Source organism: Lynx rufus, unplaced genomic scaffold, assembly GCF_022079265.1.
Source record: "Lynx rufus isolate CCGP_SWC_20201006 ecotype Redwood Valley unplaced genomic scaffold, mLynRuf1.p SCAF_4, whole genome shotgun sequence".
NCBI lineage: Eukaryota > Metazoa > Chordata > Mammalia > Carnivora > Felidae > Lynx > Lynx rufus.
In genome coordinates, this window is record NW_025814856.1 from 167,505,729 (window position 1) to 167,566,676 (window position 60,948).

General features: G+C 56.3%; 1 protein-coding gene across 1 annotated transcript; it reads right to left on the reverse strand.

Annotated features, from left to right (window-relative positions):
- Positions 1-24,447: 24,447 nt before the first annotated feature.
- On the reverse strand, positions 24,448-58,273 carry CNPY1 (canopy FGF signaling regulator 1). Its single transcript, XM_047095268.1, has 3 exons — positions 58,175-58,273; positions 26,437-26,640; positions 24,448-24,693 (listed from the first exon to the last, which is right to left on the reverse strand). Exons 1-3 carry the CDS (start codon positions 58,271-58,273, stop codon positions 24,448-24,450), a joined length of 549 nt encoding a protein of 182 aa, XP_046951224.1.
- Between the last annotated feature and the right edge of the window lie 2,675 nt (positions 58,274-60,948).

A 60,948-nucleotide genomic window follows, 5' to 3' on the forward strand; every position in this document is an offset into this window, starting at 1 on the left:
GTCCCCAGAGTAGAGTGAGGGGGGCCCCAGGCCCTGCGAAGGGCAGACCGGGCCCATTTCCCCAGCGGCTTAGGCCTCCGGTGAGCACAGAGCAGGAGAGGACTGGCCGTGTGCCCCGGGGAAAGCTCGTGTTCCCTGAGAGCCATCTGTGCACGCTGACCTGGGGGGCAGGTGTGCATATGTGTGGATGAGTGTGCATGTCTGTGCGTGCCCATGTGTGAGTGTGCAGGCTGTGTGTGCCCGCATGTGTGTGTGCACATCGTGGGTGTGCACGCATGCGCGTGTGATCCCGTGTGTGCCCACATGTGTGTGCATTGTGGGTGTGCATGCATGCAAGCGTGTGTGATCCGGTGTGTACCTATGTGTGCGTGTGCATCGTGGGTGCCCACGTGTACATGTGTGTGTGATCCTGTGCGTACCCACGTGTGCGTGTGCCTGTGAGTGCGCACACGTGCGTGCATGTGCATTCACACGTGTACTCTACAAGTCTACGTGTGTGCGTGCACACCGGTATGTCAGGTGCATAAGGTGTATGTGAGGAGCAGTTTCTGTCTGTTGCTGGGTTTGGGACCAAATGCTATTGCTTTGGGGACCTGAAATCAACCCACGATACAGTAAACAGGAGAACAGAACCTCTTTCCACACTAGATTTTTGGGGACTCATCGGGCGGCTGCTCAGAGCACCTGAGGTTAGATCCCCGCTGTCAGCCGGGTGTCAGGAGCACCTTGTTTCTGGGGGGGGACCTATGACCCTCAGCCAGCAGGGCTGGGACGTTGGGATTGCTAACAGGGACCCGGGCATCCGAGGAGGGACGGCTGAGTGCACGCTGGCCAGGCTGGTGCCCCTGCCTGGCAGCCTGAAAGGGGACACCCACCTCTGAAGGAGAATCGGCAGCCCCACCCCCAGCTATGCCCACAGGGCATCCAACCTTGGGCAGGACAGACAAAATCAAAGGCGGAAACGATCCTGAAAAGTAGAGAGAGTTCTGTTTTTTCCTCCAGCCCAAATGCGAATTGTCTCTTTTGGTCTGGTTGATTCCCATCAGCAGGAGGCCTTTTTAAACATCCAGAACATGCGGGACGCAGCACGGCGGCTGCCGTCCTGTAACCATCCGCTCGCGGAGAAGTTAAACAATGGGAAGGCACGATGACGAATTAAGTAATGCCTTTAAACGCGGCGATCACAACCGCATCTACAGATATCCACTTGTATAAACAGGAAACACTTCATTTCTCCAGCCTGTCGGAATTGCTCAACATAAAATGAATTAATAGTTGTGTCAGTTAAGCCGCTTTCAGTCACAAGGAACAGTAAAAGCCAACTCAACCCGGCTTAGACAGGCCCCACGGTTCCCAGGACGGTGGCATCAGGTAAGGCTTGACCAAGGCTTGTCAAAGTCACCGGGGCTGGTTTCCTTTGCCCTTCCCTTTACCGTGGAAGGTGTCAGCTTCATTCCAAGCCTTCGTCCCTGCACGGCTACAAGTGGGCTTCCCGCAAAGACGGGGGACATGACCTTCCTCCTGCACGTTCATAAGGAAACTAAGCCCGAGTCCGCGGTCCCATCCGAGAGAGAAGGGCAGAGAGGCCCAGGAAACGCGTCTCTGTTTGAGCCTCGCTGAGTTAAATCGGGTCATGTGATTTTCCTGAGCCAATGAGCAGGTGCTGTGCTGACTGGCCCGCCCAATCAGGGCCCTTCCTAGAGCTGGGGGCGGAGCCAATACTTCCCCGGGGCGGGGGACCCAGTCGGGGTGGAGGCAGGAAGGGGGGGGTGGCGCTGGATGGGTCCCACGGAAGGTGGGCGCGCTCCCTCCGCACCCCTCTCGCTCTGTAAACGGGCCTCGCCCCGCCCCAGGGAGACACAGCACCTGCCCCAGGGGCGGGGTGCCGCCACTTTCCAGACCCCTTGGTTCTCGCTGCGCCCCTGCCCCGACCCTCGGTGAGACCTGTTGGTTATTTTCCACTTGGGACATGTTAGTCTCCAAATAACTCTTCTGGGGCTTCCGCTGTCACCCTTTCCCCTCTGGTCCGTCCCTTCCCTCCTCCTCCAAGGCGAGCCCACACGCAGGGCCAGGGCCAGGCCCCAGCACCGTCTACAAGAGGTGACTTTCAGGGGCTCCGCTGTGTTTTGTCCAGCCACCCGCCCCTCCTTGAGCGGTGACCCAAGGACTCATGTCCCTAAGGCCCCATTTTCGTCCCAGGAAGAGAAAAGCCCCTTTACCGCCTGGGCTCCAGGTCGCTACCTGCCCAACACCAGCCTTTGGGCACGATGGAATGAAAACGTGCTGACCCGTGAGATGTATCCGGTCAGGGCCTCATCCTCTGAGACGGACTGGGCCTTCCTTGGCTTTAGGAAGCCACCGGAACTTAACCATCCCCGTGGCCAGCTGGCCCACGTGAGCAGGACAGCCAGGCTTCTCGCCGACCCCTCTCCCATCCTGGGTCTGACACTGTCCCTGCCGACTGGCCCACAGCACATTCTTCAGCTCCTTCTCCCACCACGGCCCCTCCCGCCGGTGGGGGGCGTCCCAGGCCGCTGTCTGCTTCGGCCACACGTCAGCTTGGATGGAAAGGTGAACAGGGGCTCAAGGAGGGGTCTTCCTGGGAGAGTTCCTCCAGCACTGCGGGTCACCCACCAGGTCCCCTGACCAAACAGGCTAACCTCAAGGCCGCGGGAGGGGGAGGCATGCGTATGTGACATCATGCCAAGCAGACGTGTCCTTGTCACTGAGGCACAGGGAGGACGGAGAATTTGTCATCACTCAGCAAAAAGCGCTGGGTGACCAGTACAAAAGTAATTTCTTGGCTGTCGTATGAATTCCCAGGGGACATATTCACACAGTTGCTTGTAATGTGACAGCCTCAACGCGGGCCAGTGGGAAGACAGCAAGACAGCCAGAGGGGCGGCGGGGGTGGGGGGGTGGCCTCCTGGTGGCGAGGGAGGGGAGGGGCGAGGGTGTCCTGTCCCGTCGCATCTCCAAACTCTCCCTCCATTGGCTGCCTCTGGGGAGGCTGCACAGCAGGGTGGCCGGGAGCAGGACTCTGCGCTTGGATCCCCAGTTGACCACTGCCCAGCCGTGTGAGCATGGGAAAGTCTCTCAGCCTGTCTGTGCCTCAGTTTCCCTGTCTCTGGTGCTCCCCGCATTAGGCTGTCAGAAGATCATCTCCACCCCCAGGCCACACGCCTGGACACTCCTGCTTGCCTTGCCTGTTCGAGTCACCCACGCTGAGAGCCCGGTCCGGGACCTCTCGCCTGCGACCAAGGGTCAGCGGTCGAAGCCCCCTGTGCCCCCCACAACGTCCTCACACCAGCGTGCCGACCTCAGGCTGGGCAGCTGTCCGTCTGGTCCTCCGCTCTGGCCAGGCTGGTCTTCTGGCTGTGGCAGTGACCCTCCACTTTTCAGGTAAAAGGCTCTCTTTTTAACATCTAAAAATGGACTTGGAGGGGCGCCTGGGTGGCTCAGTCGGTTGAGCGTCCGACTTCGGCTCAGGTCACGATCTCGCGGCTCGTGAGTTCGAGCCCCGTGTCGGGCTCTGTGCTGACGGCTCGGAGCCTGGAGCCTGCTTCGGATTCTGTGTCTCCCTCTCTCTGCCCCTTCCCTGCTCACGCTCTGTCTCTCTCTCTCTCTCTCTCTGTCAAAAATAAATAAACATCAAAAATGGACTTGGAGATCCATGACCTGATGGCAATTACGGCTTTAGCACTTTCTGAGAAAACATACAAAACCCCCAAAACTTTGCATCTGTCGGTCACATTAGCACCCACACATGTCTGAGGCATAATCTATGTATATGTGTATGTATGTATACACACAAATACACACATTCAAAAATACGGATACCCGCAAATGTATCTTTATGTAGATATGCATACCCCCAAGTATGTATTTATAAACACAGAAACACCCACAAGTACATATTTATGCAAATGCATACACATACAACTATTTACATAAACATATACGCCCACAAATATTTACACAAACCCATGCATATTTACATAAACAGATACACCCACAAATATTTACATAAACACATACACCCACACATATTTACATAAGCATATACTCCCACAAATATACACGTAAAGGTAGGTTGCTGTAACAAAGAGGCCCCAAATACAGTGTATTCTGCTGAGAAGACAGAAGTTTACGTTTCTCCGACTGGCACGCTTCTGCAGTGAGCAGGCCCGGCCGGTGGGGCGGCTCTGTGCCAAGGGATCATCTGGAAACCCACGATCCTCCCGGCTGCCGTCCTCCAGAACTCTCCACGGTGGCGAAAACGTTCTGCACGTGCACCTTCCCACTAGTACGGCAGCCACTAGCCCACGTGGCCGTCGCGCTCTCGCGACGCGGCCGGTGCAGCTGGGAAGTGGAGCGCAGTTTCCCTGAATCTCGGCTCGCTTAGATGAGGTGCCGCGGCAGCCGCGAGGCGGGGCCTGCGGGACAAGGCGGGGTTGTCGCAAGGCACACGGTGTGAGGCTGGTACGTGGGTGGGGAGACAAACATGGAAACAAATGCTCCGAGGACAACACGCAGCTTTCCGGCCGTCACCGATGGGTACGGATGCCCCTGAGAGGAACGCCGGGAGCACATCTGGGGATGTGGATGGAAACGTGGTGCCCCCCCACCAGATGGGGCTCCGCGCTCTGTGACCGATGGCGCCCCAACCACCAAACGCAAACTCATCTGGACAGACCGTGCGTTCAGTGTGAGTGGCGCTCCAGACGATATGTGCCTCCAATTCTGCCATTAGAAGATTCAAAGGTGGGTCCCACCTGCAATGCCTCACAAGCGAAGACAGTGGAAAATAATTTAAGCGTGTAAAGTACGGGGCTCTTCAGGTAACTGCACTTTTACTGTTTGCTATTAACTTGATTAAAATTGTTTGATTAAGCCAAAAAAAAAAAAAAAAAAGCTGCCCAGGGGGCTGGCGGCCACTGTGATGGACAGCGTAGCTCCCCCAGCCTGGCCCGGTCCCCACTGGGAGACCTGCTTGGAGGAGGCAGTCCCAGCAGGAGAATCAGTCCAGGGCCACTCCTCACGGCAAGGGGCCGGGGAAGGGACCGGCCGAGGGCAGCAGCATCTGGGGCGCCCCGAGTTACCGTGAAAGGGGCATGGGGGACAGCTGTCAGTCTGAGCCAGGCCACCTCAACCCGACACGCGCTGTTTCTTCTGTCCGTAGAACTCACCGGTGAGCCTAGGGGCCCCTGGCAGTCACTGCACACTCAGGGGTCTGTGACCAGGGGTGGCCCCCCCCCCTCGCTCCGCTCCCACTCAGTCCTTCCTCGTCTGACGCTGGAACCCCTCGCAAGCCGGGTGCCCTGCCTTCCGGACACCGATCTTTCTCTGATCCCCTTGGACAGGGCTCCCCGCCTCTTGGGGCCCGGTTGCCGTGGGGGGGCCCTTGAGACACCTCGCCCCAGCCCCGGACTCAGGGCCGCCCGAGAGCCTCCCATTTCATTGTCAGAGGACCTGGATGGCTCCTGGCTCATTCCGTCTCCCCAGCAACCCTCAGAGGGAAGGGGGGGAATCCCCACTCCCTGACGAGCCAGCTCAGCCCGGCGCCCTCCCCTAAGCCCCCTTCCCTCCGACACAGCCCACGTCCATCCCTCGTGTCCCCAGAGCGATGCTGGGTCTATCAGACCATCCCCCTTTCTCTTCCACTTTGTCTAATGGGAAATCTGATCACTTAAAACTTGACCAGCCCATAGGTATTTACTAACGGTTTTCTGTAATGGTGGGAGCTGGAGTGTGCTCTGCTCACGCCCCGGCCCCAGCCGGCCGCTCTGAGACCTCCCTGCTCCAGGGTCTCAGGTCAGAGGACAGACTCTGCGGTTGCCTTATAAGTAGTGTGACTGTTTACACACGCGCTTGAAAGTCCTCTCCTCCACTCCTCACAACAGGGCTGTATGGCGGATATGGCTCCCCGCCCATTTTACAGGCGGGCAAACTGAGGCTCAGAGGGCAGAGCTGGGATTCCAGGCTGAACAATTTCCTCGCCGATGCGCGGAGCACCGAGGGGTGGACAGACCCGTCCGGCGGTCAGGCAACCGGATTGCACGTGAAGGCGAACCTGGGTGGGACGCCTGGATCTGAGCCCCGGGCGGGGGCCGGTCGATGCTTCCCTTGAGCTGCGTCCCGTCCTGCCCCTGGGCCAGTGCCCAACGGCAGGGAAGGGTCTTGGCGGCCATTGGGTCCCAGAACCAAATGGCACAAATGCCAAGCGAGGCTTGGGACGGGGGAAGGCACGCCCGAGGGACGACGGGATCATTCCCCGGCTGCAGGCCTGGGCACAGAAAGGACGCGGAGGAAAATGAAGGCTGAGAGCCAGCGAGGGAGCCCGGCCTCTGCGGGTGATGGAAGGCCGTGCAGGGCAGTGTGGCCGGGGCCCAACCACCAGAGGCTTATCCGGTGGCCCCTGAAGGGTGGCTGGAGGGAGGCCAGGAGAGAAGGGCTGAGGGCCCGCATGGAACAGGAAGGCAATGGCGGATGAACCCCAAGAAGTGCAGGCTGGTGGGGGGGGGTGCAGAGGCAAGCGGGCAAAGTGGTGCCTGGGGCTGGCAGGGCAGGCTTGCTCCCGCTAAGGGTCCCCGCTGGGCCCAGACCACCTTCTCCCTGGTCCAGGGCGAGCGAGGCCCCATCCGGGCACCCCATCCCTCCACACAGTGCCGGCTGGGGTGACCGGGGCGCGTGGCAACCCGCCAGGAGCGAAGGGCGACCCTTTGCCACTAAGTGTCGTCGGGCGTTCTCATCGGGTGCCTCCTGTCCCAACCCCGGGTCGGCCGAGAACGAGGGATCCTTGGATCAGGAAACACCCTCCTGGGGAGCTCCTCCCAGGGCCCCGGCCCCCCGGCCTGCCCCCTGCTCCCGGGGATTGTCCTGAGCGCCACTGCCCAGGACGTCATGGTTCAGAAGCCACCAGAAGGCAAAGGGTGAATGGCGGCGGTTCCCAGACTCTGCGAGGGCCCCGGAAGGGGCCGTTCCGGGCTGCACGCTTGGCTGCGCTTTCTGTGTGCTGCGCGTCTTTAAAAGCGGGAAGAGCTGAGGCCCGAAGAGAAAAGGAGGAACATTCCGGGAAGTGATGGGGTATCTGCTCTCACCAGAGAGACTCTTTTAAATTTCTAATCAGGAGCCAGGCCTGGGCCGGGCAGGGCTTGGCGGGGACAATGAGGCCAGGAGGCACTGGCCCGGGCCGCGGGCAGACAGGCAGGGAAGGGCTTGACTTCGGGGCGCGGGCTTTCCAGGAAGGGAAAAGGTCAGAGAGAGAAGGTCTCGGCGGGCAGCGGCCCTGGGGCCCCTCGGCCAGGTGCAAATTCGTCGTCAGGGCCAGGACGGCTGCAGGATGGCGTTCTTCTCCATCGGGGCGTGTTAATGTGCGCTTTTTACACACTCAGAATCCCCTGGTAGTTGTTAGCAACGCGTGTCACCCGTGAGCAGGGCGCTGTTTCCCCGCCGGGCCGCTCAGCCTCCAAACGCCCTAGGCCCGAGCGGCCTAGACACCTGGACTCCGGGCTCGGGGTCCAGAACCTTCTCCCTTTATCCCCTGCGAGGCCCGGGCCGCCCCTTCTGGCGCTTTCCGCCCGGGGAAGGTGAGGCCGGGCGCGGGCCGGCGGTTGCCATGGTGGCTCCAGGCATCCGGGGGGCCTCCAGGAAACGCCAGCCGGGCCTCGGTGCGGAGAGAATGGGCTCACGGGGAAGACGGAAATTTTTCTAAAAGTGTGCAAACAGTTGAGTGAGCCCCACAGACACAAAAGGAAAAGGAGGGAAGACAAAGCGACAAAGGCCGCAGCAAAGCCGGCTGGGCCGCAAGATGAGGCCGATGGGGGGAGGGGCGGGAGGGGGCGGGGCGGGCGCAGGTGCACCGGACCGGAAGGGGCGGGGGCGGAAGCCGCGCTGGGGCACGTGCAGGGGCCAGTTGAGGAAGTCGACCCGAAGGCCACGGCAGGGTAGGTGTGGGGCGCTCTGTGTCGCTACGGTGTGTCACTGAGGAGCCGCACAATCCGGGAGGGGCCGGAGGGGCTTGGCGGCCGCCCAGCGGAGCCCCTTTCTTCCCGGGGACGACAGAAGCTGGAAGCCAAGGGTGAGGGGTGGCCCAAGGTCACACCACGGGGTCCGGGAGGGGGCACTCCGGTGCAAGCTCTTTCCCTGGCGCCACGCAGCCTGCTTTTCCTGGTTTGTTTACTCCCCGCCCCCCCCCCCAGTCTCTCTCGTTCCTCTTGTTGAGGTGCTACGGCGCGATGACTCCGTACCTGTAGGTCTCGTGTGCGACGGGGGTGACGGCGGTTAGCAGCGCCGCAGTCCGAGTTTGGACTGTTGCTAAGAGAGCGAATCTCACGAGTTCTCACCACACACACGCAGCCGGTAACTACACTTGTTGTGGTGATGCTTTCGGGACATACTCAGCCTGCTGCCTAAACGTTCCATCACACTTGAGCTCTGGACGCAGAGGCCTGGAAGGAGCGAGAACAGTGTTGTGAGGGCAGGAAGAAGCAAACAGACGGGAAGCGGGAAGCGCAGATCTCAGGCTGTGAGGACTGAGCGGGGCAGCACGAGGAGGCACGGGGTGGGGGCACCTGGGGAGGGCAGCTGGAGGAGGAGGAGGAGCAGCTGGAGGAGGGCGAGCAGCTGGAGGAGAAAGAGGAGTAGCTAGAAGAGGAGGAGCAGCTGGAGGAGGAGGAGCAGCTAGAAGAGGAGCACCTGGAGGAGGCAGAGGAGCAGCTGGAGGAGGGGGAGCAGCTGGAGGAGGGAGCAGCTGGAGGAGGAGGAGCAGCTGGAGGAGGAGGGGGAGCAGCTGGAGGAGGAGGGGGAGGAGCAGCTGGAGGAGGAAGAGGAATGGCTAGAAGAGGAGGAGCAGCTGGAGGAGGAGGAGCAGCTGGAAGAGGAGGGAGCAGCTGGAGGAGGGGGAGCAGCTGGAGGAGGAGGGGGAGCAGCTGGAGGAGGAGGGAGCAGCTGGAGGAGGAGGGAGCAGCTGGAGGAGGGGGAGCAGCTGGAGGAGGAGGGGGAGCAGCTGGAGGAGGGGGAGCAGCTGGAGGAGGAGGGGGAGCAGCTGGAGGAGGAGGGGGAGCAGCTGGAGGAGGAGGGAGCAGCTGGAAGAGGAGGGAGCAGCTGGAGGAGGGGGAGCAGCTGGAGGAGGGGGAGCAGCTGGAGGAGGAGGGAGCAGCTGGAAGAGGAGGGAGCAGCTGGAGGAGGGGGAGCAGCTGGAGGAGGGGGAGCAGCTGGAGGAGGAGGGAGCAGCTGGAAGAGGAGGGAGCAGCTGGAGGAGGGGGAGCAGCTGGAGGAGGAGGAGGAGCAGCTGGAGGAGGGAGAGCAGCTGGAGGAGGAGGAGCAGCTGGAAGAGGAGGGAGCAGCTAGAGGAGGGGGAGCAGCTGGAGGAGGAGGAGGAGCAGCTGGAGGAGGGAGAGCAGCTGGAGGAGGAAGAGGAATGGCTAGAAGAGGAGGAGCAGCTGGAGGAGGAGGAGCAGCTGGAAGAGGAGGGAGCAGCTAGAGGAGGGGGAGCAGCTGGAGGAGGGGGAGCAGCTGGAGGAGGAGGGAGCAGCTGGAAGAGGAGGAGCAGCTGGAGGAGGAGGAGCAGCTGGAGGAGGAGGGAGCAGCTAGAGGAGGGGGAGCAGCTGGAGGAGGGGGAGCAGCTGGAGGAGGAGGGAGCAGCTGGAAGAGGAGGAGCAGCTGGAGGAGGGGGAGCAGCTGGAGGAGGAAGAGGAATAGCTAGAAGAGGAGGAGCAGCTGGAGGAGGAGGAGGAGCAACTGGAGGAGGGGGAGCAGCTGGAGGGTGGGGAGTTGCCGGAGGAGCATCTTGGCCCACGGCACCCGGGTGAGCCCAGGGTGGGAGCTGACGCGAGGGGAGGCTGATTTGGGGTGGGGGCCGTAAGGTGGGAAGCAGTACAGCAGAGACGCCGTCCCCAGGGAAACGTGAGGACCACACAGAGGGAGTGTGGGCTCGCTGCCCCCGGGGAAGTCTCCCCGCGGCGGCCTGAGAGTGTCTTTGGGAGAGGACGGCGACCCTGTGCCTGTGGCGCGGTGATCCTGACCGCCACGGGATGTACAAACAAACGCGAGGAAGGGAGAGATTTAGGAAGAGTCAGGCCTTTGGTTTATGGAAATGGTGCAAGGGTCCCAAGTGACTATTTCATTCAGACTATTTGCTCAATCAGTAAATAACCACGTACTGTTCCATTCTTTGGGATGTTATTTTCCATATATTTCTGGAAACGTCTGACATTGGTCTGTACTTTCGGGGGCTACTTGCCTCCAGAGCGCTTCATTTTGTACAGAATTTCGGCAACACGGGACCTCAAGACCCATTGGCCACGTCCTCCATTGCAACCACAACGTAGTAAGTGAAGCTTACGGTTAACTTATCTATATAGGTATTTATTCCTTTTAAATCTCAACTTGGTCTGAAGGATTTCTTCAAGCAGTCTTATTACTAATTTTATAGCGCTCCCCAGAACGAGGGCCACGAACTGGAAGTTCGAGATTTTTCTCTAGCGAAATGAATCTTCTCATTCCCCCTCGAACCGAGCAAGTCTGTGTGTGTGGTTCAGGTGTGGGTTTTAGATGATCAGTAACTCTTTCCTGAGAGACTCTTTTCAACGTCTTAAAATTTTGTCCATAGCCGTCTTCAGTGAATAGCAAATGTGGTCAAGTGATCTTCGTGGAAGCTCGTCAGGATGAAATCTCTAGAACGCTCCTGAGGAGGACATCTGAGCCAGCCCTGAAGGTCAGTGCCTTCAGCAGAAGGTCCCGTGTGGGGCTCTGACCTGCTGTGTTGCCTTGGACCAAACAGCGAGCCTCTCTCTGCCTCGGTCTCTTCTCTGAACAGGTTGACCCATTCCTGTTTACTTTAAGGCAGGAGCTCTTACTCTGGCTTCCGTGAACTTGGGCCGGGAACATGCACGCTCGTTGTTCTCGCAAATCGGTGCCTACCAGCCCCCTCCCCGTTCTTTTCCTTATGAGACAGACATAATGATGTCGCGGCAGGAGTCAACCCTGCCCCAGCCCCTGTTGGCAACTTTTTAAAGGTTTCACTTTCGTTCCCGTCAGCGGCCACGGTGTTATATTCGTCTCAGGTGTGCGACGTAGTGACCCAGCACTCGGTGTCCACCCGGCGCTCCTGGCCAGCGCATCCTTAGTCCCCGTCGCCTGCCTCCCCCTCCCCCCGCCCACCTCCCCTCTGGTGACCGTCAGTGTGTGCTCTGTAGTGAAGAGTCTGTGTCCTGGTTTGTCTGCCTCTCTTTTGTCTCCCTGCTCATTTGCTTTGTTCCTTCAATTCCAAATATGAGGGAAGTCCTGTGGCATTGGTCCTTCTCTGACTCCTTTCGCTCAGCCGTATCTTCTCTAGCTGCCTTTTTGCCAACCGAAACCACAGATATTTTCATATCTGCTACAGTCGTCGCAGATATGGCAGATTGTCATTTCGGCCCGTCGCTACTTAATTTTTTTTTAACGTTTGCTTATTTATTTTGAGAGAGAGAGAGAGAGAGAGAGAGAGCATGAGCAGCGGAGGGACAGAAAGAGAGGGGAAGAGCGAGAATCCTAAGCAGGCTTCTTCCCTGTCAGCTCAGAGTGCAACTCGAGGCTCAAATCCACAAACTGAGATCGTGCCCTCAGCCAAAATCAAGAGTTGGGCTTGAAAAAAATGTTTTAAATGTTTATGTATTTATTTTGAGGGAAAGAGAGAGCATGAGCAAGGGAGGGGCAGAGAGAGAGAGAGAGACAGACAGAATCCCAAGCAGGCTCCGCGCCATCAGCACAGAGCGCGATGCGGGGCTCAAACCCCCAAACCATGAGCCCATGGCCCGAGCCAAAATCAAGAGTTGGAGGCCTAACCCACTGAGCCACCCAGGTGCCCTTGAGAGACGGACACTTAGCTGACTGAGCCGCCCGCGCGCCCTCGCCCATCACTACTCTAAAATCATTGATTCAACCTGTGACTACGTCGTCTTGTCTAACACATTAGTACAGAAACACATCACAGTTAAAATATATTTTGTAAGTATTTTAATCCAATTGTGTTTCTTGTCACCTTGCACATTTTATTTTGTGCATGGATCTATCTATCTATCTATACACACACACACACACACACACACACACACACGTATCCGCCTAAGAAGGGCGTTGCCAAAGGCTTCCCAAGGCTGCCAGAAAGCTCCATGCCATCCGAAGAGGTTAGGAAGCCCTGCTTTAGAGAGACGTTGAGGCGAAACGAACGTTTACCAAAGGGCCAGCAGAACAGTGTCATTACCATGGGGAACAATCAATGAAGTAGCTCCGAGGAGAGGAGGCTGACCTTGGGGCATCACCTCAATTATTAGTATTCAGGGCAGACAGTCCCTCAGGATGGTTTTGGGGCCACACCACCTGGCCGAGCCTGGCCTCCGTGACCCCGCAAGTGGATGTCAACGCCCCCGGCCCCGAGCTCAGCCTCGCATGTTGGGGCCACGTGCTCTGCCCCTCCTGGACACATATTTCCCCGTCCCGATCTCTAGGGGAGATGTCACCGTGGACAAGCGCGCGTCCGAGCAGCAGCTGGGCTGACGCTGGGGCCCTGTTCCCCGTGCAGCAAATTTCCGTCCCGACACTCCGTGCACAGGGCTTCTGGGGGCCCTCGAGGCACCGAGCCCAGAAGCCCCGTCCTCCCGCCGTCATGCTCTCACGTCAGCACCCGCGGGACCGCGGGAACTGTCCTGTCCAACCAGTCCATCTCGGGGGCCTCCTTCACCGTGTCGGAGGGGCCCCCCCGCCGGAGGCGGGCCGGTGCTGCAGTCAGGACACTGGGGCCTTTGAACCCGGTCACCCGTGTTTCTCCAGACCCCGGCTTCCTCATCTGCACGGTGGAGACGAGATTGTATTTCCACACGCGGCGGTGGGAGGGTGATGTGAACCGGTACCCGTGGAAGGGACTAAAGGCACGCTCACGTGCGTCGCCGGCACAGCTGTTACTGGAGCCGTGGAGGGCTCCCGAGGGCCCCGACGACCGGGCGGGCTCACCCTGTGGCTTGGGCACCACGCCAGGGACGTCTGCCGGGCGGGCTCCGCGCTGCTCCAGGGTCTCCTGTCCTTGCACCGAAGACGGGGAGTTTCCCAAACAGGAGAGGACCGTTTGGACTCCTCACCCACGGGGGGTGCCCAGTCGGGAGGGCAGGCGCTGTTCTCGGCTCTGATGGCACCGCTGGGGACGTGGGGCCACGGGCCCCCCGAGACCTCCCTGCGGCAGCGAGAAACCCAGCCGAGGCCGGCGGCAGCCAGGGAAAATCCGCCAAAGATCCGGCTACCGAGATTCACCTCCGCCTCGTTCCCAGTAGTCAAACACTGAAAATGGTCTAAATGGTCCTAACGTAGGAGGCCCGTTAAATACAAGTAGACATTCTGCAGCCGCAACAACTTACGTGGCAGGAGGACATTGAACAACAGAAGAAGAAACTCCTAGCGCTTTGAGGGGAAAGGCCGGGTCAGAGAACACAGGTTACACACTCAACTCCCCCCCACCCCCCACACACACGTGTGTGCACACACATATATGATGCAAACAGTTATCTTGGTGATGGGACTTGAGGACTTTTAAAAACTGATTTTTTTTTAATGTTTGTTTTTGAGAGAGAGAGCACAGGCAGGGGTGGGGCAGGGAGGGAGGGAGACACAGAATCGGAAGCAGGCTCCAGGCTCTGAGCTGTCCGCACAGAGCCCGACGCGGGGCTGGAACTCACAGACCGTGAGATCATGACCGGAGCCAGTCGGACACTTAACTGACTGAGCCACCCAGGCGCCCCTAATTAATTTTTGGAGGAGGGGGAGGGGTAGAGGGAGAGGTAGGGAGGGGGAGAGAGAGAGAGAGAGAGAGAGAGAGAGAGAGAGAGAGAGAGAATCTCAAGTAGGCTCCACAGTCAGTGCAGAGCCTGGGGCTCGATCCCATAACTCTGGGATTGTGACTTTAACCAAAATCAAGAGGCAGACACACAACTACCTGAGCCACCCAGGTGCCCCGAGAACATTGTCATTTTCTTCTTTTTGAAGAAGAAGTACGTGTGTTTCTTCTTACCCCTAAGGAAAAAAATGTAGGGTTTTTGCGTGTGTGTTTTTCATTTTGCTTTGTCTGATGTTAAAGAAGGGAATCCAAGCTGCAGAGACTGGGGTGCCTTGTGTGCAGTCCCGCAGACTGAAGGGACCCTGGCCACCCGCCCGTCCAGGGCCCAGCTTGCTCTGCCCTGAGCGGCACCTGCTGAGTGTTTGGAGGACCAAGGGATCCCCCAGTGTGGCGCCTGAGCCCCCGACTTGCCCTGCCTCCAGGAGGAACAGGGCCCGGGGCACTTGGCGACCTGGAACGGGGTCTTCGGAGGACAATGGGGGAGAAAGACCAGTGAGGTCCACTCAGTGGACTGGAGCCCGAGCGGGGCGGCCGGCGGATAAACCCACAGAAGTCGCACGGTCACCTCGACAAACGGTCCCCAGCCGAGCAGGGTCCCTCAATTCCTACCTCGCGTTGGAGACGCCCTGCGCCAGGCTTTCAGAGGGAAGGTGACCAGGAGGCAAACCGATCACAGGCACTTAAATAAATGAAAACTCTAGAGAGATCCAAGGGATTCCTTCTGCTCCTCACCGCCCTGACTGCCCGCCCCCCTTACTGTGAGAGCCAATAAAAATTAAATGCTTTCCACTCTACTGAAAATTAGCAAAAGTAGATGAACTACGTTTACAACACAAGTTTGTGTTGAGCTTGAAGTTCAGGTAACGTCCACGCTCCGAGCCGGCCCTGGCAGGTGACCCAGTGACACAGGTCCTGCAGGAGGGGGGCTCCGGGTGCGGCCGGCCGGGCACGGTGGAGGCGGGGGGGGGGGCACACATGGCCCACCGTTCTTGCCAGTGAGCCTGCAGAACCGCGAGCTGACCCAGGGCGGTCATCCTCTGTCTCGGCCGGGATCACGGCGACCTGGGAGACACCCCCCTACCCCACCGAGGTGCCCTCTAGGGGCGCCGAGGGACCACCCAGCCGCTCTGACCCCCACGGTCTCTGTGCCTCTCCCCTTTCAGCGCAGGAGACCCTGGGAGCCTCTGAACTCCTCTCCCCGCTGACTCCTTCCTCCCCCCAGCAGGGAACACATCCCCCCGTCCCTGGCCTCTCCTCCACAGTGTCCACGTTAGTGTTTCTTCCCACCACCTGCCCCTGCGGGGGTCTTTTCTGGGTCTGCTTGTCCCACCACTGACCTGGAAAGCAGTGGTGGCCCCCGGAGGAGGTGGCCCTTCTGAGACGAAGACGAGGACCCCGGTCCCTGTCCAGCACGCAGAGGGCACCAGCGTTCACGTCAAGGCCTCCGGCGAGGTCTCCCCACGGCCCCCTTCCCGTGGAAAAGTCCCAAATTGAATGTAGAGGGGGCCCCGGCCACCGCCCCTCCGCCTCTCACCGTGGGGCCTTACAACGCACAGGCGTCTGCTGAAACGTGGGCCAGCAAGAGTAGTCGTCAAGGGGGGACAGTTACTGTGGGGGCGCGGGCTTTCGGGGGCACCCTCGGCCCCACGCGGGCAGTGCCGAAGCTGCGTGACGTCGTTCAGCGCTTTCCCGGGGGGCCCGCCAGGAAGGGGCTCTGGCTGAGAAGTTTCTCCGGTTTGGGCCCACGGCTGGCTCTGAGCTACGACACGCGGCCGGACTCGGGGGCCCCCTGAGGGAGGAGCCGTGCGCTGGGCCGGTGCTGCCCGGGTTCCCCTCAGCGAGACCACAAACGGGAGGCAGCCAGTGCTTTGTCTGAGCCTGACGGGCTGACCGTGGTGTTTGGGCCTCTGGGATCCAGGACGAGGGCGGCCGGGCTCAAGGGCACTGGCTGTCAGAGCAAGGCCGCAGGACAGCCCTGGACAAAGGGCTCCCCACCTGGGCCGGCGTCCCTCACCTGCCCCGAGGGGCTCGGCCCGGGGCAGCCAGAGCCGCGGGTGTGGGTCACACAGCTGCACCCCCAGGGGCTGGGGTGGGGGGGGGCTCTGGCCCTGAGTCATCGGGTCACCGTGTGGTTACTTAACCCTGGGTCCGTGCGTGAGAGAACACTTCCCTCTTTGGGGATGGGCCGTACGAACTAGAAGAACAGAGGCTTTGCTAGGCTTAGACAGTCATCGAGCAGAAGGAAAAGCATTTCATATATATATATATATATATATATATATATATACACGTATGAACGTATTCCTTTCCTTCTGTGGTATTCAAAGCACCACACCCAACAGGTGGACAGTCAGCCCTGACCAGCGCTGCTCCAAACGGACTCCCATCTTTCTGCAGAAGGGACCCGCGACAGCCCTGGTCCACGGACACAGGGCCACGGAGCTCCCTGCAGCGCCGTGAGAAAGAATCTCAGCACGACTGTAGACCGCGCAGGGGCGGGGGCTCAGCCAGGCCAGAGCAGAGCCCCCAGCCTGGCGCTTTGCAGTCTGGAAGTTGTGCAGGTTTCGGTGTCCACAAAGTATGCAAAATGTAGCTAATTCCCACCATTTGGGGGTATTGCTAAAAAAAAAAATCCACTCAAGTGACCCTTTAATCTTAGGGCATTAATATTTAATCACAGCTCTGATTGCATATAAGGGGAGTTCAAGGGTATATTTTCACCTTAAGGTCTAATAATTTAATAACACTTATTGAACCTGCATTTGTATTAGACCTCACTCTGTTTTAATACCGTGTTGCTTTAAATAGGGTCCATTTTTAATGGGGACCGAATAGTCTATTTTTTGGTTCTGTGCTTTCTTCTACAAACCACAGGGCATGAAGGTGCTTAATCAGTGCGCTTTGATGAAGAACAACAAAGCCATAAAGATCGTTTCTATCAGACAATGAAAACCACCTGATTGAAATCTTCTCTCCCTCTGTTGACAGTGGTGTCACTTCAAGGATTGTCATGGCCCTTCCTCGGCCGGTATCAGAGAATACGCTGTAGAGAAAGTCCCACTTGTTCGGAAAGCGGCTTTGAGGCGAACCCTTAATCTAAAACGTCAGGAGTGCATTCTCTCCCTTCAGGTAGCAGCCTCGCTCGTCATGCAGTTCGAAATCGGGATTAATATTTTAACTTCTCACTTACGGGATCTTTCCGAGTCGGAGCCAGGTTTAATTGGCCGACATCGGGCATCCGGCGTCCCATTATGGAACTTGCATTCCTTAGATATTGGTTCGTTTATGCTCCCGGAGGAGGAGGCAGCTCCTCTCTGTCCGCTCCGAGGAAGGCGTGTGCGCCTCGAGTGGTATCTTAGCTCAGCCAAGTGCGCGGTGCAGCTTCCACGGTGGTTTGGGGGCACGCGGCGCGCTCTCTCCTATTTAATCGCTCGCCTCGCTGTCCCGGCCTCCACTCTGTGCCGTTACGTTTCGGGGGATACGATGTTGACCCGCGGGTGGTCCAATAAAATGCGTGTTCCGTACTAATGAGCCATATTGCAGTTCCGACATATTTCCGGTGTAACCTCGTAGCTTGTTTCCCAAGCTTCTTAACAGATGGCATGTGTTTTGTAAATATCTCGCTGTCGTGAGACAGGATATTTTTGTCAGCTGACTTCCCCCTGCCCAGACGACAGGCCCACCTTTGTGCGTGGGACGGTACGCCTGCACCTAAGTTTCCGCTCTGAACCCTCAGAGAACCCAGAAGGGCACGCACCTGTGGCCGATGCCACAGACTCGTCTACAAACCGTCCCCAGGAAGCCAAGCCGGATTTTCAGGTGACGTCCCTACAGACAGATGAGTTGCTATTACGGTCACTGTAAGCACCATCTCTGTGGAGAAGGGCAGATCCTGAAAATGGACAGAACGAGTGGGTCACTCCTCCTCAGCAAACCCACGTTCGGGGCCAAGGGCGGGAAGGACAAGTCCGGAGACGACATCATCATCTGTCCGTCGCACCTCTTCTGAGGTGACTTATGGGCGATGTAGGTCTATGATTCCATATTTCAATTTTATGTACCTCATTCGGTCTTCTGTCTGTGTAGTTCCTTGCCCTGGAACAGTGAGTCCGCGGACTGTAAGGAATGTAGCAGGGGGCATTAAGACCTGGGCAGAAAATCATAACAAAACACACACTCGTATGTAACAGGTATCGTGACAGTTTGCTACCAGTGCATTGTGGGATAGAACGACGCAAAACGCCATTGAGTGGGTTTCCAGGTTCGAGATGAGCTCATAGTTTTGTATCAGATTTTAACACAGGCCACAAAATCACATCAAAGAGTGGCTTTTTCCCATATGCCACTGTAAGCTGAATTTTAAGGTTGAAAGCTTCAACTTTTTTATGTAGCTAACGCTACCACCTACGTGGATAAATATCAGCCTGAGCAGAGAAACAGGTAGAACAAATAACAATTATAGACAGCAACCGACTCTATTTTTCAGTCCTCAGTGAAATGGATTCAGTGGCCTGGGCTGCTTCTTAGCAAATGGGAATCCACATAACAGGATATAAACCGCTCATCTTGGCCAACCTGGTTTCTCTCCAGGAGAACAGGCGCGCAGGATCTTCTGCAGAGACCCAAAGAGCCGGCCTCACAAAAACACAACTCGAAACCCCTGCCTCCAACACGTCTGCTCTCCGCGGTATTTTCATGAGCATCACACGCCCCCCCCCACCCCCACCTTTTTTTCCCCTCCAGGAATTTCCCTGACCTAGAATTAGGTTGCTTTTCACGGACTCTAAGAAACTTTTGTGCCACGCTCTGGGTGCGGACTCTTCCCCCCCCCCCCCCAGGCTTTTTGCTGTCTTTGGTTTTGGTCAATCAACGTCATTAAAAAGGCAGGAGTGTGGTTCAGAGGGTCGCTAAAGCAACCCACTGCTCTGTCTCATTATTGCTCATTAGCAAACGCAGCACAACTTGACCGTGCCCCACAGGGAACCCCAGAATATCCTCAGCCCAAAGATGCAGGGGGTTCGCGTCTGCCCCTCAAGCGGACGTTTAATCGGTAACTTCGCAAAGCCAAAATATTTACACGGGTTTAGCAAGTTGGATCCGGAAAAAACTTTCTGGAAGGAAAAAGTACATAGAAGTCGTGGGGCATCAAAAGTCTTGTAAGAGACGAGCCTATTTTTTACCGGAAAATAAGAAAAAACTGAAAAGCCGTATTCGGCGGAACCTTAGATGTGCGCCATCAGAGACAAGAAGGGCGGTTCGCGCCAGTCAAAGCAAAAGCATCCACACCCACGAGGGACACCGATCGGGGACAGAAGGCACACCTCTTGTGTTCGTGCGGGTTGGAAACGGGAGCCCCAGTTCTCCTGAGCGGCGCCATCAGCACTGGCCGCGTCTGTCTCTGAGAATTTGTAGCGACCGCCAGGGAGGTGGAGACAATGCCACACGATTACAGAGTTCCCGTTTCACTGGGCACTTCCTGCCAGGGCCTCTGCCATGTGCTCAGCGAGGAATCGAGTCCCCGGGCAGCACACTTACCAACAAGGCCCACGTTAGGGAAACGTTTATGACTATGTGAGATGCTGAACGAATCTTAAATAGGTAGGTTTACACACGGACGGGCGGGCTGCGTTTTAAACACTTTCGCTACCTGACTGCAATACGGTGCTAATTATTCTGAAATCCTTTTTCCGTGTTGTGTCAGCTGTGGTGCAGGCTCGCTGGGCTACACTGGGCAGGGTCTAGACTCGCAGCCAGCTGCCGACACGTCCAAAAGCCACGTGCCTTTCCGCTTCCCCCAGTAAATAAGTGGTGTGAACTTACGACAAGAAGTGGGGAGGGAGAAGGAAAAAAGCGGAAACCGCTTCTCCGGAATTTTGGTAAATTTTCCTAAGTTCCAGAATTGTCTCTTCCCAAAGCATCAGCTGAGCGGTTTAAACAGCGTGATTTCCAGGCAATGACGTAACACACGGCGGACGGTTTTTGCTCTCTGGGGGCAGACTTTATATCACCCTGCCTAGTAAATTCTCACCACCAACAATGAGCATCTCTTCTTCAGAATAACTTACAGAATATGCCCCGGCATCGGCAACGATTACAGTCAGATGTCACTGACTGTAAGTTTAACGAAGACAATGAAATATCCAAGCCTAGCACTAGGACGACTACATTCTGGTATTAAGTGGGGTCAAAAGTAATTTTTCATCCGGTCCCACCTCCCCTCTGTCTCCACACCTACAAACACGCCCAAATGGGAGGACAATAGATTAGTTAGTGGTAAAATACACACACTAAGCGTTAGCTGGAAGTCTTTTCAGAGACGCACACGCACAACAGAGTTTGCGGCAAAACAAAACGCGGTCACTGCTGCCATCTTTGAAGAACACACAAGATAACAGTACAGTGACTTTCTGACTCATCTGGATTAACAAGGTATGCGGAAGAAAGGCCACCATAGTGCTTGCGAGAAAAGCGTTCATTATTTTTTCACACATTCCGTTACATTTTAGAGATTAATACGTTTTTAAACTGAAGGTTTCTGGAACTTCGTATCTCCTTCCTGATGGAAAGAAAGTTTGTGTCTTTAATCGATCACTGTATAGAACCCAGAAGACATAATCTGGAATTTGTGGCAATATATTTTCTTACCTTCATGACCAATCAAGCATTTAAGAACTCAAATCATGCTCTTTCTCATCAACTAGAACATTATACTTGTAGACGCGCATAAGATATTGTGTATGTTATCAAATCCTTACTTCATTTATGAAATGCCTTCCGTTTTTTCTTCCTGGGCACTTAAACGCTTCACTCCTGACCCTGTCTGTATCCGAATCCACAAGGGTAATTTGTTTTATGCAGTCCTCAACTTCCCCTATCCAAAGAATCGGGTCTGTCGCGACACCAAACAACAGATTTTCAACACAATGTCATACGTGCGACAGCACCGTATAAACGAGACACGTGAACTTTGTTTTCGTGAGGAAACGTGAAGATAGGAACACGGACGTTGACCTGTGGGCTGTGACTTTCCTCCTCAGTAACCGGTAGAGGTGCCATCCAGGAGCTCCTCGAGGTTAGCAGAGGCTCCACAGAGATCTGGAAAAAAAAAAAAAAAAAAAAAAAAAACAAGAAAAGTCACATAGCATCGCTAACCCATCTCACACCAGCGCGTGAGTCACGGACTTTCTGCAAGAAACACAGTTTTGAGGGAAGCACGTTTTAAAAACTTTTTTATCGTGGAAATTTTCAAACACACACACCTCCTCCCTGGTACCCCAAACGTGGCCTCCACACCTGCCAAGGCTCTGTTATCTTTGCTGCCGTCCTCCAGAATTTTTTCCAGAGTATTTTAAAACCAAAGCCCAGGGAGCGTGTCACTTTGCCCATGGCCTTGGGGGTGTTTAAGAAATGCCTTAAATAGAGGCGCAGCACGCTTGGCATTTAACCCAAGGAGCAGAGAGGCAAGGAGGGGGCTCTGAGACGCTCCACTTTGCCAACTGGAAGCAATTAACGTCCGCCCTCTCCAGAAAGGCTACGATTCTTTTTACTCCATAATTTATCAAAAACAGGAAAAAGACGAGGTTTTGAAAGTAATGATTTTGTGTAATATAATTCAACACCTCCGTTCGCGTAGGGAAGTCTGCACGAAGAGGTAAAAATGCTTTTTCTTTAGACGGAAGCCGAGCATCTCAAGATACCTGGTCCTTTACTCCATAGGTCGCATTCACAAGGATCACGCGTCAGATTCCTCAGTCTCACGTTTTCAGGGTTAAGATTTAGGAGCGGAGCAGAAGTGACACGTACCCAGAATATATTCGTGTATTTACATTTAGGCCCTCGCACTCCAGCTAATGAACGCCTCCACAAAACTGAGAGGATCCATCCATTCCCAACCCAGAGTGGTACACCCTCCAGCATCCGTGGGACACAGCTACCCTTTTAATCATGACTTTCTATCTTATCAGATTTTAAAGCATCGTTTGGACTTCAAGACGTTAAACTGACAATGTGGCCGGGGTAAGTGCCACAAAATATTCCACCAGGAAGATCGAATACACTCACTTCTCTTTTTTTGCCTGGGGAAAAACGACGACGACGACAGATTGTCTATCAGGTAGTCCCATTACTCCGTCTCACACCCCAAGAGCAGGATGTATTTGACGCCTTTTCTTTTATGCGGCGCAGAGCGGTGAAGAGGTATCCACAGACCCGTCTGCGATGCTATCGTCTTTCACCGAGGTTTTCTTTATTCGTTCAAGGCAGGGTGCATACGTTCACGAAAACCTCACTGATGGGGCCTTTTTAAATCCAAACGGTCATCGCGAATGTAATATGCGTTTTCTCCATGGTCCCCCACGTACTGGTCTGCGCACGGGGAGTAAACTGGACAGTCCTGTTAGGGTCCAGCGTCAATGAACTAGATGGGAAGAAGGTTTCACAACGTACACACGTATCAGATCGCCACGGTGCACACGTGAAACGCCTTACAGTTTTATACGTCCATCAAAGCCCAATAAGGCTGAGGCTTTAAAATCCGTGAACGTGCTTTCATGTGCTCCTACGTAATTACCAAGAAGAAGGTGAAACGATCTACCCTCAAGAGAGAGAAAAGCAAAATTCATATATATACACATATAACACACACGTGTGCACGCAGGCACACGCACGTATAGGTGAAGTGTACACAAAGTGTAAAAAGGGGCCGCCCTTCCGATTAAACGTCTAGTTCTAGAACCATCTATTTAAAAAAAAACGATCTCCCTAAAAGCAGAACGTACACACTCCAGCAGCTGTCAGTGAAGCGCCTTGGACACAGCACACTCTGCCTTGGGGGACGGTCACCGGTGAATGCGGCCTCGCGGCCTCCAGCACACAAGACACACACACACACACACACACACACACACACACACACGGCCCTGTCTTTAAAACGTTTTAAATCACGGAGCTCAATCGTAGCAAAGTTTCGGACAACAGCGCGGGAGTTTTTCTACAACACGAGAGTGTCACCTTTTCCACGGGAATCCGAAAGCCTCCCAACCTGTGAAAACACATGCTTCTTTGTCGCCGTGGTCACCGAGGGCGAGCGTCCTCACTGACGCGTGGCTTTCGGTTTTCTGGCGATAATTTTTAAGTGTGAAAAAGGCGACCTCGTTACGTGGCGCTAACTTACTTCGACGGCGGGGACTTTGGGCTGGGAGGGAGTCTAGCCTCTTTGTAAGGTGACCGTGTTCTCACTTTTTAACTTACGGATGGTTTACAACAGCCACGAGGATGCTTCAAGGGGAAACACGACCCTGAAAAGGCTCGCTACGTTGCGGCCACGAGGCGGTGGCCCACCTTGTACTCTCAGCAGCTCGGAGGGGCCGACGCTTTACAGTGGAAATACTTCACCAGTTTTTAAACAACCAAATGCTATTAGGACTCCGTAAGCTAAGGTTTTCTTTCCTGCGTAAATCTTAGGGTTTTGCCTTACACTCAACGCTTTCTCGGGGCTAACGTTCATGCTCAGTTCCAGGGACCAAGATGCAGTCACTATTATTAAAATTAGGTCAAACTGCTGCATTTAGGAAGAGGGTCTCTCCCCAGAATCTTGTCATTATTTGGGGCCACCGCTGCCAGGAAGAGTTGGTGAAACTTTCTCAGGCCCTTCTGTGAGGTCCGAACAGGTGTTTAGAGAGCAAACTAGTGGCCCTTGCCTTAGGTGACTGTGACAAGCCCAGACCCTCTGTGACAGAAAAATAGGAAAACAGGTATTTCCGATAGCGCGCATCCCATTTTTGCTCGTATCTTCAAGCACGTGCCCATCTCTGAATCGTTCGCAAAACTTCGAAAATATCGAGACTACTTTCTTTGGAAAATCGTGGCTACGCACTTATTGATGGGAGGCTCACAAAAGCAGCCTTTCGTGTCTGAGCTCAGTGAGACGGCTCTCCGGGCCCTGAGCAGTCCCGAGTGTCTCCTTCTACGGTACTCTTCAAACCCCCAACCAAACTGGATCATCTTTATTATTTTTTTTTCAAACTGGATTTTAAAAAGAAAACAACCCCATTATCTACTCAGAGGAAGAAAACTTCTTCCCGTTGATGTGGCTTTGTCACTTTCTCGTTTAATAACCTTTGATGACAGAGAACGTTTCTCCACAGATGGGCAGTAACTTATTTCAAGGACTGGGGCACTAAATTTGATACTGTGGAGGAAGGTACGTTATGCTTTATTAGAAACAAAAAAATTTTTTTTAAGATATCCCGGGAAAGAAACTTGAAAAAAAAAAAATACCCAGCACCCCTCGCAAATCGGCAAAGAAAAAAAGCTTTTAAAATCTCGTACTAAATAAAGATCCCGCCTGCTATCAGTTTAGGTTCCAGGCGAGTCATAAAGAGATTGTCCATCCTGGTCCAGGAGGGAGAGAGAACCCAACCTCTCCGAGTTTGCAAACTGGAAAGAGAAAGTGCTTTGGACCCCGCCGGTGCTGATGGGCCTGTGCCCCCTTTACCGTCTTTAGACTTCCTGGCAAACGCAGAAGAAAGCCAGCGCCCACGGAAGAGCCACCTAGCCCCGTGGTTCTGTTTATTTGTCTTCTCTCACATGGGGTCTTTCTGACTCAGTGCGGAGCCGGTGGTGGTGGTGGTGGCGGCGGGGAGGCAGCGAGGGCGGTTTGAAAAAAAGATGCTGCCGTGCCGGGTGAGGGGGGTGGGCGAGCGGAAGACACATGTTACATCAGACACAGTACCTGCTTTCTCACTGCACAGCTTGTCAGCGAGGTCGTGTGCCTCCTGGGCGATAAGTGAGAATATCTCGTCTTCATGCTCCTCTATAATAGCTTCGCACTGCGGAAACGTAATAACAACATATGTGGGTAGATCCGCGCGCACGGGGCTCTCGTGAGAAGGACGCACCAACATTTTATTAGCTAAAAACAGAAAACCGTGTTACCACCGTGGCCCGTTTTCATCAGCCCCTTTGCTTTCGGGACCTCACTGCCTCGGAGATGGAGCCTCGTCCCCAAACGTTAATTGCGTCATTTTCCTGGGACTTAACTAACCGATTAGTCGTGTTGAAAGACGAGGGTGAGGAGGAAAGCGGTTCTTTGTATCTGTGTCTCTTCGGTACATTGGAATGCGAAGAAAAGAAGAAAGGGGTCTCCTAGGTAGAGCTGGGGAGTCTTAGCTTTCTGGTTTTGTTTGGGTTTTCTAGACTCCTTCAAAGAACCCGGCTCCTGGAGACGCTTAAACCAGTTTCCCTCAGATTTAACATAACAATCCATTTTGTGGTTTTAAAACAGAGACTGAAGTGTGAAAACAATTAAGCTTTCTCAGCAATCAAAACAAACCTCGTCGGTTTCACTGTGGGTAACGTGCTTGGCAGTGACTTGGCCAAGTTTCTTTTCAAACCATCTAGCGCTCCGTTGATAATTTCACTTTGCTTCTAGCCCCAAATCTCACTTTTCAGAGAAGAGGGAGCCCAAAGGCGCCCGGGGCATTAAAAAAATCTTAAATTCTAACTGAAGGACGCGTCTGTGCTCAAGACCCACAGGGTTACAGCTCCTGGAACCGTGAAGCTACAGGAGGGCATTCGCTCGAGACTTGGCAAAGCACAGTCCAAGTTCATTCAGCAAGACTTTAAAATTTTTCAATGGCGTTTAAAAATATGCAAATTCCACCATAACGTGTTTATTTAAAACCTGTGAAATACAAGCACACGTACTCATCGCAATTCCTGTTCCAGGGTACTTTTACCTTGGAGTTATTGCCTTTACTTTTTAATTAAAATGAAATCTTCAGAAGTCAGCTAAAGCCCCTGTTTCGGGGCGTCAGCATGCCTGACATTTCGGCCAGTGTGTGAACTTAATACATTTTTTAAACAGGCTTTGCCATCACTTGGTCTGATTCAACAGCGTTAAGTAAAGCGAAATATATTGGAATCTATTTTGCCAGGCACATTCTAGCAAGCCAGAGGCCAGCATTCACTTAAAATAAACACCACACCGGACGGGAGTTTGGCATTAAGCCAACTATCATACCTAAGCCTTTGTTTAACTTAGTTTGTGCTAAAATACTTGAATTAACTCGGGAAGGAAATTCTCTCTTCTGTGAAGCCTGAAGGGGGAGAAGGAAAAAAAAAAATGTTTGTCACTCTTCCTCTATCATTTGGCTATAAATATTTGAAAACGACATTCATTCTAATTTGGATTTTAACCTAGGAGCCACCACCCCTGATTCCTTCTGTGGGAACATGGAAGAGACCTGCCTCGGCAAGGGGGGCCACTGAGACCCCTCTCTGAGCCCCACAGGGGCAGAGCAGGCGCGACCCTCGGCTTCAAGTCGCTGGGAGCTACAACAGCACTTTCTGCGAAACACCGCCTGTCTGCACAGCCCCGTGAGGTGTCTCAAAGGCAACTTCCCAAATGCATGGTCAACACTGACGCCGCCGCGGGGACCACAGAGCAGTCAGATAACCTTTTAATGTTCAAGGTCTGGAAACTCAACCACAACCCAAGCAAACGGCCAAAAAGAATACCCCAAATGGTGTTCCTGGCGCGTGGGATTCACCTGCGAAGAACGGGAGCTTACCGCGAATTTCAAAGGTCTGTAAGCATCAGAATAAAAATGGAATTTTTTAAATTCTTTGTATATTCTGTCTCCTTTCCTTGGAGCAAACCTCTTAAACTTCTTCTCCCGAGTCACGGCATCTTCTTCCAGCTGGTAGTGGTTCATCCGCTCGCACACTTGGTCCAACAGGTCTGTTAGGAAAACCTCCGAGTGGGCTAGGGGGGTCTGTGGAGACAAACGGGGCGGGAGACCTGCCTTAACGTTCACGCGGTCTTAGCAGATCGTGCGCCGGACGCGTCCGGGGCCGCGCGCCACCCCCAGGAGCGCCGGGAGGCATGACCTTCCTCGCACAATGTGCTTGCGGTTGGGTTACTTACAGAACGTGGGAAGTTCGCTTACACTGGGCTTTTGGAAAGGGGCGGGTGTTTGAAAGTGGACGGGAAGGAAACCCCTAGATTGGAACTGGCAAGTGCACTTACACAGGTAGTCCTTTTTCAAAGTCATTGCACATGCAGAATACGGCACCGAGGACAGAAAATGGCTGTGATTATTTACTAGCCGGAGAGAGGGAGGGAGGGGAGGGGGAGGGGCGGAGGGGGAGGGGGAGCACAAGAGGGGGACCGGGAGGGAGGCAGAGACCGCGGGCCAGCGCGCCGCGTCCTTCTGGACGGGTCGGGCCGAGCCGACAGTGGCGCCCGCGGGCGCCGGTGGGGGAGGGGGGGACAGGGGCGCGCGGGACGGCCACGGGCGCGGGCTCGGGGAACAGCTGGCGCCCGTCTCCGCGCGCCCCTGTGCCTCCGGAATGCGGCGAGGATTCAGGGGACGCCCCCCCACCCCCACCCCCACCCCGCCCCGGCCACCACCTCCGCCCCGCGCGGGGGTCAAAGAGCACCCCTCGCCCCTGGTAACCGACACAAAACCTCGGGGCCCGTCTAGACGGGTCAAGGTGCAGGATGCCGCGTCCCCGCGGCTCCTTCCGGAAGGGGGCGGGGACCCGCCAAGGGCGCCGCGGACGCGCCGCGCCCGGGCCTCCGCGGGCTTTCTCCCTCTCCACCCTCCGCTGATCAAAGTAGGAAGTTTGCGTGACAACCGTGGTGAAAGGGGCTGAATCGCAAATGAACTCGATTTCGGCGATGTTGATCTAGCCGGCCTCCATTGTCCCCTTTCAGGCGCAGTGTGAACCCTTCCGGTGCCGGCGACCGCGCGGCGGCGAGGCGCGCGCTCCGGGCGCACAAAGGGTCCCCGCGCCTCCCGCCCCCGGGCCGGCGTCCCCGCCGCCCCCGGGGTCCGCGAGCGGTGCGCGCGGTGGGACACAGGCCTGCAGGAGCCGGGGCAGCAAGAGAGCCGAAGACGACCGCCGCCGATGGGCGCCCAGCTGCCCCCGCCGTGTGCGCGGTGACGGGGTCCCCGCCTCTCCCCCAAAACCCGGTTCCAGGCGCATTCTCTCCAGGCCCGGGCGCTCCCTTTTGCAACGAAACCGTTTACTCAACTGGATTAAACCACAACGGTTATCCATTCACTAAAATAGCCAGTTTTTAAAAACTCGCGAGTGTGGTTTGTTGTTGTTGTTGTTTTCGGGTCTACAGTGAAATGACCCTAAAGGTAGTGGCTTGAAGTGCATTCCAAATACAAGCTGCATTTCACTTACACTTTCAAGTATGCCAATCAAGCCCTGTAAGTTGTAAAAACAAAACAAAACAAAAACCACAGCAATGCGTGGGTTAAGGAACAAACTGAAAATCCGTTTTATTAACCACAGGCGCTGAGGATTAAATCTGTATTGGGTCTGCACGTTATAAAACACAGAGGTAAATTCTTAATTACAGTTAATCAAGCAGATCATTAGCTGCATGATTATGGGGTGGCTTTTTTTGCCTGCCACGCGTGTGGTTTAAGAGTATTTCCTTATCTGATACATTTGAGATCCCTTCATGGTACTTTCTGGATGTTAGCAAAGCAGGTTTTCACTTTACAGTGATGAGTACACGCTTTCACTTAAAAAATTTGTCCCCTCCGGCCCCCACCTTCCCCAGCGGAAAAGTAAACAAGGTGGGGGTGGTCCTCACCGGAGGGCAGGGGTTCGAGTCTGGGAGACTTCGGGGGGAACACTCAGCGCCGCCTTGACGGATCCCAGTACTTTCCGCTGACTGGGGACGCTCTCGAAAATGTTTTTTAAATCTGACCTCACCCACCCAGCCGTGTGCAGAAACTGCCCACCGTCTCGCGTGAGCAGATCAGAGGCCAGCGGCCGAAAGGCCTCCTCAACTTACTTTGGAGGGGTTTTTGATTTGTTTCCCGGGGCTGGCACTATTTTAGAACAGTCCCCACTTTACAACTTTCCCCAAAACGGGATTTTTTTTTCCAGTTTTCAAAGTGTCATGCTATACGTTTGAATATACTAGCATGGTACTGTTTTAACACACATATGTTATATCAAGAGATCAACACGTGAATTTTGTTGATTTTATGAGTCTGAAGGCAAACGGGTTTGTGTGTGTGTGTGTTTTCCCGTCATTAGCTGGCTCTTTTGAGTAAACATTCTTTAATAGGAGGAAGTGTTTGCCTGCAGATAGCTCAGAAAATGCTTCCTCACAATCTCCGCTAAAAACAGGTGAAGGAAAAACACCCAATGTGAACTTACTAGGTCTGTTTTCAGAAAACTAAGAGAAAAAAAAGGATTTTAAAATCTCAATCAAAGCATCCGGCTTTGTGAGAAAATGCTAAAGATGTCTAAGCATCGCCGCTCTTTGCACATTGACGACGACGCACACGATTGGAGTTTAAAATGATTCCACTTAGCTGAACTGCCTTCAGTAAATTTAAAGACTGTTCACAGAATAATTGGGCCTTTTTCTCCCCTCAGAGTGTTTTGATTATAAGAGTGCAATAAGTATTGAGACCAGTGGAATAAAACAAAGTCTTTCTTTCTATACTATGAAGATTTTGAATAGTACTTGTCAATAAAGCAATTCCTATTGTAATCTTAGGGGAGGGTGGCCTCCACCCCGGAAGGACTGTCTCAGAGATAGTAACCTCATTACAATATGAATGAAAAAGGCCGCCAGCATTGTATCGGGAGAAAACCGATTCACGGGCACCCGGTTTTCTTATCAGCCGTTACTTTTGCGCAGGCACTCACTTGGGATACGTTATACATATAAAAGCGATCCGTTATAACTTCATCGCTATCTCAGAGCGCCCTGGTCAAAGTAAATCCTAACTTTTGCTCTTCTGAAACCTACCTGCCACTCTGAATCCTGCTACGTAGAAAGAGTGTCGACTTTTCTTTTTTCCCCTCAAGGCTTATTCTGACCATGTGCTTATTCTGTGAGCAATGAAACGGGGGGGGGGCGGGGGGAAGTACCCGTATCCCAACGTGAAAGCAGGAAAAAAGTCTCTGGAAGTTTTGGCTCTGGAAGGCCGGAGTGTGGGGTTCATTCCAGACGCCGTGAGCCACATTCCTAACGGTTCCAGGGCGCCTCCGTGCGCGTTCATTACTGTGTCTCTGTTAATCTTGTAGCAAATTTCTTGCTTGATAGCTATCACAATTAGGCAGGAACACAATTATGTTACGACGCACGATTGGACGCGGAAATGCCCTTGTGCTCTGTCTGTGGTTTTCATAACAGTCTGGCAATCTCAAATAAATCTCACTTATCTTTATCGTTATCTTGAGTGTTCCTCAGATAGGAACCCAGGACTTAACCTGCTTAGCGACTGATAATTGATTTCACATTGTTGCAAAGATTCCCCTTCTGGAGGTTTAGTTAATGTCGAGATTTTAATTGCACTCTGGCAAATAGTGCATCTGGCTTAATCACTAACTTTCCATCCATAAAAATATTGAAATCGCTTCTGATATTAGTTAAAAGTCAATATTTAGAAGTGAAAATTCAAGCCTCCTTTGCTCTAGGCGACAACAGGGTAAGCATACATTCGGAAACTTGTAAGATGATGAGATATATAATTAGCTTTTATGTTAATTGACTGTTATGAGTTTGTTGTAGGACAATTCTTCATATAATATGCAGATAGCATTGGCTGTTTAGTTTTATTAGACAATATAATTAGAAAGCTAAAGGAGCTCATTTCGATGAGGAATAATAGAAGCTGATAAATTTCCCAGTGTTCTGTGTATCAGAAGTGAATTCCATCTGGATTTAATCAATAACAGAGATTTCAAGTAGCCTTTGTGTAGAGAACTGAAGCCAGCCCACAGATAACAGAACTAATATAGTTTTTCCAGTTACCGTCAATTCAGTGTTAAAACAGGTGAATTTCTACAATCAATAAAACCTTGGGGACAAAACTACAAAGATTTCGGCACAGTTTATCACAAAGACACAGGAAATTTACGTAAATAACATCACAATTTTACCTTCTGCAACTTGAATAAGGAAAAGAGTCTTTCCTATTCTTACTTATGGACATATTGTGTTATATCAAGTATATGTTCAGGTTGAGAGGAAAATAGAAAGAATGAAATAAGAACATTTTGATTTGGGGGTAAATTTTCCTACAATTCAAAACTGCTCGAGTTTCGATCACATTTTTTTTTTTTTTAAATTCTGGAGCCTTTTTCCAACTTACCAGGGATAAAACAGAATCAGAGAAAAATTGCGTAATGCACCATCATGGATGAACTCCAAATGGGGTCATCAAACACAATTTGACCTTTTCCTGAAGTTTAAAAAAGCTCTGCTTTCATTGGCAAATGCAAAATTGGCCCTGCCACTTGGTTTCCTACCCTAAAAAAGTCTTCCACCAAAAACTTTAATTTTCAAACATTTTAGGTAAAGTGAAAACAAAATGCACTTATCCATATGAAAATGTCGCAACTTTTCAATCTTTTAAACAAATCAGCCCTTCCCACAGTGGAGCCGTGCCCTCCACCGGCGTGCCCCGGAAGGATTTTGCAGATTAAAAAACAAACAAACAAAAAGTGAATGGAAAAGTGCATGAAAGGAGACGAGAGCACCGTGGCGTTCCTAGAGTAAGATGCGAATCTGTCCATTCATGCCACGAATTCCGGTCCGTCTCCGTGCCAGGTCATTCACGAGGCTTGGAGGGGGCCTCCTCTGTGGTTCTGAATAAAAACGAAGGTACTTGGGGGAGCCTGTGTGCCCGGGAGAGGCCCAGCGAACGCTAGCGAACTGTGATGTGACTCCTCGTCTGTCGGCAGAGCTGAAGGTCACATAAATGCAGAATCGGTGCTCCTGGTTCACAGTTTTCCGCCCTCCCCCCAAGTCTGCATCCCTCACTACCTTGTCACGGAAAACAGGAAGGGATTGAGTGGTTGTGTTTCTGGGCACCGTCACGCAAGGGAAAAGGTGAGATCCCACGTTTGTGGGATGTAGGGCGGCATTTCCCAGCTTTGTGGGCAAGTGGTAGCAGTTCCTTAGAAAGCGTTGGCGGGCTCAGGGGAGGAGGGACGGAGAAATGGGAGCACGAGAACCTGAGTTGTTCCGTGTCCACAGATGTGGACACGCCCACGCACACACAGTGGTTTCCACGGACCAGAAAGACAGCGCTGTTTTTCTTTAAAACCATTTTTAATAGGAAAAGTAACATAGTCATTTGATTGGGGGAAAAAAAAAACATTCAAAAGGAACAAAAGGGCAGAGTAAAAAGTGAGGCTGATACCCGGGACCCTACGGCCCAGCTCTCCCCCGGGGCCAGGAACCTTCCCCCTGCACATCCATGTGAATGTGTGTCTGCACGTGTGTGTGTGTGTGTGTGTGTGTGTGTCACGAGCATTTGTGAGCACCCCTGTCCCCTTGGTACCCAGGCTAGGGCACAGCGTTGGGCCTTGGTGACCCCATCCCCCCGCTCCTGGACTTGAGGGCACTGGAGCTTGGAGACCTCGCAGCCAACCCCCTTCTCGCCAGGGGAGGGGGCAGGCACAGAGTGGGGGGACGGAGCCGGGGTCAGAACCCAGCCACGGGACGTGGTCGGCCAGGCCTCAGGGAAGCCTGTTCCCTAACCACCTTCAGCCGAAGCCACACGCCATGTCCTCCCCAGGTGACCAGGTAGGGGCACTCTTTGGGGCTGGGTTGTGTCCCCTAAATTCCTACGTTGAAGCCCCGACCCTCAGGACCTCACAACGTGGCCTTATTTGGAGACAGGACCTTCACAGAAGTCGTTAAGGTAAAATGAGGTCACCAGGGTGGCCCCGATCCAGTGTGACTGGTGTCCCTATAAGAAGAAGAGGTCAGGACACAGACACACAGAGGGACGGCCACGTGAGGACACAAGACAGCCATCCACACGATGGGGGGAGAGGCCTCGGGAGGAACTGGCCCTGCCCACACCTCGGTCTTGGACTTCCAGCCTCTAGAACTGTGAGACGCTACCCCGCCCCCCCCCCCATCTTCGGTACCTTGTGGTGGCGGCCTGACCCGCAAATACAGTCACAGACCATGAGGTCCCCACCCTGAAGTCCTGCTACAACAGCCCAAGCCCATCAAACCGAAGATCTGCAGAGAGCTCGACGGGCTGACTACCGCAAGGAGGTCCTGGCTCTGAACAGCACGAGGTGCGCGCCCAGCGACCCCATCCCCCTCTGTCACGTCGCCGCGCTGAGTGGGCAGGGCCCCCCCGCATCTCCCCTGCGTGGCCCGGCCAGCCGCTGGCTTCTCCATTCTTCCAGGGTCCTGGCCTGTAAGGCTGGGACGAAAATAACACCCTGGCGGTGTCTCTGATCAGGTCAAGCGACTGGAGTGACATCCTCCCAGAGCCCAACAAATAAACGTAAAGAGCTATGATTACTTTCCCTCCGACGGGTGCTGTTTGAGTCCGTCGACGTCTTGAGCGGGACGCCAACTTCAGGAGCGGAGACTGATTTCTGTGCTCTCCTTACTGTTGGGCTGGAGGGAGGGGGCCGAGTCCTTTAGGTGCGGAGGACGGGTGGGTGACCTCCCCGGCGGTGCGGACCTCTGCGAAGCTCTCCTTGCCGCTTCCCCTCCTGTCCGCTCAGAATGTGAGGGCCGCCAGGATGGGCACCTAGACCCTTGGCGCTCAAGGCGTGGTCCAGCAGCACTGGTGTGCGGGGGCCCCGGTCCCACCCAGACCTGCTGGGTCCCGCTCTGCCCGGGAAAGGCGTCTAGACCCTTGGCACTCAAGGCGTGGTCCTGGACCAGCAGCACAGGGAAGTTGAGGCCTCGCGGCTCAGAGTCCTGAGCACGGTGCCTGCGGTGGAGACAAGCGTGTAGAGAGCTGCCCGAGCTGGCGTCAGAGAAGCCGGGCTTTTATTCACCGCTGCTGCGCTCCCCCTGGAGACTGGAGGGCGGGCCACGCGGTCAGCGGTCTGGCTACAAGGCGTGTCTTCAGAAACGCGGTGTGGGACGGCCTGAAAAAGGTGCCTCTGTCCTCAGACCCAAACCGCACGCGGACAGCACCTCCGGGAGAGCCAAATGCGCCCCTTCTCCCGGCCAGGGCTGAATGTGATGAGGCACCGTCTTGCGGATTCGAAAACACGCTTCCAGACCCGTGCTCTTTCGCCAAGAAACCGAGAGCGGCAAAAGGCGATGAAGGGTATCACCGATCCTTGGCGCCTGTCGTCCCGGCAGGACCTTTCATCATGTCACGGGGCTGAACGTTCTCCGGAACATCGCAGAGCTCGTTCTCTGAGCTCACGCGGCATGCTCTTTCTCTCACGCATTTCCAATCTTCCCCCTGTTCTCCAGACCCACCCCAGGCGGGTGAGCCGTGTGCCAAGACGGGCTCTGCTCCCGGGGGCTGGGAGCCGGAACGCACGACCTCCCGCGGGCCCGGGGCGCGGGAGGAAGGGCGGCGGCCGGAGAGAAGGCGCCGTTTTCTCTGGCGCCCCCAGTGCGAGTCATCCGACGCCAGCGGCTTGGAAACACTGAGGGTGCTGCGTCCCCCCCACCCCCCACCGGACGCAGAAAGTTCGGTCTCCGAAACACCCGGTCTCTCCAGCAGCCATGCAGGGGGAGGTGACCGCCCGTGGCCTAGCCTAGACGCGAAGCCAGGGGGTCAAGAGGAAACCCCCAAGGGTTTGAGGACACCACCAGGCCTCAGGGCCGCAAGGGATTCCCGCGTGTCTTTGCCCATCTGGCGGCTCTCGGACGCCAGTCGTCTGCCACGTCTCTGGCCTGGAAAGCACGGGGCCAGCGTGGGAGACCAAACCCAGCCCGCCCCCGTGGCAGCGAAACGGCGACGACTAGTGAATCCACTTGGTTCTCGTTAAAGAAGCGCTTTTGCTGGCTTGGCTGGCTTTCCCTCCTTCGGCGACCCCCGAGCCTTCGTCAGCCCACGTGCCCGCAAGGTAAACAAACGTCCAGCAACGCGCTGCTTTTACTCGCGCCGCGGGACCCACGCGCGGCCGCAAACCCTGTCCCCCTCCAGCGCGCGCTGGCCCCGGCTGTAGCCCCGCTCTCGTGTCCCCGCTCGGGTCTCAACCCGGCCGCGTGTGGTCAGCACACTGAACCCAGCCGGGCTAACCACAGAAAGACGTCTCCAGAAATAAACTCTGAGCCAACTCGCTGGACTTCTCTGATGGCTTCCCCGAGGAGAGACGGCGCCACAGGCTGCCCGCGTCCTGAGGGTCCTCCGGTCTCCCCTCTTCAGTCCAGCTTGAGAGCAGATGGTGGGGGACCCAGAGCTCAGATCCCTCCCCCCGCGGCAGGAGGCACGGACCCACGCTGGAGGCGGCCCTCAGAGCCGCAGTGACCGCCAGCTTCCGCACGCCTTCTCGCGGCCACGGTGGCCTCTGCTTTCTGACGTCCATAGACAGGAGATTCTTTTGCTCCGTTGCAACTGAATTGGTGTTTCACTTCTTAAAAATTACTAATCCCAAGAGATAATGTGAAATCTGTGCCTTCCTGAGTCCCCTGGATTGGGGTAAATATTATCTTTCTGCTAGTTAGTACTCGGACCGGAGAAGAAGGTTATGCTTCCGTTTTTTTAAACAAGCATGAGATGAAAAAAAATTTTTTTTTCTTTCATGTTTATTTATACTTGAGAGAGAGAGACAGAATGCGAGCGGAGGTGGAGGGGGGGCAGAGAGAGAGGGAGACACAGAATCCGAAGCGGGCTCCAGGCTCTGAGCTGTCAGCACAGAGCTCGACGCGGGGCTCGAACCCACAGACCGCGAGATCATGACCCGAGCCGAAGTCGGACGCCCAACCGCCTGAGCCACCCAGGCGCCCCGGAAGGTTATGTTTCTAAATTGAGGCTATGAAATACTCCCCCTGGAGCTCCTGGAGAGAAGAAAGCGAGGTCGGCCATTCTTCCGGGCCCCGGGGCCCCTGGCCGTGGGCGCACCAGCCTTCCAGGGGGGCTTGCCAGCTGGGCCTCCGATGGCAGAGGCCGCGGGCACTTGCTGAGCCCTGGGCACTGAGCGCTGTGCTGCGGGCCGATGGGCAAGGAGAGTAAGCGTGTCTCCAAACGGGCGAGGTGCCTCGCCTGCAGGAGCCCCGGGAGAGGCTGGGCGAAGAGACACCTGCCCGAGAGTCTAGGGCAAGTCACATACCTCCGCGGTGAAAGTGAGTCACTCGGCCGCTGTTTGCTGAACGTCTACTTCGTGCCGGGTTGTGCCAGACACGAGGAGGCCGCGGCGAACAAAATTAAGGTGGTCCTCGTCGTCCGGTGCCGGCGGCCTGGGCCCCCGCCTGAGGTCACACGGGGGCCTTATGGGCCTTGGGAGGAGCCCTCCCTTGGAGCTGGGGACCCCAGGCCACCATCTGTTTGTGCACAGCCTGGGAGCCAAGACCGGTTCTTGCATTTATAAGTGGCAAAAAATCAAATCAAATCAAAATCAAAAGAATAGCATTTTGTGACGTGGGAAAATGATAGGAAATTCAAACTCCAGCGTCCACAATAAAGCTTCCTGGGACGCAGCCACACCCGTCCGTACACATCTCGCCCGTGGCTGCCATCCGGCCCCAGGCGCAGGGGTGAGTCGTGGCCACGGGGCCCCACAGATCCTCAAGTACTCACTGTCTGGCTCTTTCCAGAAGCCACTTGCCCAGCCCTGCTCTGCGGCCCCGCCCCTCTGCGCAGGTGGCGCTGTTCCTGCTGTTCCTGGCCCCCTGCCTGCAGGGCATGGTCCTGTCCCCACTGCCCTGCCTGTGTGCCTCCTCCCTTCTCTGTCAACAGCCTTCCTCTCCCGCCGGATGCAGCAATAGTTCTTCTAAACAGGCTTCAGACACACGTGTGTGCACTCACACACATGTGCATACTCCCGGGTGCACACGGGTGCTCACACACACGCACACACACGTGTACTCACACACACGCACGTACTCGCGCTGCACACGTGTGCTCACACACGCACATGCGTACTCACACACATGCATTACTCGCGTGTGCACACATGCACACACATGTATACTCATAAGCACACACATGTGCTCATGTACACGCACACACGTGTGTGCTCACACACGTGTGGTCGTGCTGCACGTGTGCAATCACCTAACACATGTGTGTACTCACACACGCACACATGTGTGTGCCCACACATGCATGTACTCGCGTGTGCACACGTGCGCACACATGAATACACTGTGTACTCACACGCACACATGCGTGTGTACACACACGCACACGTGTGTACTCTCACACATGCATGCACTCATGTGTGCACACGTGTGCTCACACACACACACAGTGAACAAGCTGCATCGCCCCGAATGGAGAGGAAAGCCATTTTTATCCAGGGCATGATGACAATGCCAGAGCAAACCCCTCCCCCCCCCCAGAGCACGCTCGGTCCCCGCTCCTGTCCCCCCGGGGCGGCGGCCCTGTGCCACTGAGCGGAGCCAACGCAGCGCGTGAGGGAGGGCCCTGGCCCGAGATCACAAACTAGTCTATTTGCTGAAGCCAGAAGACGAGCAGGTCTATCTGATGCTAAAGTCCTTCTCCGAGTGTCGGGGGCCAGAGGGAGTGGCGGCTTCCCAGCCCTCACGGAATGTTCCGGGTTCTCTGCCGTCCTCCCGAGAGCTGTGCGCCTGTGTCTCTACAGCCGGGTGCACCCCCCCCACCCCCACCCCGCGCAGCGCGTCTGGCTCCTGTAGCGTCAAGCACGTGCCCCCCAGGTCGCCGTTTCCAGGAGAGTTAGTGTCACAGACTCAGTCTCCCGTCCTGGCCATCTTTCTCGAAGGCAACCGGGGCCTCGCTTTCCCTCCGACGGCTCCCTGGAAAGAACGTTCGAAACCCGCCAGACTCCAGGCTGCCGCGCAGGAAACCCGGCCTCCCTGCACGCGGGCTGCGCGGCGCCCACCTGGGTCCTCACCCCTGTGTCCTGGGGGAGAAGCAGCGGCAGGCCTCTAAACGCTTCCCGTCCCCCGTCCCTTCTTCACCCGATTTGCGGATTCCAACAACCCTGATTCAGTGGAATCAGGAGCAATTAACGGGACTGGGGATTTATTAAGGATAAGTCATGCAGACAGTTTTGACAGCTTGTTTTGAGTGTGACGGAATTACAGGATGCATTATGTATTTAGACTTTTGTGCAGCGTCTAATACCAGGCTTGTGAAATTATTCTTGCCAAATGGTCTGAACCAGCCTGGATGAGAAACGGTCTCACGTACCGGAAATGAACTCGAACATCAGAGACAAAGGGTAAATGGCAGTGAGCCGCACACCCAGACGGGGGTCAGGAGCCGTGGGGGGGGGGGGGGGGCGTGGAGGCCAGTGGTAGGGTCTGTTGCCCTTAACACCTTTATTGCTGATCTGCAGGGAGGGGGGCGGTCCCCGCCACGGGCCACGTGAGGGGTGGGAAGCGCCAGCCCCGACCAGGTGGCCCCCGGCCCGGCAGCTGGAGGGGGTGCTGCGAGGGGGATGCCGGCCCAGCCTTCAGCACCCCCATCGCTCGACAGTGCCCGGGAGACACCGAGGCAGAGAAAAGAACCCACTCAGCCTCATAGGGTCAGACAGACAGCCGGAAGGCTCCAGGTCGCCAACTCGAAAGCCTGTGGTGGGTGAGATTGTGTCCCCCCAGAACACGTGCTCCAGTCCAAACCCTTGGTCCCTGTGAATGCAGCCTTATTTGTCAACAGGGTCTCTGCAGACGTAATGAGCGCAGACGAGGTCACATTCGGTTAGGATGGGTTCTGACCCGATGTGACCGGGGTCACGGACCCCCGGAGAGGGGTGCCGTGTGCTCACGAGGCAGACACTGGGGATACAGCTCCAAGCCAGGGAGCTCCAGGACTGCCAGCCACCCGCAGAAGCGGGCGAGACAGGGGACCCGCTTTTCCTGAGCACTCGAGAAGGAGCCCAGCCTGCCCACACCTCGCGCCTCCTGACCTCTGAGAAACTCAGCCTCTGTTCCAGCCTCTGTTCCGGCCGCCCAGTCTGTGGCATCTGGTCAGGGCAGCCCCAGGACACACACCAGTCTGGTTTCAGGCACGAAGAACTAATGAGGGGGCTCCGATGGCCCCGGCCCCCCCCCCCGGGCGAGAGGAGGAGCTGTGAGCGTCCCCCCCGCCAGGGGAAAGTGGCCAGAGGAGGGGTCTCCGTCCCCTGGGGGGCCCAGGGAAGATTTCAGTCGGGGGGGGGGGGCGCCTGGCCCATCCTGTCACACCTCCTGTTTGTAGTGATGAAAAGAAACACGCGTGGCCAGCAGCTGGTTAATTAACCCTGTGCCGTGCTAAGCCGCTACAGTCTTTAATTCTCTCCCATCACTTTATGCCCTCTGATAATTATTATTTTTATTCTGCTCAGGGGTACTGAATCATCTGTTTTATTTCTTCCCCCTGAGGGTGGTATAGCATTTAATCCTCCTACATGGCCAAGCGCTAAGGCTGCTGTTTTCTCCCTGCACCAGGATATTTGATTAAGCAGAAAACACTGCGCCTCTGCCCCTGAGATGCGTCATGTCACCAACTTTCACGTCAGTCCCGGCCGGCGGCCGGCGTTGCTGCCCGCGGGGCCCCGGGGCGGGCCGTGGGGGAGCAGTGCAGGGAAGAAGGCGGTGCCGGGGACGCAGGGACCTGTCACAGGCTCACCGCCTGGACCGAAGGCTGGCTGTGCGAAGCCGCCCTCTGGGTACGCAGCGCCGACCCGAGCACAAAGCCACAGCTCCCGAGTCTTGTCTAGAAACTCCAACCTGATCCATAGACTCTTGTCATATCGCGCTGGGCTTAATCAGCACCTGGTGCCACAGACACTTATCATCAAACTAAGTCCTTAGGAGGTTAGCAGGTGGAGGATCCCCTTTTTTCCTTGACATTCTATCACTTTTCTAAAGTCTTCGCAAGATAATGGCAATAGTCCCCAAACACCTCACAGAACCAATAGAGAAGTGATACATCAATCGAGCAAACATTTATTCTTTTCCTCTTGCATTTCACGGAAATTCAGAACCGGGGCGCCTGGGTGGTGGCTCAGTTGAGCGTCCGACTTCGGCTCCGGTCAGGATCTCACGGTCCGTGAGTTCGAGCCCCGTGTCGGGCTCTGTGCCGACAGCTCGGAGCCTGGAGCCCGCTTCGGAGTCTGTGTCTCCCTCTCTCTCTCTGCCCCTGCCCTGCTCATGCTCTGTCTCTCTCTGTCTCAAAAATAAATAAAAACTTTAAAAAGCAATTTTAAAAAAATTAAAACAAAAAGAAATTGAGAACACACTAGAAGCAAATCCCGTGCTGTGCGCATACAGAGGGGGCGGTGCCAGAAAAGGACGTAGTTCAGGACAGAGATGTATTACGGCATACACATAACTAGAATAAAATGTAGAAATCAGCAAATGCTCTGAAAAAGCTACAAAAATACATCCGATGTTAGGAATGTGTATTTAGGAGTATCTGTATTTCAGTTTCTAATGAACTCCTCTTCATAAAAAGCTGACGACGCGTCACCCTCATTCACTGAGGAGGGGTGTGGTTTCCTTAGTAGCGAGGGCTGACACATGTGACCGGAAGGAGAGGAGCCGGACCGTACCTCACGCCGTATCCAAAACCACGTTCCATATGGATGCCATGTCCACACACCAAAGCACGAGCTCTTGGGGGAAAATTCAGAAAGCCGTCAATATGACAAAGAGGAGGGAGGCGTCCCTGAACAGGACGAGAAACCCACAGCCATCAAGAACAAAGACCGTCCGGGCACCGAAGGGGGCGAGGCCACTGACAAACCACGCGTGGAGACTCCTGTGCGGCCGGCGAGGCACAGTGTCCCCGTCCGCTGGATTGTCAAATAACAACGACACGAGGGACGAGCCAACAGAAAATGGGTAAGGACACAAACAACTGGAAACATGGGAAATCTAAGTGAACGGTGCCCTTGCGAAAATATGCTTCATTCACTCGGAGCCCGTGAAAGGGAAATGAGGACAAGAATGAGATACCATCCCGGGCGCCTGGCGGGGCTCAGCCGGCTAAGTGTCCAACCTCGGCTCAGGTCATGAGCCCCGCGTGGGTTCGAGCCCCGCGTCAGGCTCTGCGCTGACAGTGCGGAGCCCGCTTGGGATTCTCTCTCCCTCTCTCTCTGCCCCTCCTCCACTGTGCTCGCTCGCTCTCAAAATAAGTAAATAAACATTAAAGAAACAGAGAGACAATGAAATAACCATCTTTCACTTACGAGATTACCAAACATCGAAGAATGATATGATCCAATGCCGGCCACAAGGCAAGAAAGCTGGTGAGGATCTAAAACCCAACAGCCTTTGGGGAAAACAATCTGGCAACACCGGGTCCAAAGAAAATGCGCACGTCCTCTGAGCCCCGCCCTTCTGGGGGTCTGTGCTCTGGAAAGCAATTCGACACCGGGACGTACCGTCCAGGGGGCTTGCTGGAGCCCTGATGGGTCGTGATAACACACTGGACACAGCCCGTACGTCCGTCGCTGGGGCGGTCACCAGGGTGCAGACGTGGACAGAGACGGGTTGGATCTCTGTCCATTGGTTGACAGTGGGGGATGTCCTCGTCCGCTCTGGCGGCCATAACAGATAGCACCGTCCGGGGGGCTTAGGCATCAGGAGTGTATCCCTCACACTTCTGGAGGCTGGAGTCCAAGTGCACTTCCGGCAGTGAGAGCCCTCCTGCTGGCTTGTGGCGGCCACAGCCCCCTCTGTCCTCACACGCGGCACAGAGAGAGATGCCTCCTTCTCTGCTCACGAGGATCCCAGTCCTACCCGAGTGGGGCCCCACCCTCATGGCCTCATTTAACCCGAATCACCTCCTTATGAGCGACCCGTGCCCAGTGTGGCCACGTGGGGGGTTAGGGCTTCGACATATGGATGGGGTTGCACACGCCAGTCGAGAGCGTGGAGTCTAGACTGAACACTCAGGTTTATTTCACATTTCCACATTCTTCAGAGGAATATAGAGAGGCTATTAATTTATAATGACAAACAAAAACAAAAACAAAAAAATACTGAACGTGTGGACGTTTGCGAGAGTTTGAGTGCGCGTGGAGAAAGCTGGGGGCTGGTCTCCTACCGCGGATCATCTGAGTCGCTGGGAAGGGTGGATTTCAAAAGCTCCTGTATCCCTCCAGCTAAAATCACCATGCGTTACTTTCATAATGTAACGTTTTTGATGAAAAGAACTTAGAAAACCCAAAGTGGGGGCATCGGACACAAGCGTCCCTACTCTGACCGCCTCCTGCCTGGGGGCCGCTCATCGCCCAGCAGGAGCCCCAGCCCACGGTCGGCGCACTGCTTGGGGGACCCCGGGAGCCCACAGAGACCCAGCCCCTGGGTGGCATCACTGACCCCTTCGCTCAAAAGGCGACGCCTTCCCTGAAACGTGGGGACAGCTTGAGAGCTGACTAAATAGAAGATCTTATCAGCGAAATCTACTGGCCTCCACAATATTAGAGATGACTCTTAACTCTACGTTTTCGTACAGAAGGGAGAGCAGAGCTCTTCAGACAGCCCCCTCCACACGGTCAAACAATTCAACGTGGCTGGAGAGGCTCTCTCTCCCTCTGGTGTTTCCAGAAAGTTCACAGACCAAGACTTGAGAAGGGGCCCAAAGAGCCTAATTATTTCTGCACTTGACTTAAACAATGGGCAGGAAAATAAGACCCTGTTCATATAAAATTTAAAGTCTCTCCATTGGAGCCGTGCCCACACCAACGCCTCCCTCCACGGATTTCCGTGCCTCTTACCGGCGGGACGGCAGGGAGGACTGGCCGGTCCCTGAGCCAGGCCGGCCAGGTCTCCGGCAGCTGGGCATGGCGGCCCTTCTGGTCACAGGTCACCTTCCCTTCTCCGTCCCACGTTAACCTCTGCTGGAGGGATGGGCCGCTGTCACCACCGTGCGGGTCACGTTGGCACCGGAGAGAAGGGATGTTCACGTCGGGCACGGGGAGTGGAGCCCCCTCATGGCGCCGGGCAGTACAAGCCACGGCAGTCCCTCGTCTAGAGCCAAACTCCAATGAAGGGGAGCTTGTCTAACTCCTTCCATAGGGCAGCCCGGGCTCCCATTTCTCTCCAAACCTGTGACATCTTGGTCTTTTAGGTCTGCTATGGTTAGAGACCGGGCTGTGGACCCAGACCCTGCACCTGTAAGGAAAGCACTGGGCCAGCGGTGAGCACTGGGCTGGGTGGCCTGGGAGGCCACCAGAGGGGCTGTGGACACCGCAGGGAACACGCCGGACGGGGGGGGGGGATGATTGAGGCCCGAGGGGCGGGTCCCCGGATGCCCCAGAGAAACGAGAAAGACAACCGTTGACAGGGAACCCTCCACGCACGATTGTTGGCTCGCGGTTCTGTTTTTCACGTTGTGGGGGCTGCATGTGCGGGACCCTCCGATCTTTCTTCCCCCGTGGGACCCGCTCGCTTCCCCGGGGCCAGGCTCCCACCCGGCTCGTGTCCACACTGTGGCTCCGAACGGCAGAAACGTGCTCTCTCGCAGTTCTGGAGGCCGGGGTGTGACCTCGAGGTATCGGCAGGGCCTCGCTCCCCCAGAAGCCTCCAGGGAGGGTCCTTCCGGGCCTGGCTCCAGCTGCTGGTGTCCCCCGCATCCTTAGCGACCCTGGCCGCTCTGATCTCTGCCTCGGTCTTCGCATGGCCACCTCCCCTCTGTGTGTCTCTGCTGGCCTTCTGGGAAGGGCTGCGATCATTGGAATAGGGCTTCCCTTAATCCGGGATGACCTCCTCTTAACTAGAAACATCTGTAGAGATCCCATTCAAAACTTTTTGTGAGAGAGAGAGAGAGGGAGGGAGACAGAGTGTGAGTGGGGCAGGGGCAGAGAGAGAGGGGGACACGGAATCGGAAGCAGGCTCCGGGCTCTGAGCCATCAGCACAGAGCCCGACGCGGGGCTCGAACTCACGAACCGTGAGCTCAGGACCTGAGCCGAAGTCGGACGCTTCACCGACTGAGCCACCCAGGCGCCCCTGGAGAGATCCTATTTAAAAGATCAGGTCCCATTCTGAGGTTCTGGGTGGACGTGAGGGTGGGGGGCACTGCCTCACCAGATTTGGGCCCCACAGCCCCTCGGTGTCCTACTGACGTGTTCCTCTCCCAGCTGGATCTGATACAGTCAAGGTCCAGCCCTGGCAGCAAGGCGTTCTCAGTCCTAAGACGGCTGTGGAAACCGTCTGGGGACATCTCCCAATGTCTCCCGGGGAGCAAACTCCCCGCCAGTCGAGAACCATCACAGAACCTGGTTCCAGTTTGCACACTTCTGAACCATCCTGGTGGGGATACAGGCTCTCTACCCATGATCTCATGTCACTGCCACCCAGGCTGAACTCGTCGCGCTGTTGGCCTTGACATCCTAGGCCCACAAGCCCGGCCCAGTCCCGCCTGCTGGCCCTCGGTGCCCACGTGTGCCCGACAGGCGGCTGCTGCCGGTGGGGAAAGCGCGGGGCTGTTTATTTGTTAGAAGACTTCTTGTTGTCGATAGACTCTTTTCGAAAGAAAAAAACTGGGTCATGCTGTGCCAAAATTCTTGACGGTTTGACCTTGTATGTTCAATGTTTAGTTTTTAAAATGAAAAATTCAAGGACTAGTGTCCGTATTTGGCTCTAGCCCCTGTTGCTTAATACTAAGCTAAATGACAGAATTTCTTACCCTCAAAATTATGTGAATCGAACACGTAGGTAATTAGACTGGTCATGGCATTTAAATCTGGGAGGTTTAGAGAACATTCAGAAAGTTTAAAAAGTGTTTGGACAATAGGGCGGGTGCTTATATGTTGGCGCAAGGACCTGCTGAGCACTTGGTGGTGTTGGGGCACCGGCATCCTTCCACAGCCTTCCACGGCCTTCCACAGCCTTCCACGGCCTTCCTCAGCCTTCCTCGGCCTTCCTCAGCCTTCCACGGCCTTCCACGGCCTTCCTCAGCCTTCCACAGCCTTCCACGGCCTTCCTCAGCCTTCCTCGGCCTTCCTCAGCCTTCCACGGCCTTCCACGGCCTTCCATGGCCTTCCTCAGCCTTCCACGGCCTTCCTCAGCCTTCCACTGCTTTCCATGGCCTTCCTCAGCTTTCCACGGCCTTCCACGGCCTTCCTCAGCTTTCCACGGCCTTCCACGGCCTTTCTCAGCCTTCCACGGCCTTCCACGGCCTTCCTCAGCCTTCCACGGCCTTCCTCAGCCTTCCATGGCCTTCCATGGCCTTCCTCAGCTTTCCACGGCCTTTCTCAGCCTTCCACGGCCTTTCACGGCCTTCCTCAGCCTTCCATGGCCTTCCACAGCCTTCCACAGCCTTCCACGGCCTTCCTCAGCCTTCCATGGCCTTCCACAGCCTTCCTCAGCTTTCCACGGCCTTCCATGGCCTTCCATGGCCTTCCTCAGCCTTCCACGGCCTTCCATGGCCTTCCACGGCCTTCCTCGGCCTTCCACGGCCTTCCTCAGCTTTCCACGGCCTTCCACGGCCTTTTCAGCCTTCCACAGCCTTTCTCAGCCTTCCACGGCCTTCCACGGCCTTCCTCAGCTTTCCATGGCCTTCCACGGCCTTCCTCAGCTTTCCACGGCCTTTCTCAGCCTTCCACGGCCTTCCACGGCCTTTCTCAGCCTTCCACGGCCTTCCACGGCCTTCCTCAGCCTTCCACGGCCTTCCTCAGCCTTCCATGGCCTTCCACGGCCTTCCTCAGCTTTCCACGGCCTTTCTCAGCCTTCCACGGCCTTCCACGGCCTTTCTCAGCCTTCCATGGCCTTCCACGGCCTTCCTCAGCCTTCCATGGCCTTCCACAGCCTTCCACAGCCTTCCACAGCCTTCCACGGCCTTCCTCAGCCTTCCACGGCCTTCCACGGCCTTCCTCAGCTTTCCACGGCCTTCCATGGCCTTCCTCAGCTTTCCACGGCCTTCCACGGCCTTCCTCAGCTTTCCACGGCCTTCCACAGCCTTTCTCAGCCTTCCACGGCCTTCCACGGCCTTCCTCAGCCTTCCACGGCCTTTCTCAGCCTTCCACGGCCTTCCACGGCCTTCCTCAGCCTTCCACGGCCTTCCTCAGCTTTCCATGGCCTTCCACGGCCTTCCTCAGCTTTCCACGGCCTTTCTCAGCCTTCCACGGCCTTCCACGGCCTTTCTCAGCCTTCCATGGCCTTCCACAGCCTTCCACAGCCTTCCACGGCCTTCCTCAGCCTTCCATGGCCTTCCACAGCCTTCCTCAGCTTTCCACGGCCTTCCATGGCCTTCCATGGCCTTCCTCAGCCTTCCACGGCCTTCCATGGCCTTCCACGGCCTTCCTCGGCCTTCCACGGCCTTCCTCAGCTTTCCACGGCCTTCCATGGCCTTTCTCAGCTTTCCACGGCCTTCCACAGCCTTCCTCAGCTTTCCACGGCCTTCCATGGCCTTCCATGGCCTTCCTCAGCCTTCCACGGCCTTCCATGGCCTTCCTCGGCCTTCCACGGCCTTCCTCAGCTTTCCACGGCCTTCCATGGCCTTTCTCAGCTTTCCACAGCCTTCCACAGCCTTCCACGGCCTTCCTCAGCCTTCCACAGCCTTCCATGGCTGTCCTCAGCCTTCCACTGCCTTCCACTTGGCCTTTCACACAGCCTTCCACAAACTTCCCCGGCTTTCCTCCACCTTCTGCAGCCTTCCGTGGCCTTCCTCTGCCTTCCTCAGCCTTCCACATGGCTTTCTGCAGCCTTTGACAACCTTCTGCATGGCCTTCCTTGGCTTTCTACAGCCTCCCGCAGCCTTCTGCTGGTCACCCCTGACTTTTACTGGGTTCATCCTGCCCGGCTCACCCTCTCCCTCTGCAGGTTAGCATTCGGGCACTTCCTTGCCAGACGACACACAGCCCGCACTCAGAGATGGGATAATTCCTTATTGGTATTTCTGTTTCCAAAGAGCTGCTCAGCCGAGCCTTGGGGAACTCTGGCTGATTTCAGCTTCACACAATCCAGCAACAGGAAACCCCAGACAGAACATCAGGGAGAGTGGTGACAGCTAAAGGGACAGAGTTCCAGGGACATGCCTCAGAACAGAGAAGGGGATTTCGCCTTGTCAGTTCCCCAGAGGGCTGAGCCCTGAGCCCCTGAGAATCATCAACCCAGGATGTCCAGAAGCATTAGAAAGGACCTCAGTGGAAAGGGGTCTCCTCCTCGTGGTAAATTGTCCTCTCACTGCACATCCCTGTTCAAGTGTGACAGCCAAGTCGGCTTGCATTCCAGATGACAGAATAGAACAGAATATGTGCAAACAGCAGCCCGAGATAATAAATAGCTCACTTAGATCGATGGCTAGTAGGAGACTCCATAAGCAAAAGTGATACTGAAATTCAGAGAGGAAAAAGAAATTGGTTCTGAAAGTTCAGCCTGATTTTTTAAGCCCATTAATTAACAATGGAAGTTATTTCAGAAGAGATGAGTCTGTGGACGGTCCCGAGGCTGCTTCTTTCCCAGGGTCTTTTTGTCTTTTGAAACGATTCTCGGAGAACCCTTCTTCACCATTTTGGAAACAGGACACGTTTATGAACCATTGCTTTATTTTATGTTACCTACCAACTCCTCCTAAAAATGTTGCTGGAATTTTCCTTCCTTCCTTCCTTCCTTCCTTCCTTCCTTCCTTCCTTCCTTCCTCACTCTTTCTCTCTCTTTCTTTTTCTTTCTTTCTCTCTCTCTCTTTCTTTCTCTCTTTCTTTCGGAAAATCTTTTCTTAAATCAAACCCAACAGAGAAGAATTTGCATTAAAAACTCCCACTATGCCTTTATGAGAAGATGTCATATCGCAAACACGGAAAGTCGTGCCGATGGAGTACCTCCCAGCCTGGCCACAGGCCTCTGTGTGCCTCCTCCTGCCCACGGGCATCTCCAGCCCCTGGGGAACGTTGCTAACAAAGTTCAGCTTGCAAGCCCGATATGAGAATTCACCCCCTCAAATACTGCTTGCGGGACGCCTGCGTGGCTCAGTCGGTCGAGCGTCCGACTCTTGATTTCGGCTCAGGTCATGGCATCACAGTTCGTAGGTTCGAGCCCTGTGTCAGGTTCTGTGCTGACAGCGTGGAGCCTGCTTGGGATTGTGTTCCTCCCTCTGTCTCTCTGCCCCTCCCCAACTCATGCTGTCTCTGCCTCTCTCAGAATAAATAAGTAAACTTAAAAAAAAAAAAAAGATTCTTGAAAAAAATGCTGCTTGCCTCATCAGAGAACAAAATATGCTAACTTCTTTCTCACTCAGTAACAGCCAAATGATCTCAAACGGATACCCATTCAGACTTGCTCACCTCCAGGTAAGTGAGCAGACGTGTCACCGGGCGGGGGGCGGGGGGCCTTCCACTGCCGCTGGAGGAGCGGAGGATAAACCAGACGGAGCTAACGCGCACGCGGTGCCTGGAATCTTCCGACCCCACGTGCAGATAAGTAACTGCAGACGCGGGGTTTCCCACCGCAACGCGTCACCCCCCGGCCACCGCACCCCGGACAGAGCCGCGCCGACTTCTAATCTCAGCCCGCGGCCCGTCCGCACCAGGCAGGTGGGACCAGGGGACCGGCCGGAATGCGGCATGTCAGGGCCTCACTGACGCAGCTGCTCTGTGTTCGCTCCTGGCGCGGGCGGATTAGTCCGAGCAGGACGGGGGACCGAGAACGTCTGTGTCACTTTCCCGAAGGTTCTCAAGGCAGCTCAGTGTTCGGGGTCACTTTAGTTTTAAGTTTATGCCCGAGTGACGGGGCGGAGGCTGCGGGCGACCCAGCTAACAGCCCCCAGAAGGAGCACCCACCCACCCCCGCATCGGGGAGTCCCCGCGACAGGCCTCCTGGGCCGGTTCGAAACCCGGACGGGGAGGGGTGCCGTCACGCCTGAATCCCACCCGCGCACGCCCAGCACAGGAAGACCGGTTTGGGGCCCGGGAAGGCAGTGGCCGGGTGGGGAAGGCCTGGGGAAAGGTCCCCCTGCTGGCCCCTCCGGGAAGAGCAGTGGCGCCCCCACGCCCGGGCACGCGGTCCTGCAGGAGAGATGTGCCCTTCCCCCACCCCAGGGCCGCAAGCAGTCCCCCTGGGGTCCCAGCCGGGCCTGCCCCCGCCCCCGCAGCTCCTACCTTCCCCAGGCTCACGCTCTCTGCTCTGTGATGGGCGACCTCCGGCTAAGATGCCTGTGTGGCGTGCATACACGCACACACACGTGCACACACGGAGCCCGCAGACGCCTGCTCCTGTCCCCCAGGGCTGCATTCTCACCCCGGCCTCCCCGGACGAGATTTGGTGGCAGGGGCGGTTCCACTCTGGGGTGGTGGCCCATCGCGCTGACCCAGAGGCAGCCCCGGACGGTCCCGGGCAATTCAGAGGCAGGGGCGAGGAGGGGCTGCGAGAGGTTGGACGGGGGGAGGCACCCCAGCCTTGGGCCCTGCAGGCCCAGATGCCCTCCCGGCCACGCGCGGAGCGGAGGGCACCCCTTTGAGCCGCAGAAGCAGGGCTAAGGACCTGGAGGCTGTGCCGCAGGGTCTGGCGGGCGAGGGGAGGTGGAGTGGGTCACCTTTCCGCGGGCGATGGGGGTGAGAGAGTCTGATGTCGGAGGAGGCCGGCGGTTCCGGGTCAGGAAGATCCTCCTGAGCTAAGACGGCTGGGGGGGGGGGGAACCGGCTGATGAGGGAACCACCCCGGGGCTGAGCCGCTGCAGATCAGGAGGTGGGGGGTGTGGAGCCAGGTGGGGGAGGCTCCTCCCCCCGAACAAGGGGCCGTCCCCAAGCACCCGAGTACAGATTCCACACCCCCAGGGTCCCTGCTGTTGCGCGCGAACCGTGTGAGGACATCCGGGCACACCGCGTTGTGGGGGTACCAAGGCGAGCCTTCTCTCCACTGTCCCCTGCTCCCCCAACCCTGCTGCCCCTGCCTCCGGGGAGGCCAGCACTGCCGGGCCAAGGGCGAGAGTCTCAGGCCAGACCCTTCTGTCCGTGCCTCTGCCGGAGCGGAGCCCGCCGGGACGGGACAGCGGGAGCCCTGGGGAGGCGTTCCAAAGCTGGGGAGAGGCAGAAGGGACACAGGGGCAAAATGACGGAAATACACTGGGCCCAAGAAGGAGTCTGAGGCTGCCCGGAGCCCACCCGAGTAAGAGGACAGCATGTTACTGGACATAAACGGACTCGGATGCACGGAGCGCACACCTGAGTCCGGGCGCCGACTGGCTGCCTCCCAGACAGACCGCCTCCCACCACCCTGCAGGGGGCGCCACACAGCACAGCCCTCTGGGCAGCTGGGGCTCTTTCTGGGGCCCGCTGGATGTCCTCCCACGTGGCGGGGACGACGCGGAGTCTTCTTCTGCCGTCATCCTCCGGTCGGGGTGTCCGCGCCCTCGGGTTTTCCCAAAGCGGTTCCCAGCACCCCGCGCGGGTCTGGAGCAGGACGAGGGTGTCTGCGGTAGGACCGGGCAGGGGCCAGGACTTCCGCTGCTTCCTTTTGTGGGAGCTGACCCAGCAGACGTGTCCTGGGGGCAAGGTCACAGCTGCCGCAGTCACTTGCTGGGCCCTCGGTGACAGCTAACCAGAGTCCCGCATTTAATGCGGCTGCTCCGGGCCGCGGCCTCTCGCTCTCCCTTCTCCTGTGGGCAGCAGAGGGGGCAGCTCCCTGGGGGTCTGGGTGTGCTGTGTGGACGCATCCAAAAGCCTGTATTAAATTCCTTCCCGGGGGCGCCTGGGGGACTCGGTCGGTTAAGCGTCCGACTCTTGATTTCGGCTCAGGTCACGATCTCGCGGTTGGTGGGTCAGAGCCCGCGTCGGGCCCTGCGCTGACGGCTCGGAGCCTGGAGCCCGCTTCGGATTCTGTGTCTCCCTCTCTCTCTGCCCCTCGCCTGCTCATACTCTGTCTCTGTCTCTCAAAACTAAATAAATACAATAAATAAATGAAATCTTGAGAGGTAGCGTTTCTCTTTAAAAAAAAAATAAATAAAGAAGTTTAAAGAAGTTCTTGGGCCGTGAGGGCGATGGAGACAAGACAGCGACACATCGGAGACGTGCTGAAAGCCGCCCCAGCCCCACCCCGTCCTCCTGGTCCTCTCAAAATGTCTGAAGGACAAGCGTGTGCCGACTGCGTTACCGACGGTGATGGAGGACCAGCACGACCACCGGGAACGGAGACTGAACAAATCGGGAGAAGGCCTCGCTGTAGCTCTTTGTCAGGAATTTTGTAAAAGGGCAAATCACGTGTTCCTGGGTGGCTTTCCACCTCCCTGAGAACAACCAACTCTGCTTTTTAGCATTGGAGTTCTTGAAATGACATGGAATTCTTTTGATCTCTCAAAAAAAAAAAAACCCACACTTGGCAAAACATTACAGCGATAATGTGTTCATTATGGAAAACATTTAAAAGATAAGCAAACGGAGAAGAAAGACCCAGTAATACCAAAGATAACCATGACTGCCGCTGTGATGTGTATTCTGGGACGCCCCCCCCCTCCCCCCAGAACAAGCGCATGTACACGCAGGGTCATCCTACACCCTGGCTAATAACCTCTTTTTTGCGTTTAAAAACTGGAAAACATCTTTCTGACTTTTTTTTTCTTTTTTTTTTTTTTTTTTTTTTTTTACTGTTGCTGATTTACAGCTTCCTGGGAACATAATTTTATTCATGATTGTTATCAAAGTAACCTACTTATTTTTTTTAAATGTTTTTATTTATTTCTGAGACAGAGAGAGACAGAGCGTGAGCAGGGGAGGGGCAGAGAGAGAGGGAGACACAGGATCCGAAGCGGGCTCTGGGCTCCGAGCCGTCGGCCCAGAGCCCGACGCGGGGCTCGAACTCACGGACCGCGAGATCGTGACCGGAGCCGAAGTCGGCCGCTTCACCGACTGAGCCACCCGGACGCCCCAGTAACATACTTATTAAAATGTTGTCTGTGGGCCGACAATGTCCGCAGACGAACTTAGAGGTGACCCCCCCCAATTCCTGCTTCCTAGGCATGGTTGCCGGCCGGGCACTCCAACCCCACACCGTTTCCCTCTCTTGCTGACCCGGGAATGCAAGGCAGAGCGCAGGGCTGGCCCCCACCCGTGCTTCTGCCTGTCTCCTCAGTCCCCGGCCCTCAGGAACCCCCCTGCCCCCTCCCGCCGACAGCCCCCACTCCCGTTGCCGCCTGTGCTCAAGCAGGCACCCCCAGCAGACCCCGAGTTCGGGTCTCCAGCGAGGGAGATCCCCAGCGGGTGTTTGGGGCTCTCCTGACCACGACCCAGGAGAGAAGTGTTCCGGGGATGGGGGTGGGGCTTCTGGACAAGTTTCCCACGGGTTAAAAAAGGAACGTAACACAAAACTTGCCCCTTCTCTGCTCCGAACGCCGCGATGGACGATTCATTACGTAGGCATATGGTCGATTAAATCATTGGCTGTTGGAGAGACTGAGCTCTGTCTCCAGCCCCTGCCCTCCCCAGAGGTCCGGGTGGGGTTGAAGGTTTGACCCCAAGGGTCACCTCACCAGCATACGCTCTCGTCCCTATCACTCAGGATATCACAAGGGTTTCAGAAGCCCTGTGGCAGGAAGGGAAGGCAAAGACCAAATACGTGTCTTGTTGCTGTCACACGCAGTGTTCACAGTGGCTAGGGTCTAACTCCTTCCGGGTAAGCACTCTTTGTCTCGTCTCCACCACGTTCAGCAGGGCTGAACTTGCATCCGGCGTCCTGACCTTGGGAGGCCACAGCGTCAGAGCACAGGTCCTGAGACGGCAGTAGCAGCGGGCCAGACCCGGGCCACTGGGGCCGCTGGGGCCAGGAAGACATCCGTCCCCCCGTGGGGCCCTGGGTCCCCGGCCTCGAGAAGGTACAGACCACCGAACTGCCTGCCATTTCTGCCCTGACATCTGGTCTCAGAGAAGTTCTGGCTGCTTCTGTAGAGGGAGGCAGGAATTATTACAGCTCTCTGTTTGGGTATTAATAATCTTCCCAAATGAAATACCTTTCGGCTACTGTCCCATGCTGAGAACAGCCATCTGCTATGGTGGCTTTTAGCTTTTTGGACATGACCCACTTTTTGCATTTCAGCTTGTTACACGGTGTCATGAGATAACAGTTTCCTTTGCCATAAGATGCACTCTGATATTTTATGTATATTTTTACATGCTGGTTTCACCCCACTACACCTATTTGTGACAGACTACAGTCCGAAAAGTATGGAGGGACTGAATTTCCCCTCTGCTTCCTAGCTGGCCTATTACAAAGGCCACACCTCTCACCTTGTTAGCAAACAGGGCCCCCATACAGTTGTACAGGTTGTGCACTGCACAACTTCAAAACACCGCAGGAACCTGGTGCTATACAGTATGTAACAGCGTGGGGTAGCTCTATCGATAGCAAATGATGTGGCTCTGTCTAAACGGACTTATCAGCAATTAAATTAAATTAATCCCGATTTGCCAAAACAGTGAGTCACTAAAGCTTTCTGAGCCTCGTCTTCTGTATTTTTTTTTAAGTTTTAATGTTTATTTATTTTTCAGAAAGGGAGAGAGACAGAGCATGAGCAGGGGGAGGGGCAGAGAGAGAGGGAGACACAGAATCTGAAGCAGCTCCAGGCTCTGAGCTGTCAGCACAGAGCCCGACGCGGGGCTCGAACCCACGAACCGTGAGATCGTGACCGGAGCCCAAGTCGGACGCTTCACCCGCTGAGCTCCCCGGGAGCCCCTCATCTTCTATATTTCTAAAATGAGGGTAATTAAGGGTGCATGGCAGGCACAGTCGGTAGAGTGTGCAACTCTATCTCATGGTTGTGAGTTCGAGCCCCACACGGGGCTTAGAGATTACTTGGGAAAAAAAAAAAGGAAAGGGAGCTAATTAAAGTGGCCTTATTTACTTTGCAGAGCTGTTAAAAGAATTTAACGAAAGAGGCTTTACGTCCTGGTCTAAATCATCGTCATCTTTGATCGATGAGATCTACTCTCTTCGAACTTTCCAAGTTTCGCGGTCTCAGTCATGGCAAAGGGGACCTTCGTGCTCCCACCTTCGCCTACTGCACAGAGAAGTGGGTCCTGGGTCCCGCGCACCGAGTTCGGGGTTTCGATCCGTAGAAGCGAGCGTAAGCCCTCACCCCCCGGCTCCCAGACTCTGGGTCCCCATCACGAGAGCACAAGTTCATTCACGGCCCCTTCCTGGAGGCCCGCTGTCGCGCTTTGCAGGAGAGGATGAACACTTGGTTACGAAGCGATCGTAGAACAGCCGCCTCCGGACGGTGTTGTGCTGTCCCGCTCACCGTGGGTCACTACGACCGTCACAAAACCACGAGGTGACCTAGAGGCTGACGTGCACGGACACGGCTTTGTCACAAGCCAGGGGAAGTATCAGGTGGCGACGGTCCCCTAGAGTGCAGCCAGCAGGAGGCTCCCTCGGCGGTCACCGGCCAGGGCCCTGGGGCCCCCAGGGCGTGCCTCCGCCAACCCCCCCTCCCGCTCCGCTGCAGAGACGCGGCCGGCGACAGGAAGACAAGCACGTCCGGCTCATTAGACAGCCTGAGGCAAAACGCCGCTGTGCGCGAACCGAACTTGTCCGTTCAGGAAAAGGAGAAAGGAGACTGTTTCCAACAAAGCCACCAAATCTCTGGGGTTGGTCCGGCACCGGGACTCCCTCATCTGTTTTTGAGAGTATTTTTTTAAGCTTATTTATTCATTTTTGAGAGAAAGAGTGAGCGAGAAAGCGGCAGAGGGAGAGGGAGACCCAGAACCCGAAGCAGGTTCCAGGCTCCGAGCTGTCGGCACAGAGCCCGACGCGGGGCTCGAACCCACGGACCGCGAGATCGTGACCTGAGCCGAAGTCGGACGCCCGACCGCCTGAGCCGCCCAGGCGCCCCTGCTGCACCGTCTGCTTTTATAGGCCGTCCCTAAAATCGGTAACACTGGAGGCCTCGGAGCGACCTCGAGGATGATGTCATCAAAGCCCAGGAGACTTACGTCTTCGAACCCCAGCCCCACTTGTCAATCTCTGGTAGCCCGCTCAGCCCAGCAGGCTCGGGTCGGGTCGGGGGCCCACCGAGTCCGGGCGGCAAGTGTCGGGAGGCCTGGCCGGTCACAACTCCGACAAATGGGGGCCTCTGCCCACCCGTGCTGGGGTAGGGAGCCGTTGGCGGCTCTCGTGTCCCTCCAGGACGCCCCCACTCGTCCACGCTCACATCTGGGAGCAGGACGCCGAGGAGGCTCTCAGAAACCCTTCATGTCCCCGGAGGGGGCCTTTCAGCCCCCGGGGGGTCGGGTTTTCATCCGGGAGGCTCCCGAGGCAGAGCTGTGGAAGGAGGGGCGGCCGATAAGCTGTGCTCTCCGGGAGTAGCTGGGCCTGATTCCGCCTGAGGGGGACCTTCGCGCTGAGCATACTTCACAAGCACTCTGAAGGTACCAAGGAGTACTTAAAACCCGGTTCCGGGGGCTGCCCCCCGGGAGTCGATTCCTTTCTTGCTCAGCTGGAAAGAACTCCCGGGCAGAGAGCAGGTCTCACTGGAAGTCGGCTGGAGCCCCGGAGAAACAGGGGTGTCCAACCGGGTACGGCCCCCCCCCATCCAGTACCCTAACCCTGCCCCAGCCCCACCTGAGTCCCGCCCAGTCCTCCGAGGGACGGCTCTCCCAGCGTCCCCACCGCCCGGCACCTTGCCGATGGCCACATGGGCCGTCCCGTCTGGGAGCCGGTGGTGTTAGCCAGCCGGTGACCCCCGGGGTCGGCAGCCCCTTTCGCTCCCGTGCGCACGGAGTCGGGGGACGAAAGACTGAAACCAGGACTCAAAGCAAAGCTGGGTCAGAGCCGGAGAGGGCCAGGGAGATGGCGTGGCCACCAGACGAGGTGGGGCCGGCGGGCGGAGGGGGGGGGCTGGCGGGCAGGTGGGGGCAGGGGCCATCTGCAGCCCTGCACAGGGCAGCTTTCTCCCCGGCCGTCCTGTGGGGGCAGAACGTGCACCAGGAAGCCCCTCGGGTCTTCTCACCAAGTGAGCACTGGTCCCGAGCAGGCCCCCCGTCCACGCCACCCTCCCCGCGCCCGCCCCGCTGCGGGCCCCGATTCACAGCGAGGAGCCCTGCGTCTCTCAACCACACTGCGCAAGGCCACCTCGGGTCGCTTCACCCCGTCCCCCTCCGAACACGGGCTCTCTCGGGGAGCGCCCCCACCCTCCCTCTGAGGACGGGGAGGCTTTCCAAGGACCTTGGGGAGTCGGCTCCCTCAGCTCGCAGATTCGTGTTTCCTTTTATCCTCGGAGAAACGGAATGCAAAGGGGAAGGAAAAAGCAGAAAGACGCAGGAAGGTGAGCGGCCTCGTCCCTCGGGCCAGCCGCGTCCCTGAGACCCAGGAAAGGCCCCGGGCGTCTGAGGCCTCGCCCCGCCAGGGCGGCTGGTCCAAACCTCCTCCTTCAGCGTCCTGCCAGGCACCGCTTTTGTTCTTCGCCCAACGCCAAGCTGAGCCCCCACGTCCTGCGGGCTCGCGGCAGAAGGGCAGAGAAATGCCTCTGGACTGGAAGGGCCTGACTTCCTGCCGTGACGCCCCCTGCATTTCCAGTGTGGCGAGCAGCCGGCCGGCCCAAGACAACAGCGCCACGGGGTTTTGCATCACCGCAGGGGAGAGTTTTCGCAGGCCCCGGTAGCTTCCTGGGGAAGGCGGCAGGGCTCCCGAAACCATGAGGGCTTTGGGGTTGTTCTGCTGCGAGCTGGCCGGAGGTGGGAAAACCGACCCGCACCCCAGAGCTGAAAACCACACGGTTCCAAACGCGGGGCTTTAAAGAGCTGCCTTCTGGCCGCCCCACACACCGGCCCGCATGCCCGCGGGGGAGCCCTGCTCCAGCCTGAGACCCAGGGCGCACCCGCTCCTCGTAGCAGGGACTCTGAGGTCACGGATGCGCAGGACGATGGCTTTCAGATCGCTCTGCGGACCGACGGTTTGTGGCAAACGTCGAAAAAGTTATTTCAAGTCGACGGACTCAAAGTGGGATGTCCTGTGGCAAGAGGAGGAGGGGAGAGGAGGCCCGTTTTCTCCAGGTAAACGCGGGCCCCTGTCCAGAGGGCCCAGGGCCTCTAAGCCAGGCCTGGGTGAGAGCCAGGAGGCGGGAGGGCCCGCGGGTGCCCCGGCGAGCCCCCGTGCGGCCCTCCATCCACCACGGGACCCCAGGCTCTGCGCACCGGCCTCATTCCCTCCTTCCGCGACCCTCTGGAGTCTCCTGTAACCTTTGGCCTGTTACCCTGTGAACAGAGAGGTCTTCCTTCGTCCTGGGCGGGTGCCCGACAGGTAACCTGCATTGTAACCTCGTATGATACTAGCACCCGGTTATTTTTGACCGTGTTGGCCTGTGCCCGGGCCTGCCTGGCTATGGGACCCCGCTCCGGCTGGTGCCAGGGGCCCAGGGCCGCTCCTCTACAGGCTGCCGTGACCGCGTGGGGCCGGGGGCACCTGGGGATACGCGGCGACCACCGCCGGCAAAGGAGCCGCGCGGATGTGCCCGTGATGCGGGTAAGCACGCTCCTTCCGGTGGCATGACGCGAACAGCGAGACCTCAGGGCCTGTCCTTGTCTGTGGCCTCAAGACGCGGCGCACCGGAGCCCCCCGCTCCCTTCGCCAGCAGGCGCGCGGGCTCCTGACGGAGGTGAGCGTCGCGCTTCGGCCCCCGGAAAGGCTGTCGTGTTCACACAGCGCAGCCCCCCCGTGAAGTCCTCGGCTGGACCCGGCCCCGCCCTCCTCCCTCTTTGATGGGCACAAAACCCCAGAAAGAGGTGGAAACAGCAAACAGCCCACCTCGAAGATTTGTTCTAAGACAGAGTGCAGTGCACTGGCCAAGCGGCGAGAAGCCCCAAAGCGGCCTCCCCTCAGCTCTGAGCGACTTAGGCCACGTCAGGGAACAGCTTCACTTGTGTCTCGCTTAGGATGACATCACTGTCGGCTGGCGTGCTGGGAACGTTAGGACCTCGGTGCCGGGCGGGGGAGGAGACAGGAGCCCGGCTCCCGGCGGCCTCACCCATCACACCCGCGGGTTCGGGGCCGGCCTCTCTCTAGAGGGTCTCTGTGGGGGAACAGCATTCTGTCCCCTCACACAAGAGCCCCCGTCTGTCCTGGAGACGGGTCTCGCATTCCCCCCCCCCCCGGTAGAAACCTGTAGGTCTCGGGGTGGGGGGGGTGGAGTCTGGGGGAGGGTGCTCCCGTTAGGGGGGCTCGAGGCAGCCCCCCCACCCCCAGCCGCTCTGGGCCCCCCGCTGGCCTCGCCCAAGAACCATGGAAACGCTATTTTTATCCTGATGAACAATAGTGCCGAAATGTCTTCCGACTTGGCAAGACACAAAATTTAGGTGCTGGGAGAGAGACTTCAATTTCAAGCTTAAAGATTACTTTGGATCCCCCAGGACTCAGAAGCAATTTAGAGCTGATACCCTGAACAAGAGGAAGGTTACAAGATTAAGACCAACTGCTGTTTGGATAAATGGTTGGTAATTGCCCATATCCGCAATTATACACTGGCACATAATTTCTTTTCCGCTACCTTTCTCCTCTCCTGCGTCCCGTCAGGATTTATTCGGAAGGAGCCCACCTTGGTCGTCTTCTGCCGAGCCTTGGTGACGTCATACTCCACCTCGTCCATCAGGGCCCTGCATGCTAGACAAGACACGAAGCGTCTGTTATCTCCGGAAGGCGCAGAGTAAGGCCGCTCGGAGCCGGTCGCTAGCTCGACCCTCAGCCAGGGCGTCCCCGTCAACAGGGAAGGACTCTCGTCCCCCGACTTTCCATCCACAAGCACAGGTGTGCAGCTTTTCAAAGACAGGTTTGAACCGTCTGAGACTGAGACCGAACGCAGAACCAACTGAGACTGATTTTCTTTGTATGGCCCTTTGTACTCTGTGGTTTTTAAAACCATGTATGTCTTACGTATTCATTTAAAATATGCATGTTTGGGGGCGCCTGGGTGGGTTGCTCAGTCGGTTAAGCATCTGGCTTCAGTTCAGGTCATAATCTCGCAGTTCATGGGTTGGAGCCCCGCATCGGGCTCTGTGCTGATGGCTCGGAGCCTGGAGCCCGCTTCGGATTCTGTGTCCCCCTCCCTCTCTGCCCCTCCCCCACTTGTGTGTGCGCGCGTGTGCACTCTCTCTCTCTCAAGAATATATAAACATAAAAAAAATTAATAAAAAAAATAAGAAAGCGTATTTAAAAATGTTTAATGTTTGTTATTCTTGAGAGAGAGAGAGAGAGAGAGAGGGAGCAGGGGAGGGGCAGAGAGAGAGAGACAGAATCCGAAGCAGCTCCAGGCTCTGAGCCATCAGCACAGAGCCCGATGCGGGGCTCAATCCCACAAACTGCAAGATCTTGACCTGAGTCGAAGTTGGATGCTCAACTGATCGAGCCTAAATATGCTTTTTTAAGGAATAAATAAGCCTAAATAAGCCCCTAAAATATGCTTTTTTAAGGAATAAAGACACAGTTGCTCCTAGTCTGTTAGGGATCCCCAAGCCTCCCTGGGTCGCATTCATTACACTCAGGGAGCCTCCGCCTTACGGGAAAGGTTGGCCCCAAACTGAGCCCTGCTCCCAAATGACACACTTTTGCTGGATTTGAAATCGCAGGGAGCCTCTGACCCGTACGTCTTACGGGCTATACGGCGGGTTCGGTCCCTTCTTTCCAGACACTGCCTCAGCAGCTGAGAATTCTCACCAGTAACAAGTAAATGAAGCGAGGCCTCCAACACCAGCCTCATTTGCTCAGCAGAAAGCAATTTTGGACGTGCCGTCTCTGCCCAGCCGTGGCTGGGGGATGTGAAGGCGTGATGGAGACAAAGCTCCCCCATTCGGACGAGGCATAAGCAGCCTCAGACTTGAGTCTGTCTGACTCAAGTATTTCCGAGTCTCCCCGTGGGAACAGCACTGCCTTTACCTGCCCACGAGGTGAATTCTGGCACCGTAGACCCGACCCGGTTCCAGCACCGCGTCCTGATTGCACACGGGACCGGGATGGCCCAGGGCCCAGGCGGCCCGATGACGGCGACAAAGGCCAAAGTCCCGATGGTGACCCACACCAACGCTGCGGGGGCTCGCCGCCCTCCCGGCGTGGACCGAGCTGTGTTCCCACGCGCACAGCCCGTGACCGCAACAGTCCTCCTGGGTCCCTGGGACCACACGCGTCTCATGGCGGGGATTTCAAAGTGTTTTGCCAGCTCGTTTGGGGGGCAAACTGTTGGTGGCTTGAACCCGTTTTGCATAAGTTGTTTTGATGGCTGTTTTGATCTAAGAAAGGAGTTGCGGACACTGGGGAGGCTGTCAGGGGGACGTCATCAAAACCGAGGGGCTGAGGAGGGCTTGTCAACATGAGCACAGGGAGGGGCCGTCATCACGCGGTCTCTGGAAACTTCAAAGAATCTGAGAGGACTCGGGAAGCGTGTCCGGCCTGGCGAGTCTGTTCCTGGCCGATCTGAACAGCTCTCCGGAGGTCCTGGACACCTGTGCCCGAGTGGCCAGGCCGCTCTCGGTCGGCGGTGGGGTCAAACCGTGCAGCGGGCTCGGGGGGAGGGAGGCCCGGCCCGGCCGTGGAGGGGCTCCTGCTCGTGGGTACCGGTGCACGGTGTGCCGTGGCCCCTGGAGAAACGCCCTCCGGAACAGCCCGGCCTGCCCCCCACCCCCAGCTACACGCCCCGGCTGCGAGGGACCTACGCGGGCGGCTGGCACCCCGCTTTGGCCGCAAGGACTCACACTCCCCAGAAACAACCGGTAGCAAAGTGCATCTCGGCTGAACCTGGACTTGACGGCCTTCCTCCCGCTTTCCCCGGAACGATCGTGGAATTCATCTGTCGTTGGTTCGGAGTGCGTTATTTCGTCATTGGCTTATTAGGAGACATTATCTGCTTTGCTACTGGCTTGTGAAAGAGTATTATTGTAAATTACAATGCCCGCCATGAACCTGTGTTAAACAGATGACCGGCAAAGAGCGTCTCAGTCTCCGGGCATAATTTTCCCCCAACAAAACAGCCCCAAGGCCGTCACCAGCGGGGCATGGAAGGTGTGTGGGTCCCTGCCTAGGCCGTCCGCTCAGCGCTTTCTGCCTCCCCCGGCGGGTGTCCCCCCACCCGGAGAAAGAACGCGGAGCCTCAGACAACACGCGCGTCCTTTCCGGCACCTGTACGGCCCCGGGTGGCTCTAGAAGTTGTGTTCCATGACCTTCCTTCCTGGAGAGAGAGCTGGCGCTTGCCCTTGGCCCTGGGGTCGTCCCCTCCCTTTCCCACCACGGGGGCCCCGATGAGCTGGGCCAGGCCACGGGGACCAGGCAGCCCAC

Coding starts and splice junctions, on each gene's coding strand:
- CNPY1 (XM_047095268.1), bottom strand. CDS start 58,273: ATGGACGAGGTGGAGTATGACGTCACCAAGGCTCGGCAGAAGACGACC. Junction 26,641..58,174: donor GGACGCAGGAGAGGAGAAAG/GTAGCGGAAAAG, acceptor TTGTCTCCACAG/ACCCCCCTAGCCCACTCGGA. Junction 24,694..26,436: donor ACAGACCTTTGAAATTCGCG/GTAAGCTCCCGT, acceptor ACGTTTCCGCAG/TGCGAAGCTATTATAGAGGA.